This window comes from Mytilus trossulus, chromosome 8 (assembly GCF_036588685.1).
Source record: "Mytilus trossulus isolate FHL-02 chromosome 8, PNRI_Mtr1.1.1.hap1, whole genome shotgun sequence".
Classification (NCBI taxonomy): domain Eukaryota; kingdom Metazoa; phylum Mollusca; class Bivalvia; order Mytilida; family Mytilidae; genus Mytilus; species Mytilus trossulus.
Window position 1 is genome coordinate 9,055,886 of NC_086380.1, and position 62,071 is coordinate 9,117,956.

General features: G+C 32.0%; 3 protein-coding genes and 1 long non-coding RNA gene across 4 annotated transcripts in view; all 4 read left to right on the plus strand.

The window, feature by feature from the left end:
- The first annotated feature begins 16,396 nt into the window (after positions 1–16,396).
- On the plus strand, positions 16,397–20,766 carry LOC134728248 (adhesion G protein-coupled receptor E2-like). Its single transcript, XM_063592789.1, has 2 exons — positions 16,397–18,076; positions 19,253–20,766. Exon 2 carries the CDS (start codon positions 19,291–19,293, stop codon positions 20,743–20,745), a length of 1,455 nt encoding a protein of 484 aa, XP_063448859.1. The 5' UTR covers positions 16,397–18,076; positions 19,253–19,290; the 3' UTR covers positions 20,746–20,766.
- A 2,819-nt stretch (positions 20,767–23,585) lies between these two features.
- LOC134681631 (uncharacterized) lies at positions 23,586–26,228 on the plus strand. The gene is made up of 3 exons (XR_010100648.1): positions 23,586–23,949; positions 24,848–24,923; positions 25,687–26,228. It is a non-coding gene; the product is annotated as an uncharacterized LOC134681631 (long non-coding RNA).
- A 33,192-nt stretch (positions 26,229–59,420) lies between these two features.
- LOC134728249 (uncharacterized) overlaps positions 59,421–62,071 on the plus strand; it is a 4,861-nt gene continuing 2,210 nt past the window's right edge. Inside the window, exon 1 of the mRNA XM_063592790.1 lies at positions 59,421–60,384. Within this exon, the coding sequence (XP_063448860.1) occupies positions 59,604–60,353 (750 nt within the window). The 5' untranslated portion in view covers positions 59,421–59,603 and the 3' untranslated portion in view covers positions 60,354–60,384. The remainder of the gene's footprint in view (positions 60,385–62,071) is intronic.
- LOC134727313 (uncharacterized) overlaps positions 61,582–62,071 on the plus strand; it is an 834-nt gene continuing 344 nt past the window's right edge. The window contains exon 1 of the mRNA XM_063591690.1: positions 61,582–62,071. This exon is cut by the window's right edge and continues 9 nt beyond it. Within this exon, the coding sequence (XP_063447760.1) occupies positions 61,582–62,071 (490 nt within the window).

Sequence of the window (62,071 nt, forward strand, 5' to 3'; positions counted from 1 at the left end):
AGAAAGATTAAGAATGTCGAGAATATGTCGCGAAATTACAAGACAGTATGCAAATGTTAAGAGTTTGTCAAGAAATTTTAAGACCATATTCAGAATGTCAAGAATATGTCAAGTAAATTTCATACAAATTTGATATACATGAGAATTTGTCAAGAAAAATTAAGACACGAGTCATACTTTTGGAGAATGTCAAGTAAAAGTTCATGCAAATCAAGACAAAAACTGGTCTTTTCATACTTTTTGACTTTTGTAGTGTGGGCTGGTGATACCCTCGGGGACGAAACGTCCACCAGCAATGGCATCGACCCAGTGGTGTAAATTTTTATCAAAGGTACCAGGATTATAATTAAGTTCGCCAGACGCGCGTTTCTTCAAAACAAGAATCATCAGTGACGCTTATATCAAAATGTTTCTAAAGCCAAACAAGTACAAAGTTGAAGAGCATTGTGGATCCGAAATCCCAAATAGTTATGCCAAATACGGGTAAGGTAATCTTTGCCTGGGATAAGAAAATCCTTAGTTTTTCGAAAAATTAAAAGTTTTGTAAACAGGAAGTTTATAAAAATTACCACATTATTGATATTTATGGTGACGCCAAAAAGTTGACTACTGGGCTTGTGATACCCCCGGGGACGAAACGTCCACCAGCAGTGGCATCGACCCAGTGGTGTAAATAGTTATCAAAGGTACCAGGATTTTAATTTAGTTCGCCAGACGCGCTTTTCGTCTACACAAGAATCATCAGTGACGCTCATATCAAAATATTTATAAAGCCAAATAAGTACAAAGTTAAAAAGCATTGAGGTTCCAAATTTCCAAAATGTTGTGCCAAATACGGCTAAGATAATCTATGCCTGGAATATGAAAATCCTTGACTACTGGGCTTGTGATACCCTCGGGGACGTAACGACCACCAGCAGTGGCATCGACCCAGTGGTGTAAATAGATAAAAGAGAAAGAGCTAGAGATCAGAATACCGTAGTAATGATGACCATGCTTGAAAGTCAGATGTCAAGCTCTTACTGTCCTGAATTTAGATAAGAAAAACGAAAATGCGCTTTTATGATTGAAATTAATATTATTGCATGCAAGTGGTATTTTAGCACACGAAATAGTAAATAGAGAACATACGCACTGATTCTCAGGAAAAGAATACGCATTTGCGTCACCACATATATGATCAATCTTATAGTTGAATTCAAATGTCAAATTACCTACCTCAAGTGTTTTGACTCCAGAATCATTGACATTTTGAACGGAATGATTGAGAACGCAAACCGATAGTGTGCGTTTGAAATGTGATCTATAATGTGAATGAATGAAGTTGTGTAGGATATAAAAAAAAGAAGATGTGGTATGATTGCCAATGAGACAATTGTTAACAAGAGACCAGCATGACACAGACATTAACCACTATAGGTCACTGTACGGCCTTCAACAATGAGCAAAGCTCATACCGCTATAAAAGGCCCCGATAAGACAATATTAAACAATTCAAACGAGAAAACTTACGGCCATATTTATATAAAAAAATATGAACGAAAAACAAATATATGTAACACATAAACAAACGACAACCACTGAATTACAGTCTCCTGACTTTGGACAGGCACATGATTAAATAATGGGGCGGGGTTAAACATGTTAGCTGGATCCCAACCCTCCCCTAACCTGGGACAGTGGTATAACAGTACAACATAAGAAGGATAGTTGGTCAACACAGTGATTACAATTATCAAAACCGGTTCATAGTACAAATACGTAGATGCTATAAGGTTGAACTATTAAATCAAACAAACAAAACGAGAGTTGAAATGTTATAATAAAAAATCTTTGTGAATGTAAAACACACAGATGTTTATATTCACGACTGTTTAGAATTTAAATATTTAATTAATTTATTTTACTTTCCGATTGATGGATTTATTAATTACAATACAAAAAGACACATAACAATTACTTATACAATCTTTCTTAAACGGTAAAAATAATTAACGTAGAAATATGATGGATATTGTTTATCAACATTTTTTGTAGGATGCAAGGATTTATTCAGACTTAATATTGATGTTTCTAACTAATAAATATTTAAAATACAAAAATAGCAGAATATCTTGTCATATAACACAATTGTTTCTTAATTGCAACTCTGAAATTATCTGACTTCAGTTATTGTCAATTTTACAGAAACATAAATACAGTAGATATTTTGTATTAATTTCTTTGGGTATTACTAAATTAATTCAATTAAATATTTTTGATAAAAATATTATCTTTCTGTTTTCTGATATAATATAAATATTTAAACCTGAATGTTCTCTCCTAAGTCTCTTATGAAAATACACAATATCACGTGGTTAAATCTTTATAAATAATTAATATGTTATAATACAACGTTATAATTGACCTAGCTACATGTACACACAGTGTACAGGGCTCGTTGTAAAACAAATATAATTGCGTTGTCACTATACTGGTTTATAAACTTTCACATCAAAGCACTTATAAAAATTCACATTATTAAACACACATATGTTTTGTGAAAAGGCAATTAGGTTCTAATATTTAACCGATTTATTGTCTGCAACTTAGTCTTTAGTGTTTCACTTTTCAATTTACTTTGATTGTTGAATATACAATGTCATGTGATACTCTGGCCATAGAGGACCGTATCAAAGACGTAGATAACTACCTATATAAATGATCGAATACTTTCGAGAATAAATTTATTCAGACTTCCGGCCGAGAGATATTGAGTGGCCCAACAACACCTTCAAACCGCTCCAATATATAAGCGTGAATGCTTCAGGGTGTTAACGCAAAAGAAAACCCCAAAAAACATTTTGGCATGGGAGAAGTATCTGAGGGAAATCTACTACATTCCGTCAAATCCTTCTAGTTTTTCGGGACCAGACAAACATTATAAATATGTACAAAAAGATTGGACACTCAAAATTAGTTAATATAAGATACAGAAATGGTTACAAAGCCAGGAACCATACAGTTTACAACGACCATTAAGAAGACCACAGAATATAATAGAAATCGTCGTTGCCGGCATAGATGCCAATGGTCATTATGGATATGGTGAAGTTTTCAAAATACAATAAAGAATATAAATACGTATTGGTAGTCATTGATGTGCTTTCAAAGCATTTATGGCTACGTAAATCAAAAGATAAAAAAGGCGAGTTAGACTTACATCGTTTAGAAATATTTTTTTCACGGCAATATCAGATCAAAGATGTCAACGATAAATAAATTGATGGATTCCACTACTTATCTGAACTTAAACGAATAAACGAAAAAAACACATTGTTGGCAATTTATGCAGCAAACATTTCAAAAGTGCTTCATTTTGTAGTCTCTATCTTTTATTATATCAGGCATATATAATTTGTCATTTTGTACTGTATGAAAGAACTTAATACTCCCAAGGGACACAATTCAGCTTGTTCATGTATTAATACAGGCAACAAAGGCAACGTTACAGCTGAGTATTTTGCAGATTAAATTTTTTAATTGTCTAATATCCATGTTTTTATCATCTCAATACAGAAAAATGAATTTTATAACCAGCACTGAAATTTTGAACCACAATATGGCATATACTAAAGAATGGAATGGAGATTAGTATGACAAATCTTGAGTTTGTGCTTATGTTGTAAATTTTTGATAAAATGAACACAAATTGAATGGAACTGTCATTTTTAACTGTTTGAATGGAACTTTTTATTATTCATTTTAAATAAGATAAGATATAGTTGCATACAGGTTGTTTATTACGCCTTATCTGAAAGAAGTAGAGAAAGAGGTAAATCAGCATGTTAAGAAAATGTTAGTTTTGTCACCTATGGCAGAATACATAGTGCCGTTTTCTCTATACTGTTAATAAAAATAACATTTACATAAAAATATATTTATACCCATGTAAACATTGAATGAACGATTCATTTAGTAGGTCACCTAGAATAAAGCAAAATTGAGAAAAACTATTTTGGAAACTTTGAATACGTTGCACACGTATTGTTTTGCTATACACATGCTTAAATACTATTTATTTTTCTACTGGTCATCAACAATTGTTTTGATTAATTGATTTGTTATCACCCTTGTTCCAATTTTTACAGCCTTACAAGAGGAGAGAGATAAATCAATAATATGTTAGACTCTGACAGTGATCAACATTAAATACTGATTAGGAATTTGATAAATAATTTTTATAATTAATTATATTATTAATTATCACAATTAATCATTAATTAAGAACACTCCCTTAATTATGTTCCAAATTGAAAAAAAATGACAACTTAACCCTTGTCGAAATTCTCTCTTTCCATTCAAGATGGCAGCTTTAATGTTAGACCGATTGGGAAAACGTGATCTATTCTCATAGGGATAATCACTAAGATTTACAATTTAATTACTCTGCGTTATAAATAATATTGCATCATAATATATAATAAACGATAAACATTGCTAGAAGTAGATTAACCACTCTTTCTCAGGTTTAAATGGAATATAATCGTTTTATGAGTTAAACAATCGAAACCCCTGAAATATCGTCTCATAACAAGCACGAAAAGTAATGAAACTGAACTTCCAAGAGAGCGTGCTTTTGACATTGGTATTGCGAAATATTATACATTGTCAACCAATGTAAATTTAAAAAAATAAATAAACATGATAAAATAAAATAAAAAAAAGGTAACGGGCGGGACATAATTGTTCAAGAAATACAAGAAGCAGAAAAAACACTACTGAAAAACAATAAAAATGTGACTGAAATTTCATTCGAAATATCAGAGATATATATTTATCTAAAATTGCATAACACATATCTTATGGCTATCTCTAGATTCGCCTTCCGTGACAAGGTAACACTTCGACTATTGAAGGTATTATTTTTATTTAGCGGATGTGGCCGAGTGGTCTACAGCGCTGGACATGAGGCTAAGCGATTGGTGCTGCAGTGTATCAAAGGTCGAAAAGTATTTGGAAGGCCATTTAATTTACCTCCATTTAGGATAGACTCTTGAATTTTAAAGAGTCAATACAGGATGAACGGATTAAATAAACTCTCGGAAGAAAATATGATACAAGCCCAAAGCACATAAATATAAGCTAGTCTATATTGAAACCAGCGTTCAAATTTTTGATGGCGTTGGATAAAAAAAACGGAATTTTTAAACTTGTGCATGTAACAAATTTTGCTATAGAGGAGTCTAAATACAGCACAAATAGCAATTTCCAAAAGACCAAAAAGAGTGACAAATGTCGAATAACTGATGTCCTTAAACATATATCGTTATACAGACAGATATGTGAACAGTATGAAAGATTTGGGGACACAGACAGACTGGTAAATGTATACACATTACGGTGAACATGAAAACAAATGTGTTGAGATATACATGTAAACAGGATACTGGAAATAAAATCAGACTAATTGACATTCACTTAGAATAGTTGCCATGCAGAAATTATATATATTTATCACAGAACTTTAAGAAAGCAAATCATTTCAAGCTGAAGGAAATTTGTGTAAATAATTTATGGTTCATCAATGTTATAATTGTGTTCTGGATTCTGAGAGACATCAGAGTAGATACTTCACGAAAACAACGTACAAAATATTTATCCAGCACGGCTGGTTTAATGTAAGCAATCTCAAATATGACCTTTTAAAACTTCCACGTAATAGTAACACCTATATTTCTACCATATATTGATTGGTCTTGGATAGTCAAAACGCACATCGACCAGTAAAACATTCATTTTGACAATCATACCAAAGACAAGACTTTTAGAAATAAAGCATGGTACGTGTACTCAGAAACTACATGTGGCCTTGTGTTTTGTTATTTATTTATTTTTGTCTGACATTGTCACTCTTTTTTGTTACGGGATTTTATTTTTTTACTTATCCTTTAGATCTTATGAATGTTATCTTTGCGACATAAATACCAATCCCACTTACCATGCTAAAATCTTAGTATCTTTATGTATGCTTAATCCACGACGTACCTGTTTAAGATTATAATACTGTACTATGATTTCTAAAAAACAGAATAGTAGTTTCGTTTTGGTGGAGCCCGCCGGTTTTTTAATAACAAAAATATCTAAATTTAGATATCGAAATGTGTAATCAGTTAACTTAAAATTGATTCCCGAGCGGTTGAATAACTTCCTGTTTCGCTTTGATGTACTTACATTTGTCTGTAACTGTTTTTGTTTCGTCGTAAATACTGATTGTTCACCTTTGAATATTCGATACGTAGTAACTGATATATGAACTGTAATGTTGACTTGCTACATGTAAAAACCGTTATCCCAGGTAAACATATAACATGTATAAATAGTCATTAGATGACAGTCAGTTTATCAGGTTCCCAACTGTAGAAGGTCTAAAATACGTGATTGTTTTCCATGCATCTAAAATGCGAAGTTATGTTCTGAAAAGTTACCAAAACTTTATAATCTCTGAATTGACGCACGATGTCTGCCAAATTTCATCCTCCTGTATGGATCAATTCTCACTATGCCGACATCAGATGTAGCTAACTATCTATGATACTGAAATAACGAGGTCAAACTCATCAGCCGTCATTGGGTAAAAACGACAAATCAAAGAATTCATCTTTATATAATAGCTTATACAGGACAATGGTGTTGATTAAAAATTACACCACTTATAAGGCCCTTTTGTTTTCCACATAACTAATATTGCCAATGATTAACAAGTTCCGGGTCGAATCCGATACCGATACCAATAGAATAGTCACCTGTTACCTATTATCTTATCTGTAAGTGCATCATCTTACAGGTGCACCACCAAACGGTGTATTTAGGACTTTGCTATATACACGGGTATTAATCACTGGATTGACACTAGTAAACTCAATAATTGTCACATTGTTCCCCATTGTAGTATTTTAATCACAATGACTTTCTAATATGACAATACGAATACTCAAATCTGGACTTAACATAAGGCATATAGGTACAGTTTTCAATTGGTTAATCGGCATTACGTAAAACAGCGAATCATAGAATATTACTTTATTTATATCTAGTATTGAACAATGCTGTTGATTAAAAAAACTGCATTCCAGACCATTTTGTTTTCCAAATAATTACAATTATCAATAATTGATAGGTTCCATGTCGACGGGAACTATTCCTTGCCTGTATGTTTCCTTTCTCGTAATATGTAAAATAGTTCTAGTTTGATTTCTCTGATTCGAATACGACAACTGTGTAAAAGTTCTAAATTGTTTCCTTTTTTTTCTCTACCTTGAAGTTTTATGTTGTTGTTTTGTTATTTATAACGTTTATTTTCCCCTCTTTTTTAACTATAAGCCATAAAAAGCACTTCTTTCTTGAATAACATTGAGAAAGGAAATGGTGAAGTTGTCAAATCGACAACAACCCAACAATAGAGCAGACTTTCAGGTTATGGCAAAATAATATAATGTGAAGTTTCTGCAGTAATAAATCCTTTGAAAACTGATGCAGGGTAGAATGATGTTCGTTTTTTCAGTTTTTGAAAATGATCAGTCGTTTTTTTTTATATAGTTTGATGTCTGAACCCCCCCTTCCCCACACACCATCGTTCACCTTTGAAGACAGTTATGTCTAGAGACTGTTTAATTTGCGATGATCATCTCATGTGTAAATCAAAGTAATGGGTGTATAGTATTAGCGATGTCCACAAAAACTAAAAGATTCTTTCTATTGGAATACAATTATTTAGGACAAAGTCCCGATTTAATATAAAATGAGTTATATTGTTTTGAACGGTTATATTTCAAGCATTTTTGAAATTATTTCAAACACTCTAATATCAGAGAAACTAAGACTCATTTGGTTTCCAATAGTTATCTCACATCTCTGTTTTTATACTCGATTTGAATATTATATCATTCAATTCAAATTTATTATTTGTTAGCACGAAATTGGAAAATTCTAAAATTTTATTCTTAGGTAGAAGAGGTAAAGTATATCTTATTTCAAGCATTTTTAAGCAGGTTCTATCGATCGTTTCAAATATTTCTTTGTGTGTGAGCGAATTGTACATATTCGAAATATCATTGTTGAATATTTTCTGGTACTCTTACTCTTTTTTACCGCTTAACTGCACACACAAGTTTTCCGAATATGGGTAATGTTTTGAGTTGTAAATGGTGATTATTAATGAACGAATCACATGGTGTTAGTATAAGTTTAAGGTGGCTCGTGGGTACAAAAATTTTAGCCAAAAAATAAACCTTTATTTTATCATTACATATTTTATCTATTACACTATTAGTTGTTACTTTAAGATATGGGACAAAAAACAACCCCATAAAATGATTTTATTTGGCCCCAGATGACTTTAAAAATTGAAAAAGCTCAAAATTATCTTCCTTTGGTGCAAAAATGCCATTTTTTGGCCTTAAATTTGAAATATTTTTTTTAACTCATCGGTGACCTACATTTTTTATTATTGTTTTCAAATAAACTGTACCTAAACTAAATAATTGTAAAATTTAAGCGATTTCTTATATTAAGTATTTTTTTTATTTCGATATTTCCTCTTTTTCTCCTATTAGTTCAACAGAAAAAAAGGACATTAACAAAAATGCATGCTTCTTCTAGAGGCAGATTTTAGCTTAAATGAACGGTGACCCCATTTTTTTATTTCATTTTTCTTTTAAGTATATGATAAAGTTCATTTATGAAAAAATATAGCGGAATCCTATATTAGAAAAAAAAATCGTTTATACCCAGGAGCCTCCTTAATGAGCAGTCGACTAACGAGAAATTAACAAACTTTTGTCAAACATGAATATGTACACTTGAAACAACCTGATAACCTCTCTATACCCCTTCATATTCAAGGATTTTACGAACAAGTCCTTGGATCGCAAATTCATAGTCGATCGCAAAAATACGTAAGTATCGTAAACCGTACGTAAACCGCTAGCAACGCGTAGCTCAATGTAAACTGCTTTTTCAAAGCCGAAAATGATTTATTACAATTAGCTACGGTTAGTTTAAGATTTATTCGCGGATTGTTTATGGATTATTACGCGTGGTTACGTGTTATTTAATATTGCAGTCGGGTCGTGCTAACATGACTTCATGGTTTGTTACAAGTTATTATGAGCAATTCACGTGTAGTTACTTATAAGTGTCTTCTTATTCATGGTTCGAAATATTCTAGCCACGGGAACACAGGATGTATTTCAACAATGCAAATAATTCTAAGTAATTCATGAAATATTTTTTCTCAGAAATTGTAAAATTACTGTGTAAATCTAATTCTGTCTACAGATTTTAGACGCTTTGTTTTAACGTCTTAATCTAAATAAGTTCTATAAGCTGAGTTATATTTTTATACCAAAGTTGGTAACGGATGTCAAGTTGGTTCAATATTCAACAGTCAACATTCAAATTGTTTTTTTTCTTAAGTTGGTATAGTCAAAGAATGTTTCAGTTGAAAACTTTTCTTGTTTGTAGTCAATTTGGAACACATGTCTTCAAGAGAAGTTATAGTCCAAATTCTAAAATCATTTTGAAAAGGAAATTTGCACACACAACTAATGCGGAACTGTACTACCGAACTATTTTCCTAGTTTTTACACTTATTTCTTTATAAGCGATCTTTAATGACGTTAATTTGAAATTTTTACAAACATAAAAGCATTTAATTTGACGCATATGTATGCCATACATTTGGTGTTTGTCCAAAGTTTCTTTAAAAGAAAAGAATATTAGAATATAGAGAATACCGAACTCTAAGGATATTCAAAGTAGAATGTTTCTAATCAAATGACAAAATCAAAAGCTCAAACACATCAAACGAATGAATAGCAACTGTATTTTTCTGTCTATGTATCGACATAAATAGGTAGAAATAGTGACAAAAATGAATTAAATGACGGACAAATGCATCTAACATCAACTTTACTTAAGGGAGTCCTAACCATGTATATTATGTATGATGAAATTCATCGTATTTTATTTTTTCTTGGAAATTAAAAAAAAAGTAGACCAAAACATTGAAGTTCTAAACAAAAGTACCCAATGGATATCCTATAAATGTAATAATATCGTTAACAAGTCATAATTAATCTCAAGTTATGAGTTTTTGAAATGGAGAGGTTTTGGATGTAATTTTTTTTAAATGAAGACCCATATTCAAATATGAAAACCTCCATTAGTCAAAATGTTGCATTCTGACATGAAAACTTGACAATATGCCAGTTAAATGTTCATTTATGATTCGATTTTTAACACATGTCGTAATAGCAATGCCATATACAGACTTGCACTTCCATAGCTTAAAGTGTTGCAATTCCCTCGGACAAAGTAACCGTGAATGATTATGGCTGTTCTGATTCTGTTCTGGAGGTTTTATCCAGGAACAAGCGTCTCATATATTTGATCTACACATGCGTTTCAACGATCAAAAGATCTCATCTGCAGCGGGTTTACTGCGTACCGGTTGTCCAGCCTACCGTTTGACTCGAACATAGGAATTGGTACGTGTGTGATTTTAAATAAACTTATATGTTAATTATGATATTGTACTGAAAATAAAGTAGCGCAATTTTGACTCGAAATCTCATAGAATTTAAATTATGTAACTACACTTAAATTAAGAATTTTTTCTTGATACTTGACAGAGAAGATTTTATTGCTTTTCTTTTGTCTCTATTAGTTTTGATGCTGTTAATACTTTGGCTTTAATCTTAGCTAACAAAACTTACTCGTCTGATAAGTAAAACCCTTCAAACTGATTTTTAGGGTTTATTATTGTACTGCTACACCACTGTCACAGGTTAGGGTAGGATGGACGCCTTTAAACAAAATCGACATTGTTTGTACATTAATCATGCCGTTGATTTTCTGGTGAACTGATCAATCAAACCTTATCTTTCTACTCTTTTACTTATTCCAGAAAATGCGGGTTCTACAATCGTATTTGTTGACAATGAATTGTATTATAATTCAACTGAAGGCGTCGAGTGTACCATAAGCTGATAAGTTTATTATATGGTTCATAAGTTATATTATTTTTTTATCATCTAAGGAAATACATTGTAGTCTCTTCTCCAGGTCAACGATATTCTTTGACGAATTTTAATTCTTAGGTCCTTTTCTAACGATGTTTTTTATGTTGAAAGCTTGCCACTTACATCATTTAGTGTGTTTAGTAAATGTGTATCTAAAAAAACTCTTGTCATGAACACTGCAATTGGTAAGATCAGTTTATACCTCTTTCAGAAACTCATATCACGAGTACTGAAATCGTAAAAATCCATTCATACTGCCACTCCTTTAAAGAATACTTGTCAGGGGCCCTTACATCGGTCAAAACTACTCATGCTTGAAATCCCTTTAAGAAATCTTGGTAACAGTGCTAAAATTGTGAAAACCCTTTTATATTGCAACTTTCGCCAGCAACACATGCTATGATCAGTGAAATTGATATCATCCGTTTAAACTGTAACTCCTTTCATACAGTAACACATTTCATGAGCATTACTTCGGTAATATCTGTTTATTCCACAACTCCCTCCATGCAGAAACACATTCGTGCACACTGAATTAAGTTATGTCTTTTTAAAGCGCAACTCCTTCTATACAGGAACACAAGAGGGACTTTCCGTTTTCAGTTTTCCTCCGAGTTCTGGTAATTTAACGTTTTAGATGTCACTTGAATATAACAAAATATAGAAATGTATAACAGAGTAGGGGACACATAATAATAGTTCTGAAATTCTTAAAGCATTGATACATGAAGGTATCTTTGAATATTACCTATCTAATTTGATGTATTGCTAAAACATAGAAAAAGAGGCATAACTCCATCATACAAGATATAAACTATATACACGAACAGAGCTTATTGCTGTCATAACTTCTAATAGATGGGAACTATGGACCACGATTGGCAAATGTTGATGTGCTCATGACAATCACAAATTAGGAAATAATATTCTTTTTTTTTATATCAATATAACAATTGTTGCAAAAACTAAAGATAGGTGAGTGGATTGGTTTTTACCGTCAAGCTCGAAATTCAACATGCAAAACAATAATATGATTGGTTTGAAAGTATCATAAATTGGCCCATAGTAACAGTCCATGTGAAAAAATATAACCCTAGTACACGGATTCACAATTCTGCCACCGAGCGAAACGGTCTTCCATCTTACTCATAAAAGTAGCAAACATTAGTATACGGTATAAACTAGCTAAGTGAAATATAAATGTCTCTTTTCTAGGAAAAAAGTAACCTTCGTCATCTGCATATGATGAACAGCAATGCGTTACTTTCTGCGATGTTGGGTTCACTTTATCGATATCCTTGATAAAACACTATCACATAAAATGTTCGATAATTGTATCACTTCAAACAGTCAACAACAAGAAATGGTCAATTATCAAATATGTTTTTTAAAAGTTTTAAGAAATATAAAGAATTCATATTACAAATGTTTGATTGTAATGACTTCCCTCAATAGGATGCAACAACGAAAAACCAATGAGATTGTCCGGTTATAACTTAGTATTTTAATCGTAGAAGAAGTATTTCAAAATGACCAAAAGATTATATGTATATACTTTCTCTATCGAACATCCTCTTACCACCATGATTTGGTATTTCGCAAACATTTGAATGAATATCTTGTTTGGCTCGCTGGTCATATATGTCATATCTTGTTTGTAAGTAGAGCTGTCTTTGATTGCTTTCTAAAAGTGTTGTTGTATAGCTCATGTCTTAAGATTTATTATCACTATGAATATAGTTGTTCTGTATCATTAACCTTAAATCTTTTTATCAAAGGAAGGATCAATGACATTTTTAGAATTTCTCTAACTTTATTTCAAATGATATTTATTGTTATTGATATGATAAAGCGGATAAAATTACTGCTAACAAAATTTGAAATGTTCGATAAACAAATTGGGTTTCTGTCTCAGGAATAGAATACTTGCAAACTCTTTCAGATTTTTCCTCAAATGCGCGCCAACTGTGTACTTTACTTTTTTATTCGTGCTTCAACGTTGAGTCTTTTGTATACTAAACAAAATTACAAACCCGGTATCTTTGTTTAGTTTTTCGGTATATTATTTTATGATAGAGTGCAATAACAAATGAGTTTCGTTGTGTCCTCGTATGAATAGTTATCAAAAGTACCATGGTTATAATTTAGTACGCCAGACGCGCGCTTTGTTTATATAAGACTCATCAGTGACGCTCATATCAAAATATTTATAAAGCCAAACAAGTCTAAAGTTGAAGAGCATTGAGGATCCTAAATTCAAAAAGGTTGTGCCAAATACCGCTAAAGTTATCTATGCTTGGGATAAAATAAATCCTAAGTTTTACGAAAAAATCAAAGCTTTGTAAACAGGAAATCTATAAAAATTACCACATAATTGACATTCGTGTCAACACCGAAGTGTTGACTACTGGGTTTGTGATACCCTCGGGGACGAAACGTCCACCAGCAGTGGCATCGACCCAGTGGTGTAAATAGTTATCAAAAGTACCAGGATTATTATTTAGTACGCCAGACACGCGCTTCGTCTACATAAAACTCATCAGTGACGCTCATATTAAAATATTCATAAAGCCAAACAAGTACAAAGTTGAAGAGCATTGAGAATCCAAAATTCCAAAAAGTTGCGCCAAATACGGCTAAGGTAATATATGTTGGGATAAAAAATCCTTAGTTTTACGAAAATTCAAAGTTTTGTGAACAGGAAATTTATAAAAATTACCACATTATTGACAATCATGTCAACACCGAAGTGTTAGGCTTGTGATACCCTCGGGGACAAAACGTCCACCAGCAGTGGCATCGACTCAGTGGTGTAAACGTTGGACTATCAGATTTCCTAAAAGATTCAAGTAAATGATAGTTTTTACTCCATTCATAGCTATTTTTGGGGATATAATTTGTTGAAAAAATGTAATGAGAAATTACAGGTCAATTGTTAATTTTGTCTCGACTGCTCTGCTTTGACTCTATTATATTTTTTTGACAAATATTACAAAACATAACATAAAATCTGAGTTCAGCAAATAGTAAGTCTTTAACAATTGTGTTGAAGTGTAAATACCGGTGAGAAGAGGCGTAACTCTAGTTTTAAATATAGAAAAATATCTCTTTCGCATAGAAAACTCCGAATCAATAAAAGAGATATCGCAAATCACTATTATAAAGTGTCCTTAACTTCTCTCCATAAGAACTACGGAACTTATTGTAACACACAAAATACGCGACAGTGGAGGAACACAATCAGTTTATGACTTTTAAACAGCGGTATACTTTTGTTGTCTTTATTTACACAGTCATTACCAGTGCAATAATCGAAACATGTACGAAGAAAACATAAGACAAAAATGGCTATGGGGCACATTTATATTCGCAGTTTTCAAATATAGAACATTTGAGGCTTCTAAAGCGTCATCCTTCAGAGATCACATGCACATAAACTAGATAATTATACTAAACTTATATCATAAATCATCCGACATTACGAACAGGTAGATTTTTATTATAGGTGTACTGTATAAAACTTATTTTGCGTCGTTATTATTAATATATCCAAAATCCGTTAATGTTTACAAAAGAGGAACGAAACATACAAGAGGGAGAGTTAAACTCATAGATATAAAATAAACTGACAACGCTATAGGTAAAAGTAAAAATAGAAAACTAAAGACTTAGCAACACGAACCCCACCAAAAACTTGGAGTGATCTTAAGTGCTCCGGAAAGGGTAAGCAGATTCTGCTCCACATGTGACACCCGTCGTGTTGCTTATATTATTACAAATCCGGTTAATAGTCTAACTCGGTAGGTCGCATTCGTGAAAATGGAAAGGGTATTGTAGTTACAAGTGATCAGAAAAATACAATAAACTATAATATTTGAACACTTTTTAATATCTCATAAAAGTCTTTTTCTCATAGAAAAGCTTTTGTATTTTACAGAACATGATTTCGCCCGTGTAACTTGGGAAAATGCTTTGTCTCGTTATGCAGAAAAAAATGCTTAAGACATATAAACTAAAAAGGTCATTGAATCAACTTATAGAATAATAGAGTTAGGGTGTGAACGGCAATACAACAGGAAAGTTTGCATATTCTTGATTATTTACATTGTTTTCAATTCTGTTATAAAGTCAACACAGCTGGTCATACTTTCTTCATCCAAAAAAAAAGTTTCAATTGTTTTACGATAATTGTTTTGGTTGGTTCTCCGATATACTATTCACTATTTGGAATTTCTCTTTTGGTTATATGAGCCTCATCCAGTTTTGATATTCATAAGAAAAACCGATAAATATAATGTGCAATCTTATGGTAATTCTGTAAAGATGATTATAACCATGTTTTGTTCAATTGGACACAATAGTTACAGAAAAGAAGATTGTTGTAAAAAAGAATAAACGACTACAACGGACGACAGACGATGGATACTAAGTTATAGCAATTTCACACTAACCTTTTGAGCCAGTTGAGGTAAAACGGGAAGGGAACATTTATCAATATGGCAACCAAAATATCTGCTTGAAAACAGATTCATATTGTTACACATTTCACGTTTACATATGAGTGCATTCAGTAACATTATACATTTTTGTTTATGCAAAATCATCTAACCTTTTCAAGGGTGTACATTAACCGTAACTTTATTTTCGTCATATAAATCAGATAGTATTATGATTTTAAACGAGTCTTACTACTGTGACAGTTTCTAAATATAATATATTGTGATAAACAAAACGGAAGTGACTCAAGTTGGTACTGAATAAACACACTTATTTTATAGTTATTTAAGATGCGTATGTGTGTCCATGTGGAAAACATAAGTATGACAGGGAAAACTCACTAAATGCAAGTATAATTAAATTATGTAGTAACCTTTCATGGTAGTAAATCGAACATTGAGATTTCAATACAAAATAAGGATTGTGTAGGATTGATAATGAGACATATATCCAACAATGTTAAAAGTTTTCAAATGAAATGTATATCAGCAATAACAAGACGCCGTACAGTCTTCAATAATGAGGAAAACCCATACAGTAAAGTATAGTCGGATCTGATCTATTTCGGCTCTTTTGATATGCTGTTATGATTTAAATACTTTTCTGCGAACAATTTAGTATATTTAGTGTTTAATTTAGTAATCATAATTCTTGTGATTTGTAGACATGAATCGGACGCCTTTTTAGTAGAGTAATTCGGTTGTCGGATATGTGACTGGATCATAAAATAATGTTTTCTTGTTATTCATTAAATTACTTTTAAGGCGTATTAATATGTTCAAAATTTGAACGCTTATACTTACTAAATATACTTGTTCCCTTATAATACGATAATACGTTTTATTCCAATTATCCGTTATATTTTTAAGGAGTTTGATAATCAACAGTCTAAGACTGTCAATGATGAATTTTCTATTCAAATTATTAGAATCTTTGATATTTTTCACCATTATAATGTCGCGACTGACTTTTGATAATGTTAACATGATGAATATTATAAATCAGTATTCATCACTTTGTGGACCTAACTACGTTGATAACAAGAAAATAATGTACTTTCCAATAATAGCAGAGGAATATGAAGTGTGTCCAGTATGTTATAACGATAGAAGTTGTAATATCAACAACAACTGTTGTCCTCAGCAAGGATTGAAATTTATAAAGACGGAATGTTTGAAAGCATTTGTTCATTCAACAAACAATATTTCAACTTTTGGATATGAATATGAGATGGTAAATACATGCCCGTATGGCACTGATGACAGTATGTTCAACGAATGTACAAAGTCACGTGATATTTACGATTCAATAAGATATACTCCAGTAACTGATCAGACATATACGTCTTTTAGAAATCAGTTTTGCGCTATGTGTAACAATATTATAGAGTTACCCCTTGGAAGATAGATGTACAATGTGACATATTTGCCACTCTTAACGACATTGCCGAAAAAGCACTTAAGAACAATTGTATCATATCGTTTGCTCCAAGTAAAACAATGTACAATAATGTGAAAACATGTACAAATGAACAATTTATTAAAACCTGCAATGTTACAAGGACGTTGGATAATTACGACAAAGATATTGACTTTGCTTGTCAAACACTAAATAATCCATTTCCGCCATATAAAAGCATCTTCTGTCACATGTGCAATCCCCCCGAAAAGACTAGTGCACAACAAATCACTTCATGCAATGAAACTGGACTTTGGACAACATATGCAAAGGATATAGAAAAGGCGTGTAATGATAATGTTAATGTTGCAACGACCTTTCCTTACAAGAATATATATTGCTACATATGTAATACGAATAAAAGCTTGACAATGAGAAATAAAAACATGTACACAGTAGATATATCAATAAAAGATGTCTTTACGTATAACTGGTACAATGAAATTGTTGTTTATGATTGGAGATACGTTTACCAAAGTGGGAGTAGATTCACAGATCCAACAACAAATTGCAAGAACCAATACAGAAAACTGAAGTACAAGATTGATTGTAAAGTGCCTATTCCGTTTAATTTATTCAATCACAATATGTCAAATCTACTGTTATCTAAAGTTCAGTCTTATCATTGCAATTTAACTGCAAACGAAGATCAAAATAGAAATATAACTTTGTGCAAAAAGGACAGTAAGAATTTAACATATTGTAAACATTATAGTGAGTTTGAGTTACAATGGGCTTGTGAAACCCAGTTTCGCGGTGTAGTTATTCAAAGTGAAAAACCATACTACCACTTTACAGATTGTGGAACCCATCTTAAAGATTTTTTAGTTTATAAACATGGCATACCAGTAGAAATAGACCAGTATGTAAAGGAAAATTTAGATTGTGATTTATTTAACTGTATGGATGATCGCAACTTGTACCCTTTACAATACATCTTATGTAATTGTTGTTCTGCACCAACGCCTCATTTACCAGGTTCAGGTACTTGGGATATATTTAGCCGCAAATACTTCACTGCTGACTGTGAAATGAACGAGATTTATGATACTCTAAAGGTAAATTATTTCTTATAATTATCATGATTATGCTCATTTGAAAAAAAATGTGTCACTCTATTGTACAGTAATAGTGTTTTTTGCATATTGAAATTTTACAAAATATCCAATTGGGGAATGTAAATTAAAAAATATATATGTTGGGTTTAACAACACAAAGACACAATATTGTTGAATATATTAAGTGATCAACATTTATGTAGACAGGTATCTATAAATGATGTCATAATTAAAAATTATTTTTCAAGCAAATTGAGATTAAGCTACGTTTTTTCGAAGTTGACCTTTTAAATAACCTATTGTCGTCATCTTGAAATGCAAACGACGACTTTACGAGTAAATCGATGGCAACATTATATAAAGTAACAAGTATTCAGAAACACTTGCTCGTCTTTTGCGTGACATAAACGATCTAACTTAAATGCTGCTGCTTTTTTTGTTTAAAAAAATGGTATTCATAATAAAAGAAGTTTAATCTCGGTAATAATTCAAACGAATATATTTTATATGTTTTATGATTTGCTGTCTGATTAGAAGTGACAATGATAATAGGAAACAAATAATGTCAAAAACGTCTTTAACACCAATTACAGGTTATTTTTTAATTGTAAGAGGTAAGCAGATATATTTTTTTGTTTTCACTCATGTTGTTAACTTTAATAGTAAAGTTTCAGGGAAAATTTGCTGGCTGTAAAAAAAACGCTTTAAATATTTTAAATGCACTAGATATGTAACTGTTAATCTCTGTGCTAATAGTTAAATTGTTTGCATACATGATTTTATTATAAAAAAAAGCCAAAGTATGCAAAACAGCTGAAATCTAGGAATTTATTTTTTTTTACGACCAGGCAAAACAGTTAGTACAGTTTTTAATATATATTATAGCTGTATATTAGGTTGGTGCATCAAATATTTAATTGTATGGTTTAAGTCACTTCCCTTATACCAATCATTAGATTGATCATGCATATTCTGACAAGTTGCGTATTTAAAATCCCACACATATAAACGAATGACACATTAACACGGGTCGCACTGCTGTATGTACCTTGGCAAAACATAACACATGTCCTTTATTTCAGCCAAAACTACGGTTTCTCGGAAACTGCAAATCGAGTGTTACGGTATTAATACATACAATTTGATTTTACTATTTCAACTTTTTTTTTATTTCAGCAAAGATGTCGCCAAACTGACTGCTTTCCAGGAAAAAAATGATAGGAGATAGTTGTGAACAATATTTACCAACATCATTATATTCTCAACCACTGGCATATGTGTTTCCGTTCGTGCTAACATCAAAATATAGTCATTCAGAAATAACACAAATTTTACAGAATGTTTTCAATTTAATGTTCTCTATTTCAAACACCAAATCGATTTCCTTCTTTGTTCGAATTGATATTATGATATTTAGTTATGAATATATTGCAGATATAGAAGAAATACTAATAGATTTTTCTTCTCGCCTTTTGAAAAGTTCGGGCGAAATGAATATAACTGTAAAATACGATTATCAGTCAATTTTAACTGATGAAAATATAGAGTTCGAAAATATTACTGCTTATGTAAATAGGAACCGCTCTCTTATATCTAACTTGTTAATATGTCGACATGTTTTATTTACACAAAGTGAGTATAGATTATCCCAAAAAGACAATGAAATAATTTTAGACGACTATGACGCAAAGTTTCAATTTTATCAATATCATATAGACTCTGAAAAAATCTTGAGAATATGGATTAAGGATTTTTATCGTATTATAAACTTAGATAACAAAAACGACGTTGTATATTTGGCAATAATGATAACTTGCACTGTTATTTCAGTACTGTGTCTGTTTACAACTTTAGTAACATGCTGTTTATTTTCAGCACTTAAAACTCTACCGGGAAAGAATATTACGAGCTTAGTGTTTTCTCTACTTATATACTATATACTTTATTTGATATTAATTCTCGTCGATGCCGCAGATACAACAGTGTGTCAGGTTATCGGTATAATTACTCATTTATTTTTGCTATCTACCTTCGGATGTTTTACCATGGGTACGGTTCATATGTTCAGAATATTTGGACACGATAGTCTTTCGTCTACACTAAAAGCTAATCAAAGTAAATACACGTTTAAGATATACACTGCTTCCGCTTATCGCTCTGCCGCTACCATAGTAGTCATAAACATTACCGTTTTGCAAATTTCTACAGGAACTTTTACTGGATATGGATATAACAATAAATGCTTTATTTCAAATGTTCAGAGCTTTATTGCGACAGTTTTGCTACCGCTAATTATCACATTTATCATAAACATAATATTATATTCAATAACGACGTACAAACTATACAAGAAAATTTATTCGAATTCGGCTGTATCTGCAGTTTCTAAAACAAATAAAAAAGAAATACGCATCTTTATTAAACTTTTCACAACAACTGGTTGTTCCTTGATATTGTTGCTTATTAATTTGTTCGTCAATAAAACACCAATATCAAAAGCGATAGCCGTTTTAAATGGGTTCCAAGGACTCTACATTTTTATAGCTTACATTTTCAATAAACGTATATACCAAATGTATAAATCTAAGATAATTGGATTGACTGCTCGAAAATCGCAGTCAACTATTATGACATCACTCCCACATTCCCAACAAACAAATTCAGAATAAGATTATATATATATATATATATATATACATATATGTTTAAAACTGTGCATAGTGGTACGAAAAGTCAAAACGTGACACTTATAAACATCCTGCATTTCTATACTGTAGAACTATTTGAAACCGTAATTTTGAAGTACAGGATTTTACAGAGAAAGGGACAACATCTTCTTATTATAATACTTTTAAGTATTTTTACACATAGTTTTCTAATCAAATGTTATATCGTATACTAATGTGAATAAACATCTCTTATCTTTATTCTTTCTTTCTTTTAGATTTTTAGAATACAGGATATGTAAAATACACTTTCATGAGAGAAAATGGAATCAAAATAACATTTCATTTATAATAATAGACAGATAGATACCCCCCCCCCGCACACACACACAAACAAATCTTTATTTTGATGCGTTTAGTGCGATTTTTTCTGATTTACCTTCATAAGGAACGTTCAAAACCAAATATTTCATAGCCATGGAAGTTTAAGAACCGAAACAGTGGAAAAGATACTTGACTATAAAATAAACTAAATAATAGACAAATCTAGAACAGGCTGTCTAGCAGAGCTCAAAGATAACACTTTTAAATTCAAATGGACAATTTGTGGAGTAATGATAACAGAGTTGATGACACCCTCTGGGACTAATAGTTTACCAAGAGTGTGATCAATTCAATACTGTAAAAATTGTTAAATTTACGTTATAAATGGCATGCCAAAATCAAAAGCTCAAGCACATCAAACGAATGGACAGCAACTTGCATATTCCTGACTTGGTACAGGCATAATTTGTAAAGTAGAAAAGGGTGAATTAAACATGGTTTGATAAAACATTGTCAAAATCATGTATGGTCAACTTTTGCATGAGTGAGTTTAAACCTTATTTTCTTAATAACTTTCTTAATTTGTAAGCAAACAATTTTGAGGATTTTTTAAATTAAAAATATGTAAGTACCGACGTTCTTATAATTAAGCTTGTAATTATTTTGGGGACTGATAGTCTAACAGCCATAGCATAGACACTGTGCTGTACTTACACATTGATATCAGGATGAGTAATACTAAATTCCTGATAATTAACTATACAAATACTGTAAATTTAACTAAGATAAAAAAAAATTATAATTACCCAACAAATACCGCGGATAACATCAGGAATAGTCACACAAACAAACAAATAATTGTACACAAGAAACAACGGAGTACACTAGAGACTGAACAACACCAACCCCACCAAGAACTGGGAATGATCTCAGGTGCTCGGAAGGGTAAGCATATCCTGCTCCACATGTGGCACCCGTCGTGTTGCTCATGACATTACAAACTCGATAAATAGCTGAAGATGCTTAAATTCTGAAGTGAAAAACATAATTGTTACGTTTGGAGGACGTGATTTCTATAAATGGTCGGTATTCCCATGGGCGATTGTTGTGCCCTCTTATTGTCGTCTTGATCCTTTATTCAAATCAGGCATAATTCTTTATAGGGGAAGTTCTTCAGAAGAATGAAAAGAAGCAAATCATTATCCTTAGGCTACAAGTTCTGCTATATAGATTATAAGTTTTGTAACTATGACAAACGCATCTACCTATTCGAACTTGATATAAAGGGCAAATATAAACTATTAAGTATATTCGATATCTTGACTTGCATCTAGAAATGGACAGCACGGATCAGTTAAATACCAATATTTATAGCAAAAGACACAATTTTAATTGCCAATGAATTCCTCATTTCTATGTAGCATATTTCAGTAGTGCCTGTATATTGAGTATATATCTCTCAGTTGATACGATACTCCGGAGCGTGGATTTCCTATAATGATTTACTTGATAGAGAGTAGCTGCTTACAATGAAGCTTTTAAGCCCAGTGTTCCAATTTGCGAATTGTAAAGTTGAAATAATCCCTTCGAAAAAAATACAGACGCCATAACGTGTTGCTTAATTGTTATGGGATATCTTTTTTTTCAAAGATAAAGATGTTCCAATTGCCCTAACGCAGTCCTGTTCTTTTTTTTTATCGAAAGTTACCAAAGGGGATTAAGACGTCGTCGGATATTTATTTACACATGGTACAGTTGAGCAGTATCTGATCAACCTTCCAGTAATAATTATGTCGCCACCAATGTTTTGTTAAGTCTTTAGTATAATATGTTTTATTTTGGTGTGTTTTGTATACTGTTGTTGTTCCTTTAGATCGGTTGTTGTTTCTTTTTACCATGGCGTTGTAAGTTGGTTTGCGTTAAAGTGTTCCTTTTGTATCATTCGTCTCAATTTTATTGGAGAAAAGGGCAGTCGCAGAAGACGTGCAAAACAGAGGCAAATTTTTTCAGAATAGTTTATATCAGACAAAATGTGATATAAGTAATGTAATCTGATATAAATTATTGAAGACCTGTTGGTGACCTTCTGCTGTTGTTTTTTTTATGGTCGGGTTGTTGTCTTTTTGACACATTCCCCATTTCCATTCTTAATTTTATATAATATATTAATTAACAGACTGATGATTGAAAGATACAGTATACTAGTATATCGTGATCAGGCAAATAAAGATTGTTAGGTTTCAAGAAATGAAACAATGTGTTTAAAATTTCAAGCGCATTCGGGGATTAAACCTTCATCGATTGGTAACACCAATATTCGAATAGTTAAAAGTTAGTTATTTATAAGAATTAAACTAGAAAGGAGCTATATGCCCCAACGGATCATTAGAAATATAAACGAATTATTTTCAAGTTTCAAAGTTATCGAGCACAAATATTGACTCGTTAATTCACATTTCTCATGCGCTTAGTCCAGACGATTTTCTTGGCCAATTTTCAGAGAACCGCTTAAAGTCAAGTTCAAGACCGATTTTTACGTGGTCTTTTTACAACTCCATGCTGCATCTTTATTGAATGTTTACTGTGTATGAACCTGCACATCTAATTTTGGATGTGAAACTAGCACAAACCTGTGTGTATTAAAACCACATCTAACAGGGTATCCTCGTTAATTTGATATATATTACACATGTTGTTTGATATTTATGAGCCAACAGCCATTAGTCAATTACTAATAACAATAATTGATATTTTAATTATGTTGAAAAAATAAACCTGGTTATGCAGATATAACTACACTTTTAGGGTCAGGAAAAGCAGGCAAATGTGTCAAGAATCATAATCAAGAATTATCCACAGTCGAAATTGGATCCCCGTTTTCAGGTTTGCTCTTCTTATTATCTATGAGTGATGCTTACAAACGAGATAATGTTCTTTTCCGAATTAAACAGGCTTTAATTTAGTGTTATAGTTTGACTGAGCTTTCGAATCTACGTTCGACATAATCAATTTTGATATTTTAATGTTTAATATGATTTACTTTCAGCATGTTCAGTTAAGTCATGTGTTATACAATTATTGCTTGTTCTTAAACGTAAAACGCACAGGATAATGTGTACATTTAAATTGATACCTTTTAAATATCAAAGAATAATTTGAAAATTCTGCAAATTAAGGTATTCTTTATGTATTTGTAATAAGTTTATTTCTATTCATCAAACTTTTGCTTGTTTTCTATAAAAAAAATATTCCTTCAACTGTAAAGTCGTGAGAATTTTATCATATACAGTCGATCTGTTAAACATGCAAGTTCTTTGTCGCGTACGACTAATCAAAAAGGAATTTTGTATATAATATTGATCATTCCTAGAACATATTTAAAAGAAAAACACGGGGCATTTTTTTTTTTTATAAAAAAAGTTTAAAAAAATAAAACACATAATGTTTTAATAATTTATATTTAAACATATTTCAGAAAAGTGCTCACATTAGAATGAAAGCTTATATCTCAATTTTTCTAAAGTGTTTTGTATCTTATCATAGGCAAAAAGCAGCCTGGACTGCGTTTGGATTCGGATTATTGTCTCTTCGACGCATTCCCCATTTCTATTCTCAAATTTATTACATGTATTATATTATGAAATTATTATCGTGAAACTTAAATGTTTATACACTCGATTATTTTTGAACTGATTGTTTATGTTATCATTGTAAAACTTGAAATTCAAATTGTATTATTCCATGATTAAAGTCACAAATATTTTTTTTCTTTATTTCAAAGGAGTTTCTGTTGGGATATCTGTGACTTTTATTGTAGTTGTGTGCATCATCGTAGTCGTTGTGATCATTCGACGAAGGTATAAACAAAGATTTTCACCATTATATCTTTTAAAATATGACTCTTTAAAAAATTATTAGAATAGTAGCTTGTTTAATTACAAATAATCGTGATGAATAAGGAAACAATAATTCTGTTTTATGTTACCTAAGACTAACATCTTTTACAGGCAAAATATTCGGGTTTTTTTTTGTGATTATACTTTTTAAGGAAGTAATAATTGTCCAATATTAACACGGAAAGTTGTTGATTGTATGTTCTCTTTACAAACCAAAGTAACAAATTAAAAAAAAAAATTGGTACACTTAAATAACAAAATATACGAACTCTCAGGAAAAATCAAAAGGGATATTTCCTTAGCAAATAGCCAAACCAAAAGGTCAAACACATCAAACGCGGATAGAACAACTGTAATACAAAGTGTATTACATTTCGTTTTATAGCTGGGATAACCTCTTAATTGTATTAAAATCGCATACAAATTCATTAGGTTAACAACATTGTTTAAACAGAACTAACAGATATAAAAGTAAAAATTTGAAACAAAGTAATAGATATAAGAAGGTGTGGTATAAGTACCAATGAGACAGCTCTCCATCCAAGTCACAATTTATAAAAATACACCATTATAGATTAAAGTATGGTCTTCAACATGGAGCTTTGGTTCACACCGTTCAACAAGCTCAAAAGGACCAAACAAAATAGTATACGTCTTTACAGAAGTATTCATCACAAATGCAGTAACAATAACCTACAGACCTGATATTCACTTTCTATTGCAGGTCGGTAAATATATATCACAAAGAAAATAAGGAATCCCTCAGAAGAGAGGGAGAAGAAGTTAAAAGACAGGAAACTAGTTTGACTGAATATACAAGTGGTGCTCCGAGATTATATGACCACACCCATGACTTGTTTGAATCTGATAAATTGAAATGTTGCTCTCTAGACGGTAATTTACAGAAGGAAACTATAGCATCTTTCACAAATAAAAAAGAACAAAGCAGAAACCAGAAGACCGGTTTCGATGAATTTACAAAAAATGAACCGAGATTGTCTGACCACATTTACGAGCTGCTAGAAATTTCAGGATATATCACAATGTCAAATGTGTCTGTTCCTTTTGCAAAATGAAGCAAAGAAAAGGCATGAACAAGGATCAATACGTGGATTTCGTAAATAAAAGTTTACTATGGTGGTTCGCATTTAAACTCACAATATAGTTGTTCTAAACTAATATGCAATTAAGCATCAATGATTAAAGCAAATATACTTTTAACTAAACTATTAGTCAAAGTGCTTAATGATTGAGCTTCCGTTTGTCCTTAATGTTTTATTTAGTGTAACTAGGGATTTCGTTACTGTAAATTATTTAAAACTTTCACTAATTTCTTTCATAGATACAAAAACTTGATTATTTAATGTGGTTGTATCTGTAGAAAACTTATTTAAAGCGATATGTTACATCCAAAATTTTAATGTTATATTGTACTAAAAGCGCGGAAATCACTAAGTGATCCGTGTTTACATATCGAACATAATTATAACACAGTCACGTAATAGTTAAGGCTATCTTATCAAATCAATATTGTTATTGGATCGTTGAATATAGCTTAAATTTGCATCAATATCGATTTTTTTCATCAGCAAATTAAAACATAACTACATTTATAACTTTTTTCAACAAACTGTAAAAACCCGAATTGTAGAAATCGAAGTAGGTATAACTGATTTAATCAGCAAGCAACTCCCATAGATCTTCCTAGAATACTAGTACCCTTCTCATAAAAAGTAAAAACACAAAAATACTGAACTCCGAGGAAAATTCAAAAATGAAAATCCAAAATCAAAAGTCCAAACATTGAACCTGGTTTTATAGCTAGCTTAACCTCTCACTTGTATGATAGTCGCATCAAATTCCATTACATTGTCAACGATGTATGAACAAAACAAAGAGTAAAAATGTCAAAATAGGGGTACAGCAGTCAATATTGTGTTATCATCTTGATATCACTATAAAAACAACAAATGTAACGAAGAATCACAAATAGGCATACATCAAATTTAACATACAATGTACTCATTTTTCTTTTCTTGTACCACTTAATTTATGTATATAAAGTCTACCCGTAAAGGAAAGAAGGTTTTCATTGCTGGAGCAAAAATGCGCGTTTGAAATTCGTACAGGTAGACATAAAAATAATTTTGTCTTTCAAAGTATGAAGGCATACATACATGCATCACTATAAAAACAACAAATGTAACGAAGAAGCACAAAAAGGCATACTTCAAATTTAACATACTCATTTTGCTTTTCTTATACCACTTAATTTATCTATATAAAGTTTACCCGTGAAGGAAAGAAGGTTTTCATTGCTAGTGTAAAATTGCGCGTTTGAAATTCGCACAGGTAGACATAAAAATAATTTTGTCGTTCAAAGTATGAAGGCATTCATAGTCACGTAAAGTTGATATAACAAACAACAGACTCAACAGTAAATGTAATAATAATAAATAAAATGATGTGTGGTTCAAAGTATGACGGGCTTCATACGTACAGTTTCACGTCAAATGTATTACATAAAAAACCGACTTAACAGAAAAAGTATTATTATTGAATAAATTAATTTTGTCATTCATAGTATGTCAAGATCCATAAGTAAAAGTAATTTAAGTAAATGAAATAATTTTTTCGTTCAAAGTATGATGTTTTTATACATCCACATAGTCAATTCAAAAGAATATCTCAAAAATTGACTTAACAGTACAAGTAATATTAATAAAGACTACTATAACACGTTTTTAGGATGATAACCAACGTCAGTACGCAAAATCTATACTTCAAGACCATCTTGTATTATTTGTGAAGTTGATACGGAATATTTATCAAGGAGTTCTCGGTATCTTCCGATGAACTTGTTTAGAAAAAGGACGAGACGTTCTTTGACATACCCCTGGTTCAACAACTTTATACTCAACTCAGTGTCTTTTTGTATCATTGCCATGGAAACTAGAGGAAGTTTATACAACGCATCGTAAATATTATAATTCTGAATTTATTTCTTACTCATGATTTTGATTATAGTTACGAAAGTCTCTTGTGTGCTTGTTTGCAGGATAGCGTAACACTTTATAAATTTGTCATAAATGCAATTAGAACTATAAATAATAATTTGGAAAACGTGTTTATCGATTCGGGCATACTTCAAATATCTTTTTATTAAACCATTAAATACACATCCATAAAGATGTTTGCCTTTTATATTAAGATTCGAAATTACATTAATAGCCATTGATTTGTTTTGTGTTCTCTCTTTAGAAAATAAAAGTCTTTTGTTTATATCTTCCTGGTTATTGTAGTATGATGAAAGTTACCATTGTACTACAGAACAAATTGTTTCCATGGGAAAAATTGTTATTGGGGTCATTTATTCTTCCTCGTCATTAAGTTCACTAAACTGTTCATAAACTTCAAGTTGTCTTAAAATGTGCCGTAGTTTAACATTTCATATAAGGATAATATATTTTATGAATATTGTTACAAATGCAGGCAAGTTTTTTTAACCTTTTAAATTCAGCATTTTGATGTTTTAGTTTTTGTGCAATTTGTTTTGTTTATAGTCACAAGTTTTTAATGAGCCTTTTACTGGTGACTTATGTTTTAGTGGTTAACTTTTCTATAATTTAAAGAACCCTCTTATTATATAATTGATTTATTTATAAATAATGCCATAAAATTCACATCACATTAAACAATCTTATAATCAATATTTGTCTACCTACAATAGCGAGGCTGATTTATATTACATATCATAAAAAGAATATATATAAATGCTTTATTTTCTAAAACTTTAAGCAATAACTGAAAAAGCTAATGACAAGATGAATACATTTATTTACCTATCACAAAATTAAATTGAATTCCTCTGTTTGAATAACGATTATACCAATTAAAATTACATAGTTTTTATGAAAGTGCATAAATCTAACGCAAGGCAGAAATGAGCAATAAACTTCCAAATACAGCTGCGTTATAGTCGTACCGTATAATTATACTTAAATGATTATTATAAACTAGAACACACCCGTCAAATCGCTAAATACAACTTTTGGAGGTGCGCCTGTCAGATGCGGAACGTACAGATAAGGTTATAAGTAAAAGGGGAATATATATTATAATATCGGTGTCGGTATTGGATTCGACCCGGAACTTGTTAATTATTGGCAACATTAATTATGTGGAAAACAACAGGGTCTGGAGTGGTGTAATTTTTAATCAACACTATTGTCCTATACTAGCTACAAATAAAGTTAAATTCTTGGATTTGTCGTTTGGACCTCGTTATTTTAGTATTATAGATATAAAGGACTAGGGGCTATAAGGGCCATTTTTGGCCCCACCCCCAAATTTCATTTAATTTGTCATGTTGTAAGTCTGTACCATAGACCTTCTGAAAAAATTTGAAATTTGGGTCTAGCTCGCTTATTCTGTTGCCTAGCAACCAATATAATGGAGGAGTTAAACTCATCAAATATGATTAGTATACAGCTTTAATATATCTATATTTGAAATTAAACCTGCTTAGCATGTAGTAAACTTTACATTTATACACTATTTAAATGTTACATAGTTGAATGCACATTTTTGCCAAATTCACTGTTGTTTCTTCCTAGCAACACATCTGTGCCCATGGCAACCGCAATTTGTTTTCTATTTTACAATATTTAATTTTAAATATGTTGCAACAGAAAGGCAATTTAAGATGCAAATTGTAAAAAGAAACAAACTCCAAGGTAAATATTGATGGGAAAAGCAATATTGAAACATCAACAAACAAAACAAAACACCGGCTATTGCTGATATATATATAGATTGTGCATCTAGTGCTGGGTGGGTTCTCACTTATCAGCGACAAGAAGAATAATATAAAGCCCAGAACACATATTTCGCGTTTAGAAATCTTAATAGTAATTATCTTAAATAAATATATACTGACACATGCATTAAAGGGTGTTTTTAAATTTCAGTGTAAGGGTGTTTTTAAATTTCAGTGTATGTCCATTACAGTAGATATGTTTCAGGTAGGGATAGGGGTTGGAGGGGGCACTCCTATTTACAAGGTGATAGAACATGCCTCTGGAATAGTTCACCTTTTTAAGCTTAAAATAAGTGAAAAGTTGAGAAAACTATCAGATATACATGTATATGATAAGGACAATAAAGTTCTCATAACTTCTTTGACTGTCAACTTGTTTGGTGTTCCTGCTGAGTCTTTATCAACCATTTTTTTTTTAACTTTTGACACTTAAGTATTACTCTTTTACATAAAACCAAATAAACCAAATCAATATGGGAAAAGGTAACTTTTTTTCATACGCAATAAATGAAAAGGTATATTTAAAATTTAAAAAAAAATGAAAAACAGGGTGAGGTAACAAAACTGCGACACCCCTATCAATTAAGTATTGCAGTTCACCTCATCCCCACTCCCTCTAGACATATGTAGAGGATCGTTAGAGTTGACTTTTCGAAAATCATCTTATTTTATTATTTATTTCAGACGTCCAGATTTATAACCATTTCATTCTATAGAATTACAAAACTGGAACATGCTACTATCTCAAATAAATCCGTATTCTAAAAAAAAACTTCTATATTCATTATATATATATTATTTGTCTTGTTGTAGTTCTTGTCAATATGCATAGTTTATTTTTCGCCTTCACTGATCTCGTGTGTCGTGTGACTCGGTCTTTGATTAGCATGCCAATATTCATTATACATGTACGTCAAAATAATTAAAAACAAGAATGTGTCTTTAGTACCGGTACTTGGATCAGAAGCGGATTTAGTGGGGGCAGGGTGAACCCCCCCCCCCCTTTTTGGGGAAAACAATTGGTTGCTTATAGGGATAATCACTGAAGCGTGATTAAAGCGGACCCCCTCTTATGTCAGTTAGTGGGCCCCCACTTAAGAAAATTCCTGGATCCGCTACTGTTGATGCCCAAATCGCAAGAAAAACAAAGGCCAGGGAATCCTAATTGTGACAGGTGCAAAAATCGGCAGGCTTAAACATGTTCTTTTGAGATCTCAAACCCCTCTCCCTTAACCTCTAGCCAAAGAAGAAAAAACAAACACACAACAATACGCACAGTAAAATTTACTACAAATGAAGTCTGAGTCTGATGTAAAATTCAACTACCTTGACCGAAATCTTAAACCTGAAGCGAGACACAAGGGCGATCCGACAAACAGACGCACAGACCAGAAAACATAATGCCCACAAATGCAACTTAACAACAAAACCGGGACACATTTTAAAAATTAAACTTTATTTTTACGCATGATTATAAAATTATTGAAAACATAATTACCTTTAAAAAGGTAACAGACATACAGACTTCAGGCACTTGTTTCTATGCATGGGAAGGTCAATTATCCATATATATATACATACATTCTACCCAATGCCGTTTCCTTTCACTTACCATCAACTTATATAGAACTTGTTCTCTGCTCATTACCAACAAAGACACATCCAATCAGAATATAGGTAGTTTCATTTTCAAAATAAATTTCATGTTTCTCGAAAATTATGGAAATTAAAGCAAACTAATCCCTCCCCTTTTACTAACATATACCATGCCCCGGGTTCCAGATTTTGAATTGATAATAAGCAGAAACATAAGAAATATACAGATTTTGTTATATTGAAGGTCTTATTAAAATTTCACAATTTCATAATTTCAAAAAAAAGTTGTTATGACTCCTTCACACATGAAGTTCATTGCTTTCGGATTTTTTAAAAAGAAATTTAACTAGATATACTTACGGAAATAATGTAAGGAATACACGTTATATCCATAAACTAACAATAAAAAGTTCCTATAGGCATAAGAATATCTAAACTAAACTTTGTCAGATGAAAAGGTCCAATTTGGACGGCACATTTCATCTTTTTATTGCTCCGTTTGGCTATCAAAAAGATTTTTTAACCGCAGTTTTATATGTATAAACTTGTCAAAATGTTAAAATTTGTAATTGGTGCTAGCATGGTGCGGTGGTGAAAATTTAGAAAAACCATCCAAATTTCTGTATTTTTGCTTATTTTCCCAATTATGACGTCATTTGCACCTACCATTGTGACGTCATTAAACCTTTTTTTTGTTAGATAAAAACATTTTTCTTAAATCATTGACTCATATTCTAATAATTTATGGAGAAAAATCTGCTCTGTTAGAATTTTTACTATCTTGTAAATCCGGGGCCATTTTAGGCCATTAAAGCCCCTACTCCTTTTATAAAAAAACAGTTTCTTCTTTAAAAATTCATGGTAAAACGTATGTTTTAAATACCTCTAGTGTACACTGAACCTCACAAGTTCTACATTGACTATCGACTCCCTGAAGACAAAACATAATTTAAACTACATGACTTTGTAAACATTGAGTTTTATCAATGGGAACGTAATTAGGTCTTTCCACTTTTCTGTGGAAAGACCTATTGTTTTTCTTCTGATTATTTTTTTTTTCTTCCGCCTAATTTTGTTCTTGCGATAAACATTTGTTTCGCAATATGTCGCTTAGATATTTTGTATATGATATCGAACAGTTTATGCGCTTTTGAAATTTACCCTGCGTAAACGAATACTTTTCTTTGTAGGAGTTATCTCCCCAAACACTGTTTTCCTTGTTATCGCATCTCCTTCGCAACCGTTAAAGATTATGACAAATTTATTTTACAAAATTGCTCGTTATATCCTTCGCATGATTTGTCCTATTTTGACCGAAGCAATATGACCGCTCCATATGAGAGTTATTTCCCCTTATGCATCTGATATAAGTGATATGAATTTCTATCTTATAAACCATAAGTGATAAGACCTAGGATCTTTTGATTTGAGGTCCTTGGTCCCAAAAAATGAAAATTAGGTCAAGGTCAAAGATCAAGGTCATATTCTAATATTTGAATTTGGCTTATTTTCACTTATATCCAAAGACTGTATAAGATATCAACAAATTATTTTTACTAAATTGTTAGTTGCGACATGTCGTAAGATGTAAATTTTGATTGCAAGCGTACGTTGAATGTAAAAGGGAGTTTTCTCCCCTCTTGTATTTAAAAATACGCGTTTGGTGATATAACTCATTAACTAAATATAATTAAGGCCTATGGTCTTTTGATTTGAGGTCCTTGGTTTATGACCTTGAAATTGATCTCAAGGTCATAGCTTAATTTGACGTTCTAGATTTTGACCTTTGCTTTTATTCTATATGTATACATGATAAAGATATACAACTTTTAGAAAAAGGTATCAAACCATTTAACCTTGAAAAAAACAACCGGAAGTGACTTTTTGTAAAACGGAAGTAGCTATTTTTTGTACTTTATTAATATAAAAGTATATAGAACCAGATATTTTTGGAATCAGTGTCAAGTAAATATTGAAATATAATCGGAAGTAACATTTTTCAAACCGGAAGTAACAAATTATCTCCCTTATTTAAAAAAAAATGTATGGAAACAATATATTTTTGGAATCAGCTTACTAGAAGCTATCATTTGACGATTGAAATGACATTTTAAACTTAGTTTCACAACTTTTCATATCAAAATACATTGTTTTGATGGAAAGACCTTCAATTGTTCTCTGAACAATTGGTTTTTAATTGTATTTAGTTTACGTTTGATTAACAATAAATACAACACTGAGTTTATGTCAATGAGAACACGGCCTTAGTATATGCATTTATTTACTAAACTTGGCTTCAAATACTTGTTGTCCTTTTTTTTCTATCTTAAAAACAAAACTGTATAATAAAAGAGATGATTTCGGCTTCTTTATTATGAACTTTCAATTTCTAAGTAGAATTATGCCAGCAACGCCTTCACACGGAGTATATATCTCCAAATTGATACGATATTCCCGGGCTTGTATTTCCTATCATGATTTCCTTGATAGAGGATTGCTACTCACAAGGTAGAATATTAAAGAAAATAGAACTACACACAAAAACAAATTTAACAATATAAAAGTTATTCAATAAGCTTTTGAAGAGTAAGTATATTGCTTTATACTACCAGCATACTGTCATCGATCAAAACATCTATCAGTCAAATAAGGTAAGTATCTAGAAGGTATATAGAAATGTTAGAAAATAAGCAATTATCAGATTATGTTCCGGTAGATTGTTGACCTTCAACAAATATACAACCAATAAAAACAAACTGATCATCAGTTATAAATGAAATCAAGGATTGAGAAACAATTATAAAACGTTGTATATATCTGTAACAGGTAAAACAAATCATATCTAACAAGCATTACTCGAGAAGATTACAAGTGTTGCAAAGACAGTATGTTATTTCGGTCGCATTAAAAATATATACACATATACGACGTTGATTCGACCTTGATACTGTCAATGCTTCATACGAAAAGAACTCTGGATTAATGTGTAGGTAGTCACCGGTGTAACAGTTATTATAGCTTTTAGTTTGTTGACCATTTATCAAACTCGTTATTCTAACAATTGCAATAGAAATAACTAAAGAGATTTACACTCAAATTACTATTTGTTTGAAAATCTCATTGAATTTTTTTCAGATGCCAAGTGTACGTTTCCGGCAGACTTGAGGGGTTCTTGGATAAGTGCAGACCGAGGATCACTAACCTTTGAAGCAAATACACTTTCTGGTTATTCAATACAGCTGACTGAATCAACTGGTTCGGTAGATTTTAATTGTCAAACTCTATCGAATAATCGGTATCATCTACGGTTTGGTAAATATCTATCACAAACAAGCGAACAAATAAATAATTCAGTGAATCTAAACAAGAACAATTTAAAATGATCAATGCTAACAAAGCAACACAATAATGGACAACACTATTACCCAAATGAAAGGACTAAAAAGTTGACAAATTTACGATGCAATATAGAGACAAATAATTTTGAAATACCAAGTAGCAGCGTACTTCCAAAACTTTCAATTATTTTTACATTGTATGTCGTGTACACTTGTAAAAGACAAGTCATAACCGAAAACGAACAGTGAACATAAACATGAAACCCTGTTTGTTTGTGGTTAAGTTATATACATCATATAAATACTCACTTATGATGTGAGAATATAACTGTACCATGTAAATATGGGATAACATCGGTATAGGAAAATAGATGGCCCTTATAATATCATGTAATACAAACTTCTGTCGGTCTCTGTTGATAGAAATGCGAAGACAGATTATGAAATATATATTGCAATTTTGAAAAACTAGTCAAAATATTTATCTGATGTGTTTTTGTCAAAGAGAGGCAAAAGATATCAAAGGGACAACGTATACAAACATTATACATGTACAAACAAGACAAATCAATCATATTTAGTACATATGCCACAACTATATATATAACACTATATAAAAGATGTTTATTTATAATCGTATTGATACGTAAACTTAGTTACTAATTTCACATCAATAAAGAATTATGGTTAATAAACAAAATTAAAAGCTAAATGTGTAGGTAAAATACTAAATACTTATAAATCTTTCTTTTTTTTTTTTATCTTTTCAGCGGTACTAAAACGTTTAAGATTTTTAGTAATGGTGATAGTTTTAGGCCACATATATGTCTGGAGTTTTACAACCTGACATCTGAAAAATATTACTACCATGTTGTCACAGGTAAGTTCGTGCGTGTGTGAATATGTGTGGAGAATAAACATATTTAGCTTTTCAAAATTGTTTGATATGGGTGTGTGTGAACGACGTCAATTTTTTAGCAATCAGTTTGAAATTTATAAAAAGTCTGTTTACAAAACCAGGGTGGTCACTGCCTCTTTTAAATGACTAAATGTACAAATACCAGTCGCTAAACTTATTATAACTTACTCATACTCATATACATGCAAGCAAGCAAACAATGACACACGAATATACACCTGTTACAGATAGCCGCCTTCAATGCTAAAAAAGCAAATAGTATTATTTTGACTTATTCGTTGAAATATCCCTTTTCTATTTGTTGGATCAATTTTAAGCGAAGACGCAGATAAACCTACTTTCTTAAGATAAGATTTTGTAGTTCAAACTCGCAACCTCATAATGTAAGTTTCTGTTTTGTCGTTTTTCTCCCCTTCTATTTGATTTGTTTCCCTCTGTTTTAGTTTTTAACCCGGATTTGTTTTTCTCTTAATCGATTTACGAATTTCGAACAGCGTTATACCACTGTTGCCTTTATTGAAAGACCAATCATGTATATGATGATAAGAAACAGTGAATATGTACTTTATATGTCTTAGGCAAACATTCATATAAAACTGAGAATTATTTCCTTTTTTTATTCCAGTTACAGAACCTACGATCAATGACAGAATTTACACAGATACAAGTGTAAAAATCGTTAAGCACAGAGATGTGTGTAATAGACATACCCCCTTTGAAGCAGGAACGTATATTATGCTAATAAAGGACGGTATGTTTTTAAGAAAATACTGTTTGCTAATATTGTATCGACACTAAAAATTGATTTATTCCTAACGGACTTTGGTTGTTCCTTTTGTGATACGTAAGTTTATGATTATGTGTCTAACATAGTTGTTTGCAAGGTCAACCAAGAATGAAATTTAACACTATCCACAACCAAAAACGTACATCTATCATGTCTATAGTCACAAAAACAGACAACAGTTACGCAGTAAAACAGAAGACAGTATTAAACAGATAAGACAATCCCGTGTAGGTTGCATAACCTTAAAAATATATGTGGAGTTTTTATCTTCAGTTAAAAAACTTGTCTAGAATGATTCTCAATAGAAAAAGCATTTTGACATTTTCACTAATTATGTTTGAAAGTTTTGTTCACACATCGTTGTCAATATAATGGAATTTGATGCAAGTGAAAGTTTTTCTACCTATAAAACTAAACTAAATCCACAAATTTCTCCATAGGAATATGCATGGACATAGTAAGGATTATGACAATTATCATCAATTCGTTTGATGTGTTTGGGAGTTTGAATTTGCCATTTGATGACTTTGAACTGTCCGTTTCGATTTTTCCTCAGAGTTCAGTACTTTTTGTGAACTTACTTTTTACCAAATCTTACAATATATATTACATATTTAATAGTAAAAACAAGTGATTGTTGTTTTTTTTATTTAAAATCCCCTATTGATGGCCCATTTATGTTTTATGTGGAATACATAGATATCAACCTTACCATGCTAACATTACTTTCTAACAAAACCAAACAAAACTAATTATGAGAAATTCAACTTATTTATCGTCAACTTTAAAACATGGGCAAAACCGTACAAATAATGTTATTTTTTTGTATATTATATTAAATGAGAAGCTGTTATAACAAATCATGCGACGAAGAGACCAACAATCTTCTGTAACCACCAACAATTAGTTGTCAAAAAAACTAAAAAAAATATGCAAATGTCTCTTAGAAAATGTGTACGTATTGTGTAGTGTGAACAGCTTTACTAAATATTACTATTTTCAGCATACAACAATTTTATTTGAGCTAATAAATCCCTAAAATAACAAAATACCTCTTCGCATTTATTCATTTACGACATCACAATTTAACTTTTATTTACAGAAGCATTGGATACTAATCTAGCAGTTAAATGTCCTAACGATATTTCAAGAAACTTTAATAAATTAAATGTAAAATTAAGTGCGTTTGATGGAACTAATAGCTGCTCAGGGAAATAAGAAATATTAACTGACAAACTGAAGATGAAGATGAACTATACATACAACTTTTGTGATAACCGTCTAAAGTTTTCAGGTGCGTATTTTTCTTATGCCTATTATTGATATATCAATTAACCATGATAATGTAAATAAAACGAAAGAAAAACAAATGGAGAACTCTAAATATCGTTGAAAACACATACTGTGTATTCATTACTAATCGTTTGATATTAATTTTCGTTGATTTCGGTGAAAGTGGAACCACGAATTTGAATGTTCAACAAGTTACTTTTTTCCTAACTAATGTATTAACCACGAAATTAATTATCCACGAATATGCAATTAGTCCACAAACCACGAAAATTGATACCCACGAAATAAATAAATCCACAGTATGTCTTGAACATGTTGAATATGAATAAAACTATAAAAATCACGAAGTTACGATTATCTTCAAAGATTCGAATCGTAATCGAATTTCATTTTGCTTTTTCTTCATCTTTGTCATAAAATTATAGACCTATATTAAGCAAACTGCTAATATATAAGTAACGAACATATCATTATAGAATTATACTTTTTCTTTATTCAATCTTAGTGGATGGATTATGGCGTTGTTTACATTACATTAACTCTGGCAGTACGACATACCTTGCCACATTGAATATGGATAAATCCCTTGTTGGTGGTCAAACATACAGAATGGTTTGCTATGTAAGTTGATTTTGACTAAATTTTCGGTTCTTCTTCAGGACAATTTGCGAGTATGGTCTTGAGAAACGATGCTACTCCGTTTGGTGGGAACAATAAATGACTGACCCGTGTTAAGTGAGAGCAATATCTCTTAGACGTAAAAGAAAAGAGGGACGAAAGATACCAAAGGGACAGTCAAACTCATAAATCTAAAACAAACTGACAACGCCATGGCTAAAAAAAAAAAAAAATAAACAGAAACACAATAGTACACAATCCACAACATAGAAAACTAAAGAATAAACAACACGAACCCCACCAAAAACTAGGGGTGATCTCAGGTGCTCCGGAAGGGAAAGCAGATCCTGCTCCACATGCGGCACCCGTCGTTTTGCTTATGTGATTACAAATCCGGAAAATAGTCTAATTCGGTAGGTCAAATTCATGAAAGGTAAGGGGAGTGCAGTTACGACGTAAGAAACATATCCGATATCATTTATGAAACGGTTATCCCATAACGGTCAACCAACTCGTGATGGCGTTCGTAAAATTTACGAAGGGATGATTTCAACTTCACCATTTGGAACTCTTGGTTTAATAGCTTCCTTTTGTGCACTAACCCTCTATCAAGAAAATCATGGTAAACGTCAACCTTTGTGATTTCGAAAAGTAGCAAGCTAATGCCGATAGAAGGCATAACTAGCACCAGAAAAGTGAAAATAATTAAGTTGTAATAACGTGTTTCCCAATCAACCATAAAGGAATATGTTTAAACTAACGTAATTTTTTTAAGAATTTTTACGACGCAATTGAAAATTCACAAACACACAGTCACCCGAGACTCTTGGCTATAAACTTCAAAATATGATTATCGTATTCAGGTTTAGATTCGGATAACAACCAATCATATTACATGTATCAAAACTGAACTACAACTATCTTTTTTCTTAAGCTAGCAAGAATATTTTATACATTTATGACTACTTACCAAGTCAAAAAAGTGACAAGAATTCAAGAATACCCTGAGGGCTGCATAAGTGGGCTTAAGGTGGTATGAGTGTCTTTCATTATCATGGACTGTAAAAAACAGAGAATCAAAGGTCCATAGTTTCTATCAAGATAGCAAAATGTGATGCAGGAATGCAGATATTTAATGTGATTTTTCATTTAAAAGAACCAATTTATAAGAATATTACTTACAAATATAATAATTTTTGCAAACGTTGATTAGTTTTGGTTGTTTTTTGTTTTTATTTTGTTTTTATTCGCGTTTTAAGGGAAGTTAACTCTAAAACAGTACATTTTCTGAAGGAATCTACATGAAATTTTCTTATTTTGTATTTCAGCCCAAAAAACGTACGGTGACCCTATCTTTTCCTTTGATACAATAAAAGCATTGTTTGAAAGCTATATTTTCCTCAAGTATTTAACAATTCTATCATTTTGTTTAGTTTCTAATCACAAATGGTGTTTTTTCCTGTATAATCTATACAAAATGGGAAATTTTTTCACGTCCTGCAGCTTGAGAAAATGCGCGGTGACCTATCATTTTTATTATATTTTTCAACATATATCAATAGATACTACGTTTTGGCAAAGTATGAACAAATTCTATAATTTGTATTTAAGACTCTTATACCACCTTAACCCTCTGAACTACCAATAATACATAAGTTTCGAACTGAATAATCATGAAAGGTACACTTAGATATGTTTGGTACGGAGTAGAAAAAGAAATACAATTGTTTTTTTTCAAAACATGTATTTCAGTTCAGACCACTCATACCCTTTGAGAATGTGTAAATAAAAAACATTACTCACAGCTTCATTCTTTTCTCTTGGATTAATATATGGAGTCTTACAACAATAGTTTACAAGTCATTCGGTTTTTGTCTGTAGTAATGTTTGGAAATGTTAAAATGAGTCGGACCCTTGCAGTCATCAAATACATGTATATTAGTAAACGTAGGCATATATAAGATGTCTTAAATTTGTGATAAATAATAAATTCAACTTTTTGTCGATTAAACCACTGAACATCATAATTACGTCTCTTCTGTTTTTCGTGTGAAAGAAACTTCCTTCATAACTAGTATCTCGCAATCGTGCCAATAAAAATCAGTCAACTGTGTCTGTTTAGAGACAAATAATGGGGGGATTACATCCTGTCTCTACTTAAATTGCATTATAATTATCATAAGCAACTAGTGTATTAAATAAATTAATGTGTTATCGCATCTACGAACAGAGATAGACCGAAGGAAAAAAGTTTATTAATCGGACCTAGTTGATCTAAACTTACATTATCTTTCCTTCTTTAGATACCTGATTCCCACCCTTAATAAGCTCTTCTTTTATTGCAAATTGTACATACTATACCATCTATGTATAAGTAATATAATAAATATTTGTTCCATATGTTAAGGTAAAATCGGTGTTATGATCATATAAATATGAAGGTTCCAAAACGCCACTTACTAGCATAACAGGATTAAAATGAATGACTCATTACATGTTTGCTTGCTGCAGTCTTCAGATTGTGACTTAAAGACGTGTTATGAACTCGCGTTTGTTTATTCCAAAAAAAGAACTTCAAAACATCTCATTTACAAGAGTACAATGTAAATGATACTGTTTGAGAACAAAACGTTATTATATTGATTTATTTTACAAAAAAATATTATAAACACTAGAAGGTTATTTACTTTATTGTATTATACTTTTTAAAATAATTTTAGACATTAAAACGTCAAGACAGAATCTTAAAGGCAACAATATATCCTGGATCATGTCGATCAGATCAAACTGCGACATATGTTGTTTCACCTGGTGTTCACGCGGAGATGTATGACATTTCAGGTAGGTAAAGGGTATTTGGTTAGCAGGTAAACTTATTCCCATAGGCTAAGTTCCGTATAATGTTCACTCGCATGTTTCAAGTTTTAGAAAGAATATTTTTTAAAGTATTAGAAAAACGCACTTACAGGCCTGTATTTGTCCAATTTGTCCTTTTGTATACAACAAATTAGTTATCATTTCATCAATATTAAGATTCTGTTTGACCGTATGCGTGTGTGATCCCTTTATTTATTTTATTCAGCCTGAGCTATGATTGCTCTAAATAGGTAATACCGACTAATTGTTTACATTTCCTGTCGACCTATGAAATGCATGCTTAACATATTTCCCTATATCCTACAAAAAAATTTGCTGTTCGGTTTCTACTCCAATACACTACTGCCCTATAGAGTGTCAACGGCATTTTGCATATTACTAATTTAAGTCCCTTTTGTGTAATATATTGATATGAATATAAAGTAAACCTGAAAATAATACTACTTTGTGTCATTCAATTCTTCAGATCATGAACTTGGATCTGTTAAAACTTATGAAGGTAAGTTGCCTGCGATTTCTTCCAAAACATTGAATAGTTGAGAATATCAAAGATATGACATACTGATCAGAATGTCTTACATGAAAAAGATCAGGAATAAAAAATTCAACAGCCCTCCCTGTTCACTGACGGATATTATAAAAAGTGACAACAAATTTGAGACAAATGTTTAATGAGACAACAAATTATTCCTTGGGTTACACGGTATATGCTTTGTTGCAATTGATAGAATTGTTAAATATAACAATGCGAAATGAAAACACTTCCAATATCAATTGCTTTAGATTTGTGTTTTGAATCATTTGTGAGTATGTGAAACGATGTGTTATCCATAACGACCTGTGAAGTTGCCTTATACAGTTTACCTGGCTGTTCCAACTAATTAGGTAATAATATGCATGCCCGATTCCAGATAAAAAATCACACGGTTATACATTCGTTATAATGTAATGAACTTGGGCCTGTGCAGTTATGGATTGTCTATAGTTTGATAAAAAGACATAAACAGAAAAACCAGTCATATGTACGATATGTCTTTTCTTTCTCGTGAACATTTCTGTATCCTTTAAATGAAAGAAAATGTCTCCAATGAGCATAATGACTTTCAAATTCGTGTATAGATAATATTCGTTGTCAAAATATGTTAACACTACCGTTTAAGGGTTATATTCAGAAAATAGAAACATCAGGTAAATAATAACATGCATATAGTTCATTCAGTACAAAGAAACCCAACCCCAAGTAAAAAAAGCAAAACAATGACAATATCGAGCAACCAAACGGTAATACCATAAACAAGAAAAAGTGTAAACAGAACGATGAAACTATAATACTTTACTATAGATTTAACAAAGTTTCAACGATCAAGTCTAGCTCTCTATAGAGGTTCAACAGATCTTGAATGCAACCAATATTATAAGCGACGGAAAAAAATGTTATTCAAACAACATTGAAATATGTATCTTTCTTTCTCTTTCATGTCTTTCTATATAAGCATTAATCCTAGTACGTATATAATAATCTAATTTGAAATAATATAGGTGGACACACGATATTTACAGGAGTTGCTGTAGGAATATCTGTAGCCGTTATTGTATTGGTATGCATCATCGCAGTTACTTTGTTCATCCGGCGAAGGTATGATCATACATATGATAATTTGCTTTTTTTCATTTTATACATTCCCTTTATCAGGATTAATTCAAATTGAAGTTTTGAGAAAAAATATTATAATTTGAAAAAAAAGTGAAATAAAAAAATCGAGGAAAAGTGAAAACGGGAAGTCGATAATCAAATCCTAAAACACGACCTAATAACAACTGAAATATTCCCGACTTCAGACATCATCTTATGCCAAAAATGGTGGATTAAACCTGGCTTTATAGGCAGGTAAAAAGTAAACAAATTGTGTATGATCTTAAAACACCCCCTAGAATGAAGGTTTGATTTCAATTGACTTTTATGAGCAACTAAAATGTTCAATTACGAACACGTTTTGCAGTGTCTCAATATTGACGATTTTCAGTCTAATCCTCCTGATTGCACATGTGCTAGTTTCAAATTATTATTATTCCTGTTGCTATGTTATTACGGGAACCTCAACATTATCAAAAGCACTTCCCTGCGAAATGTGTAATCCAAATCCATTATGCCACGCAATGATATAAACGGAAGATACTCTTTCCGAATGCATTAAGCTCACACAGCATTGTTTTTGTGTGTAAATTTAATTATATCAACTACTTGATAAATGGATTAGGTATTGACAATTAACTTGGAAACTCAAAATATACCCTCAAGACACATACGTAGAGGAAATCCTGGATAATCATAAGTCTGTTTTATGTTCCTTATGAATTTCTACCGAAGATGAAACACTGTAACTTCCATCACTGAATTGGATACCTAAACTTCATAAGTGTCCTTACAAACAACGGAAATCAGCTGGGTCTACCAAGTGCTCCACGAAACTTCTTTCTAAATTATCAACATATGTTTTACCTGCAATCATAGCCTGCCTTCAAAGTTATTGTGGAACTTCTTATTGTAAAGTTGGCGTGAGTCAGATGCGGATACTAAAAAAATCCGAAGATCTTTTAGAGTACATTCAATCTAAAACCCTCACATCATGCAATAGTGTTAAAATATCTGACTTTTTTTACACTTTACACATGTATTCCCAGTTCCAAACTAAGAGACAAATTGGAAAGACTTGTTTCATAAAAAAGAACAACGACCGTAAATGCTAGTATCTTGTCTTGATGAGGGAATTATCGAAAAGAATTAGTCTCAAATAAAAAAAAAACTCTATTTAATTAACATTATCAAGATGCTTGATTTATTGATTAAAAATATTTGAAACGTTTGTCACGTTTAAAGGACGACGTGTTTTACAACAGAATGTCGGCATTCCAATGAATACCAATTGTGCCGTTCTTCCCACCGACTTGTTTTATTGATGATGAGTACGACTACATACGGGAGCCTCTTAGGTGGAAGAATAAAAGTTATCAATATCCTTTAACTTTACTCTCCACTATATAGATTATTTTATCTCACTAAATAATTAGTATTTGGTGACTTTGTCAAACGCATTACGCTAAAGAATTTAAAATTTGGTGACAACTTTTGAGGCATCTATCCCATTGAACTAGAGATAAAGGAAACAACAGATACAGTGAAGTTTGCCTCATATTTTGACTTACATCTAGCAACTGATAATGAGGATCAGCGGAAAACCAAAAAATACGACAAAATAGATGATTTCAGGTTCCAAATTGTGAACTTTCATTTTCACCATATTGCTTAGTCTGAAGTTATCTATGTTGTGTCTTGTGAAGTATTATTTATAAAAAAAAATGTGGTATGATTACCAATGAAACAACTCTTCACAGGAGACCAACATGAACACATGATGAAACAGAAGTTAACGTATATAGATCACCGTAAGGCCTTCACCAATGAGCAAAGCCCACACCGCATAGTCAGCTGTGAAAGGCCCCGACATGACAAATTTAAAACAATTCAATTCAAACAAATAAATTGCACATATACTGAAGCGATTGACACGTGTTCTAAATTTAGAGCCTCTATTTACATTTGTATGACCCTCTTAAAAAGAGCGTTAGCTTGATCAAGCGAATGCAAAATGCCAGGTTCTTCAAAATTTATAAAAAAAAAAAAAACTTGAACTTAAATAAAACAGTCTGACAAATGTTCTCTTTTTACAGATACATAAGTAAAACTACAGTTGATAACGCTCTAGATCAACAAGATATAGCACCCTCGGAGTATCCAATAGATGACAAGATATTGTACAGCCAGGTTTCAAAAGGCATACAACGTAATGCATCTGAAGATACTCAATCACCGTATTCCCTATCCGAGAAAGGATTATATGATCACACCAATGAAAGGAGACATGTTGTTACAAATACGGACGTATATAGCCATGCAGTTGATACAGTGTATGATTCCTCCGAACAACACACGAGACAAGATCGAAGAGAAGAAATCTATGATCATGTTTTGGTCAGAAAATTGAAGACTGATACGACTTAACTACAACACACAACTGGATTTATTACAGCCGCAGGATTGTGAGGATCTCAAAAATGTATTGTACAGAAAAATCAATCTTTTAAATTGAGCTGTAATAAGCCCACCTGTTATTTTTTTTCTCCCTTTTTTCATGGACTTGCGCATACAACACTCATGTAAGTGTAGTATGTTGTTAAAATAATTCTTACTGTAGGAACGTGTATGCCAATTACAAGATTTGTATTTGCTGGTTTATTCGTGGATTACGAAATTTACAAATCTATTTTTTTGGTATTTCAAAAAAGAATGTATTCAATGAATAAAAATTCGAAACTGTGAAAATGTACTTGCTTGTTTTAACAGCCTGACATTGAATATAAATGTTCAACATTTTTGTAAATGATTCGAATTATTATAGACAAGGTATGTGATCATTTTTATTGAGAAGAGAAACCGCTTTTTTGGTACAAAAAAAAGCCTTTGCTAAACAAAAATGTCATTGTCTCTTACAGTAGTATTATCATCAACAGTATCATTGTTTAGCTCACAATTTTCTTGATATACCTTGACATACTTGACTCAGCTGAAATGCAAATTGCATGCAACTTAATAATAAAATCATTTCAATCATATAGAAACACAAAGTAAGAAAACTCCAAGGTAACTTATTAAGGCGACATTAGATTTTTGATATTCAAATCTACAAAGAAGAGACACACTAAACCATAACTGACGGAATCGCATGACATCACCTCTAAACGAGAAACGAAGCAATATGCGTCAACTGGCTATGTGTCTCCTGCTGTGTGTGTGTGTGTTACTCGCCTTGATGATATTCTTGTTATTCTTTTGAAACACTTCTTTTACAATTTTAAAATGAAACTCAACTAAAGTATTAATCGTTAGTCTTACCTATTCACCTATCCCAAAACTGAACCAATATAAATCTCAGTTGCTGGTAGATAACTGATCAAGTCGATGATTCATAATTCATCAAACAAATAGTTAAAAGCACTGATGACCCTAAATTCATAAAAAATGGGCCAAAATACGACTAAGGTTACATATATCTATGCCTGGAATACGAAAATCCTAAATATTCGAATAGTGATTACTTTTTTAAAAAGGAAATTTATAAAGTTAATATAATTGCTATTCATGTCAACCGAAATGTTGACTACTAGGCTTGTGATACACTCGTAGTGGAAGATATTAGTAAGCACAATGGAAGGGATTGTGCATATGATGATACAAGCATAAAAATTAGCACGAAGCATCATTATTATATACATTTTCAGAAAACACTGCTGGCCATAAAAAAAATAATTTTCAAGATGGCCACCACCTTTTCTAAAATGGCTGTTTTTTCCAGGTTTAAAATACCTATTTTCCTGGAAAACATTTTCTTTGACCTTCTTTTAGAATGAAATATTACCAGATTTGGTGGCTACTTTCTTTTCATGTAACATATATACAAGAAATGAATATTTTGCATGTTCAGGGTTTGCGCATGCGTGCAATTGTTATACAATTCGCACAAAAACTTTTCTTTATATACTTAGCGCTTTTGGATTTTTAAGGAAGTTGTGAATTTGTTTGATACCCTTTTTAAGGTTATGATACACATGCGTTTAACAATTTCGCGCATTAGCAGACTATTTATAGACATAAAGAGAGATTTGCACGCACTAAAAGGGCACAATGATGAAAATCGTAGTTCATCTTACAGATGAGGATTTGGATTTTGTTAACATATCTTTGTCATCATTTCATTTTTCTAAACATCTAGGCTCTTCTGTTCAAGTTCGTGTAACTTTTATGATTACACTGTTTGAAAACAAGTCCTTTCAGGTTCAATGATCAAGCATTCATTGAATAAGGGGGAAAAGGTTATTAACTTTCTAAATCCCGGGCAACCATAATTATAGCTGCAGATCAACAACTTTGGAATTGGCTAGCAATTTTAGTGGGAATGGCCAGATTTGTACGCAGAAGATAAGTTTATCGTTATGTTTGGTGGATTGTCCATTACATTGACTTGTTTTAAAAGTCTGAGTGAAATATTGCGTGGTAGTGGATGGACATGTGCCCTCATTGAAGCAGATATTGCAACACCTAGAATGGCAGATTCTTTTTATATATGTTCAAATGTAATAAGAACTAAACACGCACATCGACGATAGCATGCGTTTTGCTTGAATCGATAATGTCAACTTATATACGTGTAAACGCAGAACATATAACCCATGGCTGTGACGTTAAAGTATTTGATCAACTGGTGTAAGTAAAGAGAGTCATTGCGACCACAGTTTAATTTCTGACGTTCAATTATGAATCAAGAACTTCTTGTGCTTTCGGTAGTACGCCCAATTCACAAGTCAGATATCGTACTTAACAAACAGTCCATTCTAAGCAGGATACGTATTTTGTTTGTCTTGATCATGTTGATTGTACTCGATAGTTACCGATGGCGATCAATTTCCGAGGTATGGCATCCCTTCACGAACATCACCCACAGGTGGCAATTGAATTTGCAAGTGGTAATTTTACTTTGTGGAAGACCAGATAGTTGTTGTCTTATATCACAACTGATGAGGCACACACACAGAATAATGCAATTGTGAAGGGCGATGTTGGTGCCATACTTTTAACCGAATATCCCTTTAGGACGACGGATGGTAGCTGGACCAGAAGTCAGTAGGCCGGTATATGAACTTAAAAGATCTAGTGGTTTGAGTCATTCTATAGCAGATAAACCACATCATGAAGACTCTACAATACACAAAAGTATGTCTTCAAAAAACTTCAAAGGCTTTATGATGAACTAATTTGGAAATTCAATTCTAGAAGAGTCGTCAGAATTCTACACAATTGGCTCATTTGTGGAAGTTTTGGATTCGGAAGCAGATAAGATATGTATATAAACTCCACGATATTGGGTCCTAGCAATACGGATGTCTTTTGAAGCAAATGCAAAACGAAAGGGAATCTGCTTTTTATAACTAGACAAAACAAAACAATTCCCTATAAAAGGCGTAAAATGAAACTGGAAACGTCTTGTCAAAAACAAAACTGGAGAACCTGAAAAGTAATTGTGATCTCTTTATTTTACTTTAATTTTCTGTCAAAGTTGACAGTTTGACTTTCAAGATTTCTTTAGCCATGAAAACCAAAATGCGCCTCCGTCTTTTCTCAAAATTTAACTTTAAACAGTGGAATTAAATCGCAACAAGGAGGTATACTTGAAACATTTTGCAATTTCCCATCAACTGATCCAAATTCTGACGCATTTGTCATTGATAGAACAGCAATGGTTTATTCCAGGCCACCATGTTGGGCAAAAATAGCTAAATATTATGCAAATGATGTCATACTGCCTTATAGACTAAAATCTTGCAATGATAAGTATCCAAGAGTAGACATTGTATTTGATGTTTATTAATAAATGATTTAAAGGCTTGGACGAGAAAAAAGCCAAGTATAGGTGCTAAACGGAAAGTTGACGGTACTGTTAGCACGCCATGGGTTTGGAGTAGTTTTCTCTGTAAAGATGGATGACAACAAAACGGACTTGTTTAAGTTTCTTGCCGACATAATTCTTTAGTGGTTTATAAAAAGGCTTATGTTATTCAACGTGAAAATATTCTTTGCAATTTCAATACGGATAATTCCCAGCTACCATGAAGAAACATATACACGAATGATTATCCATGATAAGCATGATGCTAAAAATGATTGTTAAAAGTAGTACTTACACATATGTAGTAGCATTAAAAATTGAAGATAAGGTGTGGACAAATTATGAAAAGGTTTTTGAAGGAATATAGGCTTTTTATGGCTTCCTCTATATGTCATAGCAAATTCGTTTGGTCCTCATGTAGCTGCTCGTCTTTTCTGCCATGCATTTAATGGGTGTGACACTGTTTCGGCATTTCATGGTAAAGTAAAGAGGTCAACTTGGCACACAAAGAAGTATTGCCTGGTGTAACGAACTTTTTTAACCCCGCTTTTGTATTAAAACACAGACATTGGCAACATAGAAGCATTTGTTTGCATCATGTATTGCAACATCAACATTTGCTGTTAAGGAGGCACGATTTGAATCGTTTGCAAGGAAGCAGCGGCTTTATGATGCTATTCTGCCTACCAGAAGTTCTCAGCCGGATCACATCAAAAGAGAAGCATATCAAGTGAACATATTTGGGCTCATCCGTAGTTATGCATTCGACAGGTTATTGTACCAAGTCATGAACGGTCGAGTTGGAAAAAAGAAAACAAAACAATGACAGTTGGAAACCAAAATAGATTTCATTGGCTGCCGTTGCATCCGCGTGTCAGGTTTTTTTTTAAATGCACATGCAAGAAACCAAGCTGTGTGGGTAAATGCTACCGTTCCTGTATTCTTTGTACAGGTGTGTGTATTGGTCACTGTCAGATAGTTATAAGATAGTCAACCTGTATTTATGCATTTGAACCGGACAAAGAACGAGATATCTCTTGTTAAGTTGATATAAATGATAAAATTGTCATTTTCCACGTTGTTGCCGCCTTTTTGGAACCGGAAGTAACTTTTTCTTGATGTATGTATTGTTTTATCGCACTTTACGAATTTTAATTGAAGTTTTATCAAAACTAACAATAGATTATCCATATAAAACAGCTGTAAAAGGATTTACGAAATGTAGCAAATTGGATATGACGCCATTTTCAAATGGGCGGTGGCCCTTTTGAAAAAATGAAAAACTTTGATGGCCAGCAACCGATTTTTTTAATTATCATTTAGTCGACCTTTATACCAAATTTCATGCTTGTATCATCGACCCAGTGGAGAAAATAGTTCTGGGCCCATTAAAACGTTTAATCCCGCTGCAAATGTTTGCACCTGTCCTAAGTCAGGAATCTGATGTACAGTAGTTGTCGTTTGTTTATGTAATATATACGTGTTTCTCGTTTCTCGTTTTGTTTATATAGATTAGACCGTTGGTTTTCCCGTTTGAATGGTTTTACACTAGTAATTTTGGGGCCCTTTATAGCTTGTTGTTCGGTGTGAGCCAAGGCTCCGTGTTGAAGGCCGTACTTTAACCTATAATGGTTTAATTTTTAAATTGTTATTTGGATGGAGAGTTGTCTCATTGGCACTCACACCACATCTTCCTATATCTACTAAATGTACCAGGCTTGTCATTTAATACGCCAGACACGCAATTCGTCTACATACGACTCATCAGTGACGCTCATATCAAAATAGTTATGAAGCAAAACAAATAGAAAGTTGAATAGTATTGGGAACCTGAAATTCTAAAAAGGTGTTCAAAATACGACTAAGGTTTTCTTTATCTATGCCTGGAATAATAAAATCCTTAGTATTTTTTAACAATTCATTCTTTTTTAAATGAGTTGTTAAAATAGAATCATCTAATAATATGTCGTAAAATTTACTTATTCATCGACCAACAGTGTATGATTTAAGACAATAAACAAAACACTGTAAGAGGGATTGACGGTTAGAGTGATCGATATAAATCGTTGTTGTACATCTTATATCGAATTTAAGTTAAACTGCACTTGGAAGTGAGTATACAAGTATCATCATTTGGATCTACAATACAGTTTAATGCGCCAGGCATTCGATTGATGAGGTATGTTTAACGACCATTCTGTTAAAGAACAAATTCCTGGATATTTTGACAATACTGAGCTACCTCTTATTTAATATATTTTTCAAGAAATCTACCCGTAAATTTGTGTTTGATTATAGTCAATTGTGTAAAGATGTTAATATCAGTGAAAATACACCTACTTCATGTAATTGCAGTAATTCCGAATATATTGATGGACCAATTTCCCATGTTATAACAGGAGATCTTAACATCGTTCAAGAGAGAGTTAAAATCATTCCTCATTTAAGGACCTAAATATCGTCCCCCGTCAATTATTAATTGGAATGAGTGTCGTAATATCATCCACGACTCACTCCATACTTACTGTATGAAATGGATAAAATGGGAAAAAGCTGAAAAAAAATCTTTGGACTCTTTTTTTAATTCAGTAATGAATATAATTGATATACGTATTCGACATTTTAAAGAACATTTACTATTAACAATAACCACAATAAACCTATTTCTCGTATCAAACATAAACTAAAAGAACTAGCCAAGTAATTTGTCTTTGTCCCGGCCGATAAAGCTGCTAATAATATTAATATTGCTAGACGTAAATTTTACATTGAGGTTCTGAAAAAGGAAATCACCAATTCACCAACATTCCAACTGACTCCATTTTCAGAAAACGAAATCTGTAACAAACATAAACTTTAAGCCACCGCTTTACAAGCAGAGCCAAATACAATGAAAGTCCCAACTATGTATTGGCTTCCGAAACTACACAAAACCCCTTACAAATATAGATTTATTTCGTCTTCAAGCCATTGTTCAACTACTAAATTGTCTATTCTTCTTACCAGCACACTTGGTACAATTAAAAACCTTATAACAAATTTTTCAATTAAGGCCTTCGAAAATAGTGGAATAAATTACTTTTGGAGTGTCAAAAACTCGTTGGAAGTACTTGATAAATTGCATGCTTATATTGGTGATTTTGATTCTGTTCAAAGTTTTGATTTTCTACCCTGTATACCACTTTGACTCACATTATCATTAAGAAAAAATGCACACACCTAATTAAATGGGCATTCAATAAATCAGAATGTGAATATATATGTTCAAACTCTTTTAGGTCATTTTTTAAGTAGCAATAAACAAAAAAACTATGTTAATTGGACATGCTTTGATACTATATATGCCCTTGATTTTTCACTAGATAACATGTTTGTTCGCTTTGGGGATTACGTATATCGTCAGATTATAGGAATTCCAATTGGGAGTAACTGTGCACCACTTACTGCGGAACTCTTTTTGTTTTGTTATGAGTTACATTATGACAAAAATATGCAAAGACCCATCGAAACAATATCTGATAAACAAATTTAATAATACTTTTAGATATTTGGATGATATTTTGGCTCTCAAAAATGACGACTTCAGTATGTCTATTAATGAAATTTATCCTGCTGAACCTACTTTAAATTTGGCTATACTTTTTGGACCTTTTGGATTATAGCTCTTCACCTTTTATATAAGCTTTTGACTTCAAATATTTTGGCCACGAGCATCACTGAAGAGACATGTTTTGTCGAAAAGCGCTTCTTCTGCAACCAAATTGGCACCGTTGATTTTATTATATAAAGCTAATTCTAACAATGACCACTGCCCTTTCCTCGATCTTGATATCTATACCACTAACGAAAAGCTGAATACTAACATTTATGATAAAAGGGATGATTTTTCATTTCCTATCGTTAATTATCCGTTTTTAGATGGTGACTTTCCCTTGTCACCATCTTACGGTGTTTATATATCTCAACTTGTACGATTCGCTCGTATATGTAACAATGTTTTAAATTTTAACGAGAGAAATTTATGTATTACTGAAAAATTATTACACCAGGTTTTCGATATCACAAACTAGTCAAAACATTTACTTAATTTTATCATCGGTGTAAAGACATCATTCGTAAATATAGCTCAACATGCAGACTTCTTATACGTTCAGGTATTTCACATCCATTTTTTTATGGAAATATTCTTTATAAAGCACAAAGGTGTCAGTATCCACCTCAGAAACTTACAAAAGCTTTGAATAGACTTATTAAGAAGGGATATAATTACGATACTGTTGTCAAGTCATTAAAAATTGCATATTTTGGTGTTAATATTGAGTCACTGATAAGGTCTTTGCGTCGGAAATAAACTCATTTATTTTAAAAACAGTTGTTGGCATGACACGAACTATGTTCTTCTCATACATGTTATGATGGTGTGATACTAAACCCCTAACGGGAAGGATTGTGCCTGATGTGCATATGATGAAATCATAATCTTTCAGTCAGTTTAATTGAAGTCTGGAGCTGGCATGTCAGTTAACTGCTAGTAGTCTGTTGTTAATTATGTATTATTGTCATTTTGTTTATTTTCTTTCGTTACATCTTCTGACATCAAACTCGGACTTCTCTTGAACTGAATTTTAATGTGCGTATTGTTATGAGTTTACTTTTTTACATTGGTTAGAGGTATAGGGGGAGGGTTGAGATCTCACAAACATGTTTAACCCCGCCGCCTTTTTGCGCCTGTCCCAAGTCAGGAGCCTCTGGCCTTTGTTAGTCTTGTATTATTTTAATTTTAGTTTTTTGTGTACAATTTGGAAATTAGTATGGCGTGCATTATCACTGAACTAGTATATATTTGTTTAGGGGCCTGCTGAAGGACGCCTCCTGGTGCGGGAATTTCTCGCTACATTGAAGACCTGTTGGTGACCTTCTGCTGTTGTTTTTTTATTTGGTCGGGTTGTTGTCTCTTTGACACATTCCCCATTTCCATTCTCAATTTTATCATCATTTGGATCTATAATACAATTTAATGCGCCAGGCGTTCGATTGATGAGGTACAGTGTTTTGTCTGAAATGTGTATTCACAGTGAATTTTAGACATCGCAGTTTATTTGTCTTTGTATTTCAACAATTAGCAAGGACACTAACTGGCTCATTAGTTATACAAAAAATACTGACCAAATGAGCTTTTCTTGTGTCATTTGAGTTTTGAATCAAAATAGAAAAACATGTAACCGTTGTTATTGGTGACGAAGAAATACAATTTATCAAATGATATGTATCCTTCAAGGGTGTTAGCAAAGAAATGAAGGCTATATCTTATTCTGATTTGAGTTTTCACAACTGCTCAAATTTGCTCATTTACGACAATCAGATGTCGCTTTTTAACGCTTTTTATTTCAGGATGTCTCATCTATGACATTTTTTTTCAAATTTCGATAAACATGTTGATTATCAAAAACTATCTCTGGTTGAAGTCGTTCTATTTAAGAATGTAACAGTGGACAACTTCTGCAATGTCTTATGGCTGTCGCAGATGTTCTGTCTGATAAAGCTAAGGTTTAATATGCAATCTTGAATAAAACAAAATACATGTATGTCTTTATCCGACGGATTCGCCAACCAATCATTATCGTATAGTTGGAACTCTCACCCATCTTTTTTGTCCTAGTTTGGGAACCAACCTTTATACAATGACTGGATCAGCTCCTGCATGCACCGCCACAGTGTAACGCCAAAATCAAACACATTTTTTTTGGATTTAAGTCAGAAGCTTTGGGAGGGTACTTTATTACAATACTAATACCCGATAAATGAAAACCCTGATTTACTGGACGTAAATACACATACATCCCGATTTCGATCCCAATGACGATATACTTCGTTTCCGAAATCGGAAGTTAAAAAAAGTGGTCTGACCCCCACCCACCCCCCTTTTCTCCTTTATGTTTCTCCAGTTTTAAATGCTTAATTTTTTTGTCATTTCCACCAAATTAGTTACAATCATAAACATACTTTAAGTAATAAAAAACCACTTCTAAGTATGTTCAGTTTAAGTCATTTTTTTTCAATTTTGCAATCTCACTACTGTTATCTACTCTGTTTATTTCCTTTTTTTATCATTTGAAAAAGCTGATAACTACAACATAGGTTTAAATAAACTGAAAAAAATAGTTTTAAAGAAAATTTATCTAAATTATCAACATTTTAAGACTTTTTGTACATGTATATTCAGTTGGCATTAAGGATGAAGAAATTTTGGCAGAAAAAAATGTATTGTCATCAATGTCCGACGCGTGCTAGGGGTCAAAGGTCAAATGATTTTCTATAACCATGTACGTTAAATTTCTTCTGCCGTTGGGTACATTCAAATAATACATTGATATTAATTATGAAATACTCCTATAAAAATCTCACAGAGTCCCTATTGCAATGTTTTAAAGAATCCAAGATTCATCTGCCCAATTGTTGGGTTGTTAGTGTTAAATTCGTCAGTCAGTTTTTGGTATATCTTTTGAATATCATAATAGAAAGAGATGTAAATAGCAATAATATTCAGCAAAAATAGATCTGCAATAAGAATTTGTGTAGTGTGTGTTAATTATCTTGAATATCACACATGTTACAGATTGAGAATAAACCCTGACATTGTAGATAAACTGTAAACAGCAAACATATCAAGCAAAGAAAGTTCTACAATAGTTATCTAAAGTACCAGGGCCCAGTTTCACGAAGCTGTCTTAGGACGAAGACATGTCTTATGATGGTCTTACGACATATCTTAGTCCTAATTGGGTTTCACAAAGTTGGTCTTAAAGTTAGGACATCGCGAGAGGTGTCTTATCATGGTCTTAGGATAGTTATACGTTTATTTATATAAATAACACCCATTTTTTATATTAATTTATATTTTATGAAAAATATCTTATTATCCTCTAATTATCTATGCTCCTGATTCTACTTATAACGTTAGATCGACGGATTATCCTGATTTGTCAACAATCAAAATTTGATGTATTGATATCAAGATTGCACGATTTTATCCCTTAACCTTTTATAACCAATTAAGTCGAAATTGAATTCAACTCACTTGTACCAAAAATATGTCATCATTTTATATTTTTTTCTTTTTCTTAATTTTGCATTAAAAAATTCATATTTATATTGATGTATTGTTTAAAGATAATATATATAAAATCTTTTTATTGTTTTTATTTATCTTGCAAATTATGTCATTATATTAATCAATACGTTTAGAATAATTTATGGTAAGACATACTGCATTTACATGATTTGTTCCCCCGTAAATCACATTTATATTTAAAAATGTAAAGAACTTGCGACAGGTTTATGATGTCTTAGCTAAGATCATCCTAAGACAGCTTCGAGACGAGGTCTGAGATATGTCCTAGGATAGTCATAAGAGGATCATAAGACATGTCCTAAGATATATCGTATGACATATCTTATGATAGCTTCGTGAAACCGGCCCCAGGATTATAATTTTGTACGCCTGACCAATTGGTAATAGACATCTTGTCGTGTTTTTAGATTATTTTCTGCTATGTATTTGTCATTTTTGTTTATTTAAGGTCGTAAAGGTCGATGGAAGGGCAATTTCTTATCCATAGACTTTATCTTATTATTTTTTTTAAGAAAAACTTCGCTAACTTAATATGATGTTCGACATAAGAAAATTTTAAAAACAGTGCGTTTTAAAAGAATAACAAATATTTAAAAATGTCTACGTTTCATTTTGTCCTCAGCATTGTTTGCTATAGAGATTGGGGTGTGATACACGGAAAAGTGTAATCCCGATATTTCGGATCTGAATACCGAAAAACCAAAAAAAAATAAAGCTTAAAAGTATAGAAAAAATAATCAATAATTTCCGAGTCCCAAAAAGGGAAAATCAGTAATTTACACAAAAGTATAGATCTAATCGACTTCCCGACAATATTTATTCGTGAGTTTACTTTATGTAATTGTCAAAATTACTCCACCCCTTGTCCTATTATATAAGTATGTTCATATCGTTTGCATTCAACGTAGAAGTATCCTTATATTTCTTAAATGTTAGAGAGCATCTATTAGTCATTGTTCTGTCTTCATCAATTAGCAAAATGTGCGTTGTACATTACACCACAGACTTTCTTTATTCAAAGAATGTGTTCGAAAGTAATAATCAATATCAGTTTACTATGAAAAAGATGGTTTATAATAGTGTGTCTTTCCAATTTCAACTTATACATTTGGTAAGCATGCACATTTGAAATATTTAAGCTTGTAAGTTAGAAACGAAAAAACAGGGGGAATTATCTTTATCTTTTTGCACCGAAGAATATCCGAAGAAAACGGTACTTTTTTTTCTATACGTATCACATTTTGGTTTATAAAAGACACCATTAGTTTTTACTAAAAAAATAAACATTTTAATTGATGAGCATGGTACTAAATATCGCAAGCTGAAATTTGTATAATCCTTATGCACCGATTTTTGTTTTCCTTTTTCGAAGAAGATGCATTTTTTTAAGATTAAATTTTTGACTAAATGTCTTTTAAAATGCATTGCTTGTTTTGAAATTGAATGAAATATTTTAAGTAGTTTATTTGGATGTTTTAATAACAATTATTCATAATTTTATGGATATTTTTTAATCCATGTAGAGTGTATAAAAATGACTTTCAAAGTACGGTTTCAATTCAATCAATTTAAGAAAGAAGGACAAACGTTTATTTGTGTCCAATGTATAACGTTTATTGAAAAGCAGTGATGCTCAAACACATCGAATGACATTGTCATGGCTGAACCAGATTTCATCACATTTTTCTCTATACTTGCATGGTTATTTATTTTCTCATCTGGATACATTAAGCATATGGACTCAAATACAAAGCATAGATTCTACATAATATAAACAAGTTACCTATTTATAATATTTGTCATTTAGGCCAAATGACATTAGCTTCTTGGTTCATTGACCTTACCTCATTAAATCCCCATGGTTAAAAAAGAAAAGATTTAATACCGCAAAAGTGTTAAAGGATGAAATCAAAGACAACTCGCTAATATCAAAACAGATTTTGGCAAGGCATAACCAATATAGTATTGCATATTCATCCGTCAAAAAAAAAATATAAAGGTTGGAATAGCATACTATGCTTTCCTACTTATCGCTTTGTTATCAGCAATTTACTCCGAAATTTTCAGTAACTGTAAAACTTCATACTCTAGGGATGAGATTGAATACAACGTATCATATCATGACTTCTCTAGCCTTTTCACAGGTATCCATCTAAATTTCATTTAGCCTATACTAGATTTGGCCTCATATCAAATTTGTTTCGTTGTAGGTCAGTACGAAGTAATGTGGTCAGAGAAAATGCAGAAGATCGTACCAGAACAGGAGAAACGAGTGGAATTCAGGAAATTGGTTTATATGAATGTATAAATTTTACAGACAGATCTTCTGACCACACTTACGACCCCTTAATCTGAAGAATTAAATTGCCGGTTGATAGACAGCAACTAGCAAACTGAAAACAAAAAAATCTTAAGCAGAAATTGGAAAAAGAGCACAATTCCTGAAAATTGTTGGTATGAAAGTACACATGTTGTGTCGAGACAACCTGACCATACATGTACTTACAACCCTATTGAATCAGCAGAATACTACACCATGACAAATGTATCTATAACCTCTAAAAATTATATCATGATAACATGGATAATAAACATTTTTTTGTGGAAGGACAACTTAAAACAAAAAGTGTACCTTTTTGATTCACAAGTAAAAAAGTAAATATGTGATATTTGGGATTAAACAGATTTTTAAACTTAAGATTTTTCAAAAATATGCCCTTATCACATATATCATTTAATTACATGTATCGATATTTGATATCCAGATGCAGTTAAACAAGTTGTAAATACGTGAATTATTTCCATTAAATCTAAATTGTATTCTTATTACGTATACTTTATTACTTAATTTTGCTCTGCATTAAACCATAAATTGGATTCAAACATTCACCAAGTGAGCTTATACATATGTTTCACTGTTTGATTCATTGTAATTTTGATGAAGCTTTACGACCATGGCATTGCTTTGGAAACAGCAGAGCGCAATTGTGTTAAGTTTTCAAATAGTTTCTACTTTGACAAAACTGCCAGTTATTTTGATGTTTCATAGTCATGATTTTGTTGGGGTCGGTAGTCTTTTCTTTAAGAAATAACTACAAACAATTATGTGCATTGACCATTTATGCCGTCTACTACGATCAAATAACTAGACCGATTTTGTACTGCGATTGTACAATCCAAGATGGCGGTACACCATCAATCTACCTTAATTGGTATAATTCTGAAAACTAGTAAATAGCAGTCAATCCATACTCTTGACATTTAAGTCTGATAAATAGTCCTTTTTTTGTTTATTTTCATTTCGAAATACCGAAAAAAGTTATAGTTTATTTTGTTTTCTTTTCAGACTTTGAGCACACAAATACCATGATATTGTATACACAATTATACATATTTTAACATGTTTGTTGTTTTGTAAATTTTTAATGTGCTTTATGTCGTTCTAATCACTTCAGCTGATTTCAATTTACTTAATATATAGCTTGTCCGGTTATGCTGTTGAACAACTGTCAAAGTTTATGTAGAGTTAGCTCACAAACATGTTAGAAACGCCATATTGATATATTTATGTACGTGGCGGAAGAATTTTATCGTATGATAATTCTATTAATATAACAATAGAATTGTAACAGGTTTTATAAACCCGAGTGTATTTAAATACGGTGGACTCGAATTGAAATTATCGATAAGGGCGTTGACCATTCGCATGTACACACGTAGTTTTTGTTAGTTAAACCTGTATTGCCGTAGACTTACGTTGACAATGTCCGATATGGAGGAGGAAATCTTGGATTTACCGAGTGAGCAAGGTACGTCTACTAGAAATTCGCATGAAATGTCTAATGCAGACTTATTTTCACTTCTCAAGACGTATATGGATACTAGACTGTCAGGTATTGAAACATCTTTCACAGATACCACGCATACTTTGGAGAAAAAGGTTAAAAAGGCTGAAAATTCGTTCAAGTTCAAGGGGCATCAGGTTCAGTACGAGCTGAACGTAGATTTACAGGATTTGGTACAGAGGGCGTTGGATTATTTAGGGAGAAATAAGTCGGATAAAGCGGTAACTATTCTGAATGAGGCTCTTAACACGCTAAAGAAAAGAAACAAGCTCATAAGAATTGCTGACAAGTCGGAGGGAGGGTGGAAGACCGTACAAGAATATTTGTCCGATGATTTAGCCAGCGACTCAGAGGATGAAAAGAAGATAAGGGCAGCTGATACCCGGGCGGTGAAAAAGTTAAAGGCCGTTAAATCTGCAGACAAGAAGCAGAACGTTCGAAAAAGACCAGCTGAAGCATCCGGTTCTACATCGCAGACAGCGCATAACGCAATTCCAGTTTCTGTCAGCATGCCGCCCTTTCGCGGGAGCAGACCTGGTTACGGAAATCAGGTCAAAAGGTCCAGGGAAGGAGATATGTGTTTCAGGTGTGGATTATTTGGACATTGGGCATCCGATTGCAAAAAAGACACCAAGACTGGATTTGGAGCTCCCAGAGGAAATACATAAGGATTTCAGCGCTCATACGGACACTTTACAGGTACAAGATGTTTATGAAACTTATTTTGAATATGAAAAGGGTGGTTCAGATATTTTTGTTAAAGACAGGCTTAAAAATTCTGTAAACTTTTGGAAAAGTATTAACGCTTCTAGTTTTATTGTTGATATTATTGAAAATGGTTACAAAATACCTTTGTTAAAAGAGCCTGAAAATATGTATTCTAAAAATAATAAATCTGCGTTAGAGCATTCAGATTTTGTTTCAAGTGCAATTAAAGAGCTTGTGTCGGGCGGTTTAGTAAAACGTGTATCAATTATGCCACACGTTGTTAACCCTTTAACTGTTTCAGTTAACGGTAAAGGTAAACACAGATTGATTTTAGATTTAAGACATGTAAATAAACAAGTGATTGTAAACAAAGTCAAATTCGAAGATTGGAAAACTTTAGCACAATATGTTACTTTGAATTGTTACGGATATGTCTTTGATTTAAAGTCGGGATATCACCACTTAAACATTTTTGAACAACATCAAAAGTATTTAGGGTTTTCGTGGGAAGGAGAATTTTATGTTTTTACTGTGTTGCCATTTGGTTTAAGTTCAAGCGGGTATATATTTACTAAAACTGTGAGACAATTGGTAAAGCACTGGCGTAAATCTAGCATAAAGGTAGCCGTTTATTTAGACGACGGTTTTGGGGTCGAAGTTAGTTATGAACTATGTGAAAAGCACGCTCGAAGAATCAAAGCAGACTTGATTGCTTCTGGTTTTGTGCCAAACAAAGACAAGTGTGTATGGTTACCTGCACAGAACGTTGAGTGGTTAGGTTTTTCATGGAATTTAATTTCTTGCAAATTGCAAATTCCTCAAAGAAAAATAGATGATATATTGAATTTGGTAGCTTTTATACTAAATTCTAGTTACAGGGTAAAGGTACGACAGTTGGCCAAAATATGTGGTAAGTTAATTGCTTTAACACCAGCAGTAGGTAATGTTACCCAGATAATGACGAGAAACATTTTTTCAGTCATTAATATAAGAGACTATTGGGATCAATATGTAAACATCGGCAAGTATCCCGATTGTATCAATGAGCTTATTTTCTGGAGAGATAATTTGCCTTTATTAAAGGCGGTTGACCTGGTAAAGAACATTTCAAATTTTCATGTTTTCACAGATGCTAGCGATACGGGTGCTGCTGGTTTCATACAAAATTCAACAAACATTTTGCACAAAATGTGGTTAGAAACTGAGCGAGGTAGGAGTTCTACTTGGCGAGAAGTAAAAGCAATTCAGTTATGTGTCAGTGCCTTTTCAAAACTCTTACAAAATAGTATCGTGACTTTTCACACAGATAACAAGAATGCCGTTAGCATCATAAATAAAGGTAGTAAAGTACAAGAATTACAACAGTTGTCCTTAGAAATTTATAGGTGTTGTTTACTTGAAAACATTACATTATACATTATCTGGTTACCCAGAAAAGAGAACGAGCAGGCTGATTTTTTAAGTCGGATTATAGATATTGATGACTGGGGTATTTCCCCAGAGTACTTTCAATTTTTAGACGACCTCTGGGGTCCTCATACCTTTGATAGGTTTGCTAATATGGACAATTACAAAGTAGATAAATTTAGTTCGTTGTACTGGAACCCTGGTTCCTCGGCAGTAGACGCTTTCTCGTGCCACTGGGCACAAGAAAACAATCTATTAGTACCACCTGTGT

Bases quoted from the DNA above. Each gene is read 5' to 3' on its own strand.
- LOC134728248 (XM_063592789.1), top strand. From the start codon at position 19,291: ATGATAGGAGATAGTTGTGAACAATATTTACCAACATCATTATATTCT.